Source organism: Carettochelys insculpta, chromosome 8 (assembly GCF_033958435.1).
Source record: "Carettochelys insculpta isolate YL-2023 chromosome 8, ASM3395843v1, whole genome shotgun sequence".
Classification (NCBI taxonomy): domain Eukaryota; kingdom Metazoa; phylum Chordata; order Testudines; family Carettochelyidae; genus Carettochelys; species Carettochelys insculpta.
In genome coordinates, this window is record NC_134144.1 from 27,635,294 (window position 1) to 27,707,382 (window position 72,089).

The following is a 72,089-nucleotide window of genomic DNA, read 5'->3' on the forward strand; positions in this document are numbered from 1 at the left end:
TTTAGCTCCTGCTTCTCCTCCCTGCTGTCTTTTGTAAGCCCTGCTTGGCCTCCCTAGCAGTCTCTCTCTTATTTCCACCTGCCAACCCTATTCACCTCTACTCTCTCTCCCCCTCCCCTGACTGGGATGGATTTTTAAAAGCCCTCCCCAAACGCCCATAGTGAGATCATTGATTGATTGTTGCCACTCCCTGTTGCCTCCCTCTGGGAGCTTAACTAGCTCTTCCCCCAGCCCAGGCTGCATCCTGAACTGCATTCCTTTTACCCATCCATCTGGGGTCTGCTGGCCTGACCCTGTCACAACTTTTATATCAGAACAATCTAATTGAAATGGCCAGAGATATTTACTGGATTCATTAAGTCTGCTTAACATTAAGCATCTTGGTCTCTCTCTCTGCTCCAGGCAGAGGAAGAGACCTGCAACTCCTTCAATTAAACAAAACAAAAGACAAACACACAAAAAACCCCTCCTCATAGGCTCACCTGTCTGCTGGCCAACCCGCTCACTCTGGATTTAACCCTTTATTGCACATGACAACACATCAAATAACGGGAACCTCCTTAAGAGCAACAGACATGACTGTCATGGTGCTATGTGGTCATTCATAAAAATGTTTTTCAAAGCTTCCCTGATTTGCAGTGCCCTCGTTGTGCTCTCCGCACTGCCCTGGTGTCTGGCTGCTCATAATTAGTGGCCAGCTGATCTAACTCAGCCCTCCACCCTGGCATGGCATTTTCCCCTTTACGTTCACATACCTTGCGGAGCACACAGCAGGCTACCACCACCTGGAGAATGTCGCTTTTGCTGAGGTCTATCCAAGCCAGGAGGCTCATGAAAAAATGCTTATTCAGTGTTGTAACTGTTCAGAGGGATGGGTCCCTCTGAAGCAAGAATGTCACCGGTCAGGTCAATAGACGCAGCAGCTTTCTCCGCTGGGAAATTAAGACTGGTAGCTGCATAGTAAAGGAGGTTCTGGACTGCACATAAGTCCATGGGCTGAGGCACCTGCCTCTACCTTGTTTGTAGAGGAGCTGGAAGATGCAAATGCCACCAGCAGGGACAGTTCCTCCCGCTGGTGAGGCAGGGTGCAGCCTCAGGAGGAGTAGGAGGAGCAAGAGTCCGGAGGGGGGCAGCTAACAGTAACCTCGGGGGCTTTTGAGGTAGGTACTGTATGCGACTGAGCTGGGTGCTCTGAAATGGCCCCTGGGCAGGAGGTCAATGGGAGGCACCAGACTCCTGTTCCAGGCCAGAAGGGTTGGACACCACAGAACCCCTGTAAAGCAAAGCAGGAGAGGCCAAACAAGAAGGCGGAAGGAGCCATCTGGAGAACACAGCCAGCATTGAGCTTGTAGTACATAGTCTTGTGGGATTGATGAGGTGAGCTGGAGCAGCGAGAAGAGCGGGACTGGTGCGGGGAGAGTGGTTCCCCAAAGCAGAGTAGAAGAGGAGAAGCAGACTGGCCTCTGGACAGGGACTGGGGACAGGAGAGAGAACGGTGCCCAAAGGGCTAGTGCAGTCTTGAGAGGGGGACTTCTGAGGAGCCCTGTATTGATGGCGAGATCTGTACAGGGAGTGGGAATGCCAGGGAGGTGAGGCCACGCCATTGTTTTCCAAATGGGCAGTGAGAGACAAGTGCACTATGGGATACTGACAGCAGACCCAAAACTACCCACAGCACATTTGTCCCATCAGAGACTGAGATAAACTTGCAATGCAATGCAGCAAGAACTGTGGGATAGGTATCCACAGCACACTGCTGACAAAATCAAAGCTGGCAACCCTAATGGTGCTGAAACTCCATTGACTTTGTGCACCAGTGTGGACACGCACCCTCGACTGTATATAATCAGGTGCTAGAAAATGGACCTTAACAAATGTGACCTAATTTCATAGTGTACTGACACCCCTAATTTTCCTTTTGCAGATGTACCCTTAGAAAGGCTATAGTTCATTTAAATCAGTATGCTCTTATGCTCCTGTTTCTTTAATCAAGAAGAATGCTGTGAATTAGTCATACTTATGGTCCTAGAATTTCTGTAACTATTAAATTGAAATCAGGAATACTGTCCAAACAACTGCCAGTGTTTTCATTTCTGCACAGATGGATTTCAAAAAGTATTATCCAAGAATGTGAAGCTGAGACAACATCCTCCAGACAAAAGGTAGAAAATGATGGAACGTGAGAAATGAAGTTGCAGTAAAATAGGGACTGATTAGGATAAAAACACTTAACAATATTAAAAAGTCACACATTTTAACACTTTCGTGAGTGTGGAAGGGTCATCTTGATCCATCTGTTTCTTTTACTACTTTTTTGGTCTATGGCTGGCTAAATATTAGATAACTGTAAGCAATGTATGTAACTGTAAACATGGGGTAAAGTGGGTGCTTGAGTGCCTCAGATTGGCTAGATTCAATTTTTGTTTTCATGTGTCTGGTACTGTAATTTGTGAAAAATTACTCAGTGAGGGCGTGACCTCTAGGAATTTCTGATGTACTCATTATTATAATTACACTAGATTCAATCATGCAAATACTGGGGAAATTAGGGTGGGAAATGGTTAGAAGAGCTCATCTGGTAATGGCTAATCTGTATGTTATTGAAGAGCAGATCGTTTCATAGATACAGTGACAGTTTCAAAGAAGTTTGACTCAGACTTGTGGATTCCAGTAAAATTAAATGTAACAATTTAACCTTTAGTAAATGGAAATGGAATACAGAATATTTGCAAATGCACATGGAACTCTTTGTCGCATAGGGTTTTTTTCTGTTTGTTTTTTTAAGAAACAATGACCTTAAAGACTGGGCGTTCATGAAAATGTCTCAGCAATAAAAGTTTTCATGTCAATAGTAGTAAGTGTCCATAATGAAGAAGTCAAAATTCAGAAGGCACTTTTACAAAAACAGGAAATATGCACTGGAGATCAGGTCCATATTTCCTAATGAAGATCTTCAAGTGCATCTGAGGGAATAGGGTTCAATAGTGATGTTACTAAAACAAGTAAAATATGTGCCCCACAGATTCATCTGAGCTAAAGATAAATTGGAACAATTTTACAATGAAAAAAGCTGAGAATTCTGTCCAGGACACTTCAGTGGTATAAACACAAATTTGCACTTGACATCCGCAATTGGCGAGAGGAATTTTTCTTCAAAACTTTCATCATACCAATATTCTATTAGGAAAGTGATTTGATGATACCATAAACCTATCTACTGACTGGTTGGTTGGTGGGTGAATCATTATAAAGTAAAACTCCAAAACCAAACTTCCACCATGAGGTAAGATTATTTTTCCTTTATATTGATGTCAGACAATTCCTTAATGTTCAGGAAGGGACAGTGCACTCTGCTGTGTGAAAATGCAAGTTTGGCTGGCTTGGTAGCACAGCTGTCCACAGGGTGAATGGCAACATTTGAGTAGAGTGCATAGGAAGAAATGGATAACCAGAAGGTGAATGAAAACCAGGCAGCCCCCACTACTGTCTAAGCCCTTGATTAGGATACACAAACTCTGTATATCAGCAAGAGGGGCAGGTACAGCCTATTTCCAAATTCCTGGAATCCCCCCACAACAAATAGAATAACTCCTTCAAAGTTCTGCAGAATCCATGAGGACATGGCTAGGTGTCCATGAATTCAAACTGCAGTTCATTTCTGTTGTTCCTTCCATGAAATTAGTCTAGGTTATATTTTCATCGTGATGCCTTCTGTTTGTCACAGCTTCGGTACATTTTGAGTTTTATCCTCTTCAATATTAGAGTTCATCCTAACAATAATAAACAAAATTACAATCCAAACGCACTGATAACTCAATTTTCTGCTTCACTACAGTAATTTTAGATTTTCTTGCACTAGCTCTTTAATACCATAACACACTTGGCCCAACATTTAGCAAAATGAAATTTTGCCATTTAATATTTCCTTCCTGCAGTAACACAGAAGTACTAGTCTTGGGCTAATGTGCTCCTGTATGTTCCCTTGCCTGACAGCCTCAGGGTAAGCCTATCATCCAGTGTAGGCAGAGGATTCAAACTCAGGCTCAAGCCTAATTGTCCCTTCCACCTACCAACAATCTGCATTGATTTGTGGTCCTTGGACTCTCGCTGGAATCCTGTGTTCAAGTCCTATGGGTTTGCAATGCAGACATAGTCAAGCACCCTGACTGGGGGCAGGGGGCGTGAAGGGGCAGAGAGAAGAGAGGGAATGGGGCAATTGCACTGGGGGCCAGCATTCCAGAGTGCTAGAGCTCCAGCCACTGCTGCTGCTACTTTGCTAATGGCTGATTGTACTAGGCCCTGCCCCTTCCACCCTTGTGCCCTCTCCTTCTGGGACCATAGAGCCAGTAGCTGTCAGCCCCGCTGCTTGCAGCCAGCCAAAAATATTCCAGAAAACCTTGACCTCTAGACAGTCAAGTATGGTGGACAATCAAGTTTTCCCTCACTGCACCACGAGCAAAGGGCTAGAGAGGCCACAGTTTGGGAAGGCATTGGAAAGTCTTAGACATGGGTGGCTGGACTTGGGCATACAAAAAGGAGCATAGAATCAAATGCTGGAACTCAAGATTCAACAATTTCTAGTGTAGATTACAAATGAGTATAGATGCTTATGCCCTAGGCTTACAAATCCAGGGTCTGCTAACCCAAGTTCTATAAAATGAGGAATTATGTTGCAGAGTAGGCATAATTGTGCAAGGGGATTGGCTAAAGCATAGAGTTTTCAAACTAAGTCCCACACTGAATTGTTCCTTAGGACCACCATTTTTATGGTGCATTAAACTTTGGCAGGATCGGTATAAAAACAAAGGCCTCCAAGAGGATGCTGTAACTGGCTCTGTGACAACGCCACTGCAATTTGCTGTGGTCAGCCAGGCAAGCAGAAAAGCTGATTCTGTAACAATGGTAACTAGACCAAGACTGAATATAAAACTACAACATTTTATGGATAAAGATGAAAGGCTAGCAAGACGCTTTAAAAATCGTTTACATTAGTATATGTCTTCATAAAGGGCAAACACCATGTTTCATACCTTGTTTCTAGAAGATTTTTTTCTCTTTCCTTTCTTCTGAATAACTGCTAATCTTTCCGTCAGAAGATCAACTATGCTCTTTGCATCTCTGCTGTCTATATGCTCTCCAAGAATATTTTTCTTTAAAAACAGGGGGAAAAGTGCATTATCATCATTTCATGCCTTCTCTACCTAAGAGAAATAGATCTCGTGACTGGGGGGTGAAATTCAGATCCATTCTGGAGACAAATGCAAGCCCCTATGCAGTACTCAAATTTCAAATAGGGTGAACAGCACCCTTTGGAGAGAGGAGGTTTATGTTTCATAAAATGTGATTAAGTATCACAATGAAATAAAAAACATCGATTTCCTCAGTAATAACTACTACAGTGTTCCAATGTTCCTGGCTAAGCAAACTGTGTGTATGTAAAACATGCACAATAAGGAAAACTGTAATACTTAGCTCTAATACTTTTCCTATGTATATAAATATTTACTCAATAAAATAAGAATACATAATTTAGAAATCTGTCACTGTTACCTGTATGCAATGAATCTATCACTACAGGTCTAATCTGAAACTCATTCAGGGAGAAATCTCATTCAAGTGTATTCACTATGGCTGTGTCTACACTTGCATTCCTCTCTTGAAAGTGTATGCAAATGAGGGAAACCAGAAATGAAAATGAGGTGCAGATTTGCATACTGGGCACTTCATTTACATATTATTTCAAAAGAGCTTCTTTTGAAAGAAGAAAACCAGTGTGGACACTGCTCTTTTGAAAGAATACGCCTTCCCATAAAAAAGTGAAGAAGGGTTCTTTTGAAGATGGGGTTTACTTTCGAAAGAGCAGTGGCTACACTGGTTTTCTTCCTTTGAAAGAATCCCTTTCTAAATAATATGCTAATGAGGCACTGGATATGCAAATCTGCACCTCATTTGCATTTGCAATCACGCTTATTTGCATACCTCTTTCAAAAGAGGACTGCGAGTGCAGACACAGCTTATGAGTACAGGCTAGGTGCAGGGGGTCAGAATTTACAGAATCATGCTCTTAATATTGCCCAAGAGAGGCTATTTGTAAATGAAGAAATTGAAAGATCAACTTTGTCATTAGAGACTATTAAAAACAGAACACTTTCTTAAACAAAACAAAAATTATGCATCCTGCCATACAACAGCTCAAAAGTTTATTAACATCCAATGCTTTCTAATAATAAAACAGAATTTTCAAGCAATGGTTGGAGACTCTGGCTTACCCCTGCTGAAAGTGTCTACCAAAGGAAAAAAAAAGAAAAGTGGAAATGCCACTTTTGCGTGAAATTCATTTGAAAAGAAAAACTTAAAATATTTCAAAACAATGTTTAAATTTTCTGTTTTGACACAACTGTTTTGCTTTTTATATAATACAAAATAAAAATCAAAAACTCTGAAGTGCTTTGTTTTACTGAAGAAAAGCATTTTTGTTCCATTTCAACTGGAACAAAAATGCTTTCAATTTATTTTTGTGGGATCTATTAAAATCTGTTGCTTTCATTCCATTGCTTTCATTCCTTTGAGAAATGAAAACCTGTAGCATTTTTCACCGGCAATTTGTCTAGGTAGCAGCTTCCTTTCCCATTAGACACTAAGGCTGTGTCTACACTGGCCCCAAACTTCGAAACTGCCACACATATTCAGCACCTCATTAGAACGCGGTTCGCCACCACAAGGCTCGTCCAGACGAGGGTCCTTTTTGAAAGTACCCCGGCAACTTCAAAATCCCCTTATACCTAATAGCAGATAGGAATAAGGGGATTTCAAAGTTGCCGGGGTCTTTTCAAAAAGGACCCGTCTGGATGAGCCGTGTGGCGGCAAGCCACGTCAATTTCGAAGTGCTGCAGCTGCCAGCATTCTAATGAGGTGCTGAATATGTATTTAAGCACTTCATTAGTAAACTTCTAAATGGCCATTTGCATGGCCATTTAGAAGGTTTGGGCTAGTGTAGACACAGCCTAAGTATTATTTCTCATTACATTAATGTTTTCCTAATACACTAATTCCAGGTATCTTTAAAAAGGCATCAGTAATTTTTAGGATTTCATTTCCTTTAGAAACATTAGGAAAGGGAATAAATATTGCTAGAATCTAAAATAAAAACTATTATATACTTCAACATTTCCAGTACAAAGCTAAGCGCTTTGCAGTCTTAAATAATAGTGGAGGTAGACCAATTAAGCTGTAGTACCTCCCCTCATTGGCTCACCCAATGGCAACAATGTTTAATATTTACCTTTGCTCCTTCATAGGGATAAAATTTAACAGTAGGGTAGGCTCTGATGCCAGCAGTCTGACAAGTATGAGCATAAGCTTGACAGTCAACTTTTCCAGCTTTTATTTTTCCTTTAACCGTCTGAAAAAGAAAATTATTTACTAGAAGTCCCATTAGAACAAGCAAACCTCAAGATGTCCACAAGTGACTGAGACAATATTTTATACATTGGCACTGTAGGAATACACACAACAGAAAAGGATACCATAGAATATATCCATTCATTCTGCCGAGTTGGGATACAGGGAAAAATTTTTTAAAAAAGTGTCTGGAGTCCCACTTTTAAAATTAACACAGGTGTTTGCAAGACAATCAATTGATTTTCAGTGAGACTTGGGCTATCTGTACACTGCAAATGGGTTCAAGTATCAGAGGGGTAGCCGTGTTAGTCTGGATCTGTAACAGCAGCGAAGGGTCCTGTGGCACCTTATAGACTAACAGAAAAGTTTTGAGCATGAGCTTTCGTGAGCTCACAAAAGCTCATGCTCAAAACTTTTCTGTTAGTCTATGAGGTGCCACAGGACCCTTTGTTGCTGTTGCAAATGGGTTGTAATCTTCAGCTTGTGTAGATGTATCAGTGTAAGCTTTGAATCATGTTTTGAAAACTAGTAAATGGAATGAAAAAGCAATATGTTTACCCAAACTAAAAGAGGAAAAGCTGTAAACAAACAGGGACCTGAACAAAATTAATGTACATGAAGCACTTAGATGTTGTGGTGATAAGCACAACTGGCAAGCCTACATATACTTAGAAATTAAAGAAATTATGTGCCCCTTTTACAGGGGAGAAGGACATATGATTTTTCTAAGTTTAAGGAACTTCTTGTAATCACACATTAATTCCTCGGCATTAATGACGCTGAAGAAACAGAGGGAAAGGCTTGTCCACATAATGAGTGCAGCAAGCTGGTGCACGGTAGACTTACACCCAGGGCTGCTGCTTGGTATCTCACTGTGTGGACTTGCCTTAAGATATACAGTTTTGAAATAAAAATTTTATTTTATGGCAGCAGCATATGTAACTGCTACTAAGTCTACTGATGAAAAGCACTATATAAGAAGCAGGTATTATGGCATCAGAAACTAAGTGCTTGTGTCAATGTGTTAAAAACTTACTCTAGCTAGCACCTCAAATTCTGGAGCAAAATTTTGGCAAGGGCCACACCAAGGAGCATAAAAATCAATGACCCAATGATCTTTTCCATGCAAAACTTTTTCTGTGAAAGTCTGGGGTGTCAGATCCACAGATGTTTGAGGTAAATACCTGGGGAGAGGGGAAAATATTTATTATAAAATTAAAAAAAACCCTTAAATATATTTAAATTCCAGTTATATTACAGGAAATTTCCAGAAAATAGGAAGCAGCTATAATGAACTGTAAATAAATATTGTAATATGATTATGTTCAAAGACCCTTTAGTTGACGTGGTATAGGCATCTAAGCATTATCTCATACCTCCTTGAACCAAAAACTGAGGCTGTTGTCTAATTTGAGCATTGAGAGGGCAAACTTGTATCCATTCAATATGAATGGTCTTTTCTCTTCAATGGAAATATCTTCTTCCTTCCCTCAGAAGACTTGGACCTGGCACTTAGGCTGAATCCGGGAAGTCAAACAGCCATGCTCCAAGACTACAATAGTGTTTTATATTTGCTATCACTTCAGGAAAGTAACAGTACCTTCACTGTTGTAGGAAGCTAAGAATACTTTTTCTAAGCATTGCTATTAAGGCTTGAGACAACAGAGTACAAAAATTCCTGACTCTGTCTTTTGAAGTAACATACCCCTCTACCTAGGCACATCTAATGCTTTGTTTTCTTGGCATCTGGATACAAGCTTCTCCTAGACACAACCACTGGGCTAGCATATGAATGAATTTTAATATAGTAACTCACCCAAGTGCCCAGCTTCTTAATGAATATGAGTCTCTGTGCCAGCCATTGTAACTACTGTGAGAGAACACACAAGAAAAATACCAATTACGCAATAGCTTGAATGGGTTTGGAAGACTGGTGGTATCAAATACAAACCCAGGATAACTTATTTGTAAGGTTAATATACAATTCATTTGAATGCATCAGGTTTAAAATATTTCTACTATAGTTTAGATAGTGTAAAAGCTATGTTAATTTCAATTCTGAATAATACAAGTCAATGATACACACTGTAAAGGACTGGGATATGAATAAAAGGAAGGAGTGATGCTATGTTATGTTAAATTAAAGGAGCCTAAGGTAAATTTAATACCAGTTAAATGTCAGCTAAAAAAGGCTAGTGAGCATTGTATCTGTGGTAACAACTCCAGATAAATTTACTAAATCTAATACAGGTGAGACAAAAAAAAGCACATGATCAAGTGGAACACAATTCAGTCAAAATCCCAGTTTAAACTTATGTCACAGAGAACATTTGATTATTACAATAGAAACATTTTCAATTAATTTTACTTTTTATTCTATTAACTTATGTATTTATCGCCGCTTGTCCAATGAAAACAAGCTAGCCAATGACCTACAGTCTTCTCTGCAATGACAGCATCCAACTTATTCACATACAATGCAAAATACACTGGGGGCCAGATCCTCAGTTCACATCAGTAGGTAGAACCCTAGTGACATCTTACTACAGAGGCAGCAACCGAGTTACAGGTAAGGTTGGACACCTGCCTATGACTATGCAAAGAGAGGGGCAGAACCAGGAAGAGAAGCCAGCCTTCCTGCCCCACTCACATCATCATCCTTCCTTAATGGGCTTCAGCCATCACCGTAAATGCTGTAGGGGATTGTTTAAAAAACAACATTTTGCACTGGAATCTTCACACAAATTAGTGAAAATAATAATCAGAGGCTGCGTGAGAGTTTTTCACACAAATATAAATTCAGTCAAATCTAACTCAGTAGTTCTTAATGGCATTTCCCTCCCCAGGGGCACTATTTATCCTCAGTGTATATTTTTTACATATTTCTTAATTATCTTCAATAATGTCAGATTTTGTAGATACCCCCCGACCAAAAAAAAGAGAGAGAGCGAGTGAGAAAGAGAAAACACCTTTTTCTGGAGAATTTGGGTGCATTTACACTTGCATTCCTCTTTTGAAAGAGGCAGAAAAATGAGGAAAATCAAAAATGCAAATGAGGTGCAGATTTACATACCTGGCATCTCATTTGCAGAGTCTTCTTTTGAAAGAAGAAAAGCAGTGTAGACACTGCTCTTTCGAAAGTAAACCCCATCTTCGAAAGACTCCTTCTTCCCCTTTTTTTTATTGAAAGGAGTCTTTCGAAGATGGGGTTTACTTTCGAAAGAGCAGTGCTTTTCTTCTTTCGAAAGACTATGCAATGAGATGCCAGAAATGTAAATCTGTGCCTCATTTCCATTTTTGATTTTCCTCATTTGCATGCCTCTTTCGAAAGAGGAATGCAAGTGTAGATGCACTCTTTGTGTTTTGGAAGATTTATATGAAAGGGTAAAATCAACCTGAATTCCAGGTAGTCCAAAAATTAAAGCTTCAGCAGCCTATGAGGCACTCCCAAGTACAGTCTACATATTTTACTATCAATGAGCATTAGAAGGAACCCTTCCATTACACAGTTTAATTTCTTTCTTCAATATTCCATTTGGTACCTGAGGTGCCAGGTTCAGAAACAAAGTATGTGATGTTACAAAACTATCATATCATAATGAATTGCAGCACTATCACATTTTTTAAAAGTCAGATTTCACTTTCCATACCAGTATTTTTTTCCACTACTCAGCATTCTTCTGTCATTGTCCCAAATAAATGGCACCATGAATGAAGGATAAAAAAATCTATAATGTTGATATCAGACATAATCCAAGGATTTTATTTACATATGTAAAAATCTTAACATATAGCAATCTGTTTTAAAGGCAAGCTTGCACTAATATATGCACAGTGAATCAGAGCTACTGATATTCTCTGCAGAAGACAAAAGGACTGGAAAATTTAAGTGTCTAGGGCACTATCTTAACTACATATTTAGCCGCTGACTTGGCAAAGGATCAGTTCTTTGAAGGTAGGAAGTGTGCCTCACTGGTTTGCACATTGGCCTTATAAACCCAGAGTTGTGAGCTCAATCCTTGAGGAAGCCGTTTAGGTCTCTGGAGCAAATAGATTTAAAAAAAAAAAAAAAAAAAAAAACTTTCAGGGATGGAACTTGGTCCTGCTAAGAGGGCAGGGGACTGGACTTGATTTCTCAAGGTCCTTTCCAGCTCTAAGATAAAAACATAACTTAAAAATCAACATAAGTTATGCTACTAATGAATATGCTACTCATGAAAACTTCTGGCTAACTTAATAATAAAACAAAGGAACAGTAAACAATTAAATTAATGAATTTCTTGCACTTTTAGTATTACAGAACTGAAAATCTCAGAATGTGCAAGAATAAAATCTGTACTGTACTCTAACATTTAAAACTTTCCAATGGCTTTGACTTACCATTTGAAAGATGCTATTTCCCTGCCCCCAGGCCCTCCTTAATACATTTTGAAGATTAGCATAACTCTTGAAATGCATGTTCAATAGTAACAGAGAGTAAGCCGTGCTAGTCTATTTTTTGTTTTGATATTGAAATGCATGTAATTAAATATTTTCCAAACTTAAGCCATTATTTACTTACTAGTAACGATGGTCTGTATTTGATTTTTGAGGAAAGAGTCTTATTTCAGGATATCCCTGTACATTTTCTTGGTGACAGAATGAAAAATATTTTTGACAATCCACGCTGCCAACAATTATTAATCCATTTAACAACTGAAAAAGAAAAGAATATTGAATTTCCTATCAGTAATATCATTCTGGGATTACACTGAGGTTAGTTCCTGCAATATGAACCTCTTTCCAGGATGAATACTTCAGATTTAGACATCTGCATTTATTGGAGTCCTCATCTCTTGAGTACTCAAGCAGGCAAAAAGGAGAAGGCTGGGTTTTTCCCTTTCTTTTGTTTGTTGCAGTAACTTAGTCTCTCTGTGTAAAATTACATGTATACTTTGGACATAAAATATAATGTGTAGTAGAACTCCTGTTTTATAAACCTGAGATTGAGATATTCAATAATAATACAACTGAACATTCTCAAAGTCATAGTAGGTATGGTGCATAAGCTGTAGGAAGGTGCACTGCATTGTTTTCTTTTTGTCTCTCTAAGCATTGCAAAGCAAATTCCAATGCACTGAAGGCATTGGCATGTGGAGGAATTTCAACTTGTGTTTTAATTGATACCACTTTTGTTTTGTGGTACCCCACCCACAGCTGGGTTAGGAAAAAAGGGGTCATATAACTGACTGTTAACCTGACCGGTGTTCATGAAAATCAGTCATATTGTACATGTCAGGAGTCATGATTAGTCTATACACACTATTAACTGGCAACACTAATCAAGGACTTGCAATACCATTATGTAAATGACTACATATAGCAATGGCCATGCAAAGTAAGCACAGACTTGAATGGTGAAGTGTATATAGTTCAGATCATTGAAAATCAGACTTAAAACATCTTGAAAACACTATTTAAGAACAGGAATTGAAAAGAACCCTCTAAAGAACATTTTTAGTCTTTTTGTCTTTAAAGATGCAAATAACTAATATTGCATTCATATTTTATACATCCATTTAAAATCAGAACAAGAGCCCAACTGGACCCTCTAGGTGCTACATTAAATACAAATAACTATAATAAGATAACAATTAAGGAAATTAGAGTGCAAAAATGGCTACAGTTACTTAAAGCCACTCTGATGCAATATACTTCAATGAGTCTTTTAAAATCTTTTTTTATTTTAACCTGATCCCCTTGCCATTCACAATATATAAGTAATTAATCAAACTTCAGGGCAACTTATTCTAAAGTTTATCAAAATGTGTGGGATTATGGGTATTACAGGATGACACTCTCTGTGTTCAGGACTTTAAAAAATTACCCTAGCTGATAAAATATAAAACTGCCATGGCAATAACTTGTCATTTAGTACAGTATCTCAATCACTGGTCTTTTTCACTTACGGTAACTTTTCTAGATCAGTTTATTGACCAGTTTCAATACTTCTGCTAAGAAGAACATTTTAAAACTTGGAATGTAATTTCCTTTTTACCCTCGCCATCCTTTTCCATTCTGGCATTAAAGCCTGGCAAGGCCCACACCATGGAGCATAGAAATCCACCATCCAAATTTCATCCCACTTTCTGCGTTTAACTAGTGCACTGAAGGTTTCTGGCATTAAGGAGACCACCGAAGGGTTCATGAGATCCTAAAATACACAAATAATGAGACTTACATTTCATACACAATGAAATTATTCTGTATGCTGTACTATAAAATACAAATTGGCAACATAATGCTATCATGCTCATCTAACTAATAAAGCCTGTCTTTAAGCATCAATAACTCAAAAAACCTATACATAAACAGCTTTTGAAGAAAGGACAGAATATAGATACCTATACCTTATTTAACAAAGGTGATACAACTACTCACAAGCTTAAGTACATGTATTAGGTAACACAGTCTCAGAGCACTCTTGATAATAAATATATTCCTCCTCCCTATAAGTTTGGGAAGTGTTATTAACTCTGATAAGTGGAAAACCGAAATACAGACACACAAAGGACTTATGAAGGTCACAGAGAAAGTGCATAGCAAAGCAGGGAACTGAGTCCAGGTCTTCACATTTCCAGACTAGTACTCAGGAACCCATCCTTTCTCATTCAAGAGATCTCCCCAGCTCTCTAATTTTAAGAATATCAAGTAGTTCTATTACGATAGTTGGTTAGAAAACACGTCCTGGAATGTTTCACATCAAAACTGCATTTATATAATATGTATTTGGGGACTGACGCTGTCATAACATGAGTCACATACCTCTATAAACTCCAAGATCTGTTCAGCTGAGTGATGCCCTTCATATTCATGAACGTTGGACTGGTTGAACACGACTGTTGTTGGGTAAGCTCTAATGTTATGCTATAAAAAAAACAGTACTAAAACAAACTGGAAGAATATTCTGGTTTTCTGACAATCCAGTAAGGACCACTGGATTCATACTCTTGCTAATTTGCTTTGCACAGTACCACTCAAACTTTTAGATAATACACTTAATCTTGCCTTAGTGTGTGTATGGGGGGCAGGAGGGGGAAAAGAAGATATGGACCAGATAACCTATTCAGAACCCTTCCAGACCTGCATCTCAGATTTCTTGGATTTTGATAAAGGGGAATTAGGAAGGCTTAGAAAAGAGTTTGGACTGGGGCCTCCAAATCCTAATTCATAGTGAAAAGGAGGCTGGCTTGTTTGAGAGGCTGTACTGTTGTAGTTCAAAAGCAATCCAACACTCTTTTCACTGAACTCACTGTTAAGAGACCAAAGATACAGCCTTTTCCAAGTCATCTGACCTCTCTGTCCCAATACTTGAAAAATATCTCCAAACAAACCAAAATCTTAATTTGAAGTTTTCATCTGTACCTCTCCCCAGTCATCAGATAAAATTATTGTACTGTACTAATAATTGAACGTTAATTTTGCTTTCTCTAAACCCAGATTCTTCCATGGTTAAGTCCTCCAATATCCGTGAACATTGGTGAATCCTGTATTGTTAAGGCTTTCGGTTCTATGCCAATTTCCCCATGGATATCATATCATGACTTTAAATTTTTCCCTAAGAAATCAGAAATATACAAGTTAATTCTGCATGTTAGAAGATTACACCAGTTTGATATTATTTTTTTAAAAATCAGATGCTGAATCCGATTGTGCACTGATAACGAAAAGGCCTAAGAAAATAAGAATGCTAAGGAAAGCTCTTTCTTAAACACATTTTAACTACAAGAAGGTCTTGCATTTCTTGTGACCTTCAAAATTCCTGATTTCTACTGCAGAGAAAAGCAATGCAAATCACAAAGCAGCTGTAGGCTGACTGGGAACATGATCTATTTGTGGCATTCTGAAAATGGTGCGCCATCAGAATAACCTTCTCTGTTTTTTTCCTCTCTATGTTCAAAGCAGTAACAGGACCAGTGTATATTTTGTAACTAAATTTGAAATGAGTAACTGTATCTGTGCTCATTCATTTCTTTCTCTACAGGGATTAACCCAACACTGGAATTCAAATCTTTCCTGACCACTATGAAAGCGGGCAAGACTTAAAATGTGTTCTTTTATAAAACTGAAGTCTACAAAATTTTAAAAGACCTACATAATTTATTTCCTTGGGGGAAAAACCAAAAAGTCTTAATAATAGAGCTCCCCGGTTGGACATGTTTTGAAAGTTTTAACTACAAGAAAATAGCATTTATTGAAAAAGATGTTTTAATACTGGCAGCTTACCATGTTGCAAAGCCCTTCATGGATTGTGCAGTCTAGTGTGCCAAATTTAAGCTGACCAATAAGGTGTTTTGATGCCTTTCTCAACTCAGGCAATAAAGCTCGACATGGAGGACACCACTAAAAATGCAAATCACACCACCATTGTTAAAGCAAAGCAAAGAACATATAATTCTCTTGTAAGCAGTTTTCTGCAAAAATGCGAATACAGAATTACGTATGTGAAAGGGTTAATTGGTAAGCAACACCCTTAACAGCTGATGCTTACAGGGGTTCCAGTTAAGTGGTGGGGGCAGAGCAGCCTCCTCCCTACCAGCTGCAGCGAGTCCAGTCCTGCCAGCCTGGGTGCACTGCAGGCAGGGACTGCTTCGACTGGGCTCGCTCCCCTTTAACTGGTTAACCAGTTAAACATTATGTCTAACCAGTTAACCAATTAAATGAGATTTTACATCCCTAACACAAATGTTGATGTTTCTCTGATGTATGGGATAAAACCATGTGATTCAGGAATGGCACAACCTTGGATTAAATAGTTAGTGTGCTCCATGCTATCAAGTATCTTCAAAAACAATGCTCGTATTTCAATAAAATATCTGTATGTTTTAGAAAAAAGAAAGATAAATACAGCAATCTAACACTTACAGGTGCAAAGAAGTCAACAAGCCATGGTTCCTTCTCCTTGCTAGGAAAATTCTGAGGTCCAAGCGTGATAACATGAGCATTTACACTCTCCTTGGCAAATGCAACTATGTCATATAGGATCATCTTTCCTAAAAATACCCCCAAAACCACCCCTTGTTAGTCTTAATATCTATATTCTTATGATTATTCAATATTAATTTGCCAAAAACAGGAGCATGTTTCATTAACATACTTTATCTTGTTATGGATGTTATATTAGAGATCAGGCTGAGGAGCTGTAAATGCAAATTTTGTCACTGGCTGCACTGGTCCTGATTCAAAGCCAATTTTAAGTCAAAGGTATTCATTTAGTTAACTTCAGTGGGCTTTGAGCAAGGCATTACTAAATAAACTGTAGAGCTATCATCTTACCTCAATATTTCACTGGTCTACTCAGTCTAAAGAGCAAGTACGGCAATTAATGTTGGACGTGTGAATGAGAAAACTCAGTGCATAAAATGTCTAGCTAGGATGAAATATAAAATTAGTGTTGTTTGTGGAAAATTCTTTTTGTTTTGAAAAGAAGGACTTGAAGAATCTCAACTTAGCAATATCTCAGGTCACTTGTTACTAATGATGCAATTTAATGCTGCTCTCAGTCAGTTTAGACAGATGAGACCCCCCCAACGCTATTCTCTTATGACCAAACTAATAACTAGGAGAAACACAAATGGTGGCAAAGGTTGTACATGTTGCCTACTTTATACAAATTAAAAAGGAGCCATTCTGAAGATAGATAGCTTCAAAAACTTTACAGGAAAATGATAGATGAATTGGCAGCAATTGCAGCCATGCCAGATGTAACATTATTGAATTTTTAAATTAAATGTGAAAACCATTTCTGTAATCACTGTGTTAAGTTTGCACCAAATCTTGTGCCAAGTGGGGAAAGTGAGGTCTCTAATGAAAGCTGGTAATGCACTGAATCTGTTTATGCTACTCGTATATCTGTGCCATGTTTGCATATAAAGTTATAGATATTGGTTCTATACCTGTATTAGAAATGTTTTAGAGGTAAGGATTCACAATAAAAGGTATGATCACCTCCCCAGTCAGGTGACGTGGGCTAAACAAAGGAACAGAGACTCAGACGTCAAACCCACATTGACTGAGACATGTGGTCGAACCCAGCAGCCAATGGCAGAATCTGATCAGGTAATCTGATCAGGTGATCCTCCTTTGCCTAAGAGAAAATGTTTTTTTCCCTACAAAGGCAAGTCTATAAAGATGTCCCTGGCAGCGAACATCTTGTTCTTCAGTCCTCATGAACTAAGCCTCTGTAGACTGTGGGGGGGCATCCCTCTGAGAATGTATTTTCAGAGACGCTCAACATGAGAATGTTACACAATCATCTCTAACCTAATTGAGGTATGTAATTTACCACTTTAATGATTTTTCTCTCTCACCCTGTTCTCTTTCTTTCTTAATAAACCATTAGATTTTAAAGGATTGGCACAGCATGATGTTTTGGGTAAGATATAAGTATATATTGACCTGGGAATGTGCTAATCTTTTTGGGGCCTGGAAGAATCTGTGTAGATTTGGTGAAACAGGTTTTCATAACCTCTCACCTGAGTAAGGAGGGTTACTGGTTTGGGCATTAGGGAGCAGCTGGAGAATCTGTGGACTTGCTTGTATAGCTTCTGGCTTGCTAGAGTAGCTGGCAGAAGTATTTTTGTAACTGTCTTGGTTTGCACGATTGAGAAGGAAATTCCAGCCTGGGCTGTAAGTGGATCAGTTTTAAACAACTTGCCCAAGGAAGGTTCTCTCAGCTTGACCCAGAATCCCTCAACATATTACACCAGCATAAAAAGTAAGATGATAAATTCTCTCTATGCTGCTCGTATCTATTGTTCCCTTCTAAAGCAATGGCCTTACCTCAGCAGCAGGTTTTATCAGACTAAGTTTCTTATTGAGATCTCTTATGTGCTATGCTCTTTGTGCCTCATAGCTTGAAAACCAGATCTTTAGCTGGTGTAACTGCACATAACTCAACTGAACTTGATGGTGCTACTCTATTTACACGAGCTGCAATTTCAGAACTCTTTACTGCACTTCAGAACTCTTTCAAAGGGACAATTCAAAATTTTAGGTTTGGAATTATGTACTGGTGGGCGCTGGAGAGTATAAGCCTATACAACAAAAGTGGCTATATAGCTGTGAAAGTATCCCTGTATTCACACCCTAATGTAATAACCTTCGTAGGAAATATGCCTGGTGAGAAAAGTAATGGTGAAACGCATGTAGCAATATTTTATGTAAAATTATTAATTTCCCTGTATGTTGTTAGTGCATGTTCCAAACCACACAGTCCTGTCTAGGCAAAGATTGTTAAACAGGTCTAACCTAAACAAGCAAATGTGTGTTTAGCTCAATTCACATATTAGTAGTAAACAGCTTCCTGAAGATGGTAGGAAACAAATTTGCAGTTTAGCAAACTCAAATGGGGGAAGGAAGAGCATGGAGCCTCCCCTCCCTTTCCACCAGACACCATGTCGCTTTCCTCCTGCTGCTGTAGATAAACCACATTTTTTGCCGGAAAAGGGTATCCTTCAGAAGAATCCATTTCAAAGACTCAATGGCATATATAAGAAACGTGCAAGTACCCCCAATTCTCTCCCTTTTACCTACGACAAAGCAGCAGAACCTTTTGGGCCTCTGGACAGACCCTGACTGAGGAGAGGATCAGCCACCATTTTGGTGAAAGACTATAGATGAGAGACGGGGGATAAAACAGGGTGGAGGGTTACCTGGTGGGGTAGAGCCTCATACATCTTTAGCAGCTGACAGCCCACTGCGTGCCGGGGGGAGAGAAATCAGCTGGGATGTGGGGGGTTGAGCTGGGTGGAGGGGAGACTGAACAGGGGTCAATCAAGGCGGAGGTGGATTGAGCTGGCGGCGGGGACAGAGCCCCTGTACACGCTGGTGGTGGCTGACAGCTGGTGCCCCAAGTGTAGCGAGGGAGCAGGGGTGAGCTGGGGCCACGGGAGGGAGGGGTTGAGGCAGATGGGGCCATTGAACAGTAGGGTGCACTGGGGAAGGGTGGTTGAGTGGAGAGGAGTTGGAGCCCCACTGGGGGCTGGTGGCTTGAGCCCCAGGCCCGAGGGTGGGGGGTGAGCTGGGGCCATGGGAGCATTGAACAGGGGTGCACTGGGGAGGGGTGCTTGAGCAGGGGGCAAGTTGGGCATGATCTAGGCTCCATGGAGGTTGGGTCCGGGTCTGTGGAGGTTGGGGCCGAGGCCTGGGTGTGCAGGGGCTTTGGGGCATGGGGGTTGGATCTGGGTCATCGGGGTTGGAGGGGAGATCCAGGTATGCAGCTGGAGACCCATGGAGCTGTGGCGTAGGGGGGAGGTGGAGGCTCGTCATAAGTATGAACGGTTGAAAGTCAATGAGTTTGTAAGTCAGAGAACTGCCTGTAGTTGTTTTAAATGTATGTTTTCATTATATTTGCTGGAAATCATGCCTGACTTTCTCTTATACTTGAACTCACTTAAAATCCTATTTTTTTAAAATCTAAGCCAACCCAGTGGTAATTCCAGTTAAGGTAGCAAGAGTTGTACGAGACTCCTTAAAAATCACGATGTCCCTAGTTGTTCCAGGATAGGGCTGGACATTTCAGAACATCTGTTTTTTGAGAAACTTCAGGGCTAGTGACAGTGTGGACTCATCACCCTAGGTGTTAACCAAGGCTAGGTGAAGCCGGTGAAAATCTGTGGTACTGCAGGCATCGGTCTAAGGTTGACCAATACATAGACAGAATGCACGCTTGTTAACTGTGGGAGTTCCAGGCAGAGAGCCACAGTGACAAGGCAGTGTGAAGCACCTGGGGATACAGGGAAAGAGGTAAAACTACTCTTCAGTGATGTGGATTTCACTCCAGAATGTGGCAACAGTGGGTGGATGTGAAATGAGCCAATGGTCTCGTTAGTTTTATTGCTGTGTGAAGTAAGAGATCAGGTCCCAAGATTCTGAAGCCAAAAGCACTGTACAAGCAACATATGCGAGAGGGTGTGCCTAATGCCATTTTTTTAGCTACCTTTGGTCAAAGCAAAAAGCAGCATTGATCAGCTTTAGACATTTCCATTCTTGTTGCAAAGGTGTAATGCTGCCTTTGAAACAGAGAAAGTACTAAAAAGTGACTAAGTAGGAGGAGAACCCACACTATTTCAGTATAAGTTTTACTTATTTTGGGACTTCAGGACTGCTTACAGAAGAAAACAGTACTGTGTTCAGAACAATATACAGGAAACTCTCAAAATAACTGACATTTTAACCATAGGGACATTTCAACTACATTTTACTAAGTACAGTATAGTGAAAGTAAACAAATAAATACAGCAAATACCATATATGTTTAGAGTGTACAATACTACAGCTGTTGGGAAACAAAGTACTCTGAATACGTTCTTCTTTGTTTCTCAATATTTAATTTTTTTTGAAAGTGTTATGCATTACTAGGCATACCTCCCTATTATCCAGAATATTTGACTATCCGGTAACCTCCTGGTCCCCGGGCAGCCACATATGAGAGAGTTTACTGTATCTCAAGACAGAAGGCAATATTCGAGCAAAATTATGATGTCGTGTCATTAGATCTGAGAAAACAATTGTTCTGAAAAACAAATTCAGTCTTGAAAAGACATCATCTAAAATAATTACACGCTAGCTTAAAAAAATTCTGTGTTTCCCTTACCATGATGAATTTCATAATCTTCAGTTCCCTTTCCTTTAAAGACTGCTAGACAAGGCTGATAGATATAGAGATTATGGCAGATATTTGGTGCAGAAAGGCAGTCAAACTTTCCAACCTATTATTAAACAAACAGGTTTTTTTTTATTTTCTTAATGTGAGAATATAACTCATTTGTATTATTATATTTGGAAAGTTGATGTAAATTAAGATGCTCTTTCAAAAGGATACTATTTCCTGTCAGTTACAAATACATTTTTATAAGTGTGTGTCATCTTTCGTCAATTTTATGACTGATATGATATTTAAGGAATAGTAAAATTCACATGCATATATTATGTACTGTGAGCACAATTAGGGTATATCTACACAGCAAAGTTATTTTGAAATAACCTTACGAGCACCTACACAACACAACAGATATTCTGGAATAATTTTGAAATAGCAGTTGGCCTATTTCAAAATTGGTAAACCTCATTCCATGATCAACAGCCCCTATTTTGAAATACCTATTTCAAATTAGGGAGTGTGTAGACAGGGAATAGGGGCTACTGTGAAATAAGTTCTTCTGGAATACTTATTTCGAAATAAAGCTGCTGTATAGATACAGTATTTCAGATTAGAGCTCCTGGAAGCACAGCTTGCAAGGGTTCTAATCCAAAATAGGCACTATTGTGTGTGGACACAATATTTCAGTATAAGTTTTACTTATTTTGGGGCTTCCCTGTCGTGTACACATTGTACCAGAATAGCTTATTTTGAAATAACTACTCCAGAAAAAGCTATTGCGGAATAACTCTGTAGTGTAGACATACCCTTGGGGGACAGCAATATGGCAGCATGACCACCAGCGGGCAGCCACAGCAGGAAAACAATGGCCACATGGAGACAGGGCTGTCCACCCTGCTGGGTGAGGTAAGTGCCCCTCTACCCCAGCCCCCTACTCCTGCCAGCTGGTCAGTGCTATGCACCGCAACTACCCCACACAATTAGCCCCCAATCATTTGCAAAAACTATATCCTTTTTCCTTTTATTTTCCAAACTGAAAAAAAACCTTATTTCACTTTAATACCTGAGCAATGCAGGGTTAATTTGCCGTGTAATAGTAAAAAGGTAACATGAAACAACTTGTTAATGGGAAGCCAGAGGGACTAATGCTAAATAAATTATCTTACCTGAATATGCTCTTCTTTAAGTAGAAAATTCAACTTTTTAAACTCATGCACATTTGACTTGTCATTCTGGCCAAATTGAAAAAAAATCAGCCACCGGTGATGAGCCAGGTTAGCCTTAAAACGGGAAGCAAACGAGAAAGAAATATTTAGCTTCCAGATTCTACCAATTATGTACATTAAATCCATGTTGCTATAAGTCAAATGTTGAGCAATTCACCAGAATCTAAACCTTTATCCAGTACACATAGACTGTGTCTACACTTGCCCCCAACTTCAAAGGGAGCATGTTAATTAGGGCAACGGGAGATTACTAATGAAGTGCTGTGATGGATACGCAGCACTTCATTAGGCTAATTTTCCCCCCCGGCAACTTTGAAGTGTCAAACTTTGAAGTGCGGCATGAGGCATTTTGAAGAGTAAAAGGACTTCGAAGCAGCGTGGGCACTTCAAAGAGCCTGCAACTACATGCATGCTGGCACTTCAGAGGTGCCATAGGGTAGAATTAGCCTAATGAAGTGCTGCGTATTCACCGCAGCACTTTATTAGTAATCTCCCATGGCCCTGATTACCAGGCCCCCTTCGAAGTTGGGGACAAGTGTAGACACAGCTACAGTATTACTCTTCAAAACTATACAAATTTAACAGCTTTTCAACAGAATACCACGCAAAGAGAGAAAATATTAAATTACTTTAGATATCTTTTTAATCTTGCATACAATTTGCCTCCTTCATACAAGTTAAAAATTACTAAACTTTGCATTCTCTTTAAAGCAATGAAACTCAGACCTGTTATTCAGGACCCAGAACAGTGATCAACATTAACCAAAAGAGCCACAGTGGTGTGAAGTTGTCTTTGTTTACAATTCAGTATAATTCAGGCTTAACTGTATGATGGGAAATATTTAATTAATTTACATAAATTCAAAGAACAAATAAGTTAATGACTGTGCTAGTTGATTTCTTAATTGGTTAATAAAAAAGCATCCTAGTTGTTTAATGATAAAATCAGTGTTTTAACATCATGTGCTGCAAAAAACTGCAGGCAACGTTAAAAAACCACTTGCAGCAAACAATATTAGCTGAGTCAAAGGAAACAGAGGCTAAGGGCTTATCTTTACTACTAGCTAAATGGTCACTGCTGTGATCAATGTAGCAGGCATCAATTTAGCAGTCCTGGTGAAGACATATTAAGTCAATGGGAGAGTGCTCTCCTACAGATGTCAGTATTCCATCTCACTAGGAGGCAGAATCAACATGAGACTATCTCCCATTGACACAGCGAGGTGTAGAGACCACTGTAGATGATCTAAAGCTTTGTCAACTTAAATTAGGTAGCTTATGTAACTTAAAATCAACTTACCTTGTTAGTGAATACCAGGTCTTAGTTTGGCTACTGTTTAAAACATACAAACCATGCAGCTGAGTTTTAATGATCAGGATATTGATGACCCTTGATTTAGTTCTCCAAAGAGTCCATAAGAATTTAATTAATTAAAAAGAAAAACAGCAGTTATGGTATTACATCACTGAGTTATTTTGTGGTTTATTTCCTTGTTTTAAAAAATACTTCTTTTCCCCAGTTGCTGTATGAAAGGCTGAACTGAAAATAAGGAAACTATGAAACTCAGTTACAGATAAAGGGCTGTCAATCAAGTGAGCTACACAAAATCTTATTTGATTACAGTAGTTTGAAGAAGTGTCTAAGAATAGGAGGTGAAATTTTTTCAAAAAGACAGGTTATTTTGCAGAATGTGGCCTTTTAAACTTAAAATCAGAAATATTTTCTGTATTTTTTTTAAAGCTTACCTCTAATGAGGCTGCAGAGAGCATTTCAAAATCTGGAAGGTGCTGCAGTACTTCTAAATATATCTCTTTGGCATCCAAGGATTTAAGAAACTAGAAGAGACAAAAGTCACTCATTATATAATATATATGAACATTAACTTAATTGTTGATTAGCATCTATCAACAGAATTAACCTGATTAATCCTCATTCATCAACTAAAAATGCTGTTAAATGACATCGGTTACTTGATTCAAATTTCCTTTTAACTGCTATTACAAGAACACCACACAAAAGCAGTTTGTTTTTTCTGGGCCCAGATTTTAAAATGTATTTAGGCATTACTGTGCCCAGTATTATGATGTCTGCATCTCATTTTCAGAAGTGATTTAGGCACCTAGGAACCTAGACCCCACTGTCACACATTGCTCTTCTTCCCATCCCCTGCACTAAAAACATAAAATACTAAAAAGTCATGGCCTCAATTCACAAAATACTTTCTGTAGAAACATCTCCCTATTTTACTGTATTATTTGTACAGTTTAGATTAGTATATTTCTGTAATTTTGCAAACATCAGGAAGAGCATAAGTAGAAGTAACTCGGTGCTGGTGGATTTCATATAGCTTCAGTTATTGCAATTTTCTTTTCAGATTCACTTTAGAAGAATGACTTAGGTGAATGTAGTATCAGAAAGAGAGAGCAAGTCACAAAAAGATTGGTGATTTTCTTGTATAAATTAAGAGTATTAATATCACGAGTTCATGGTGATATGGGAATAGGAGGAAAGCAGAACAAAGAATATATCCAAAGAAAAATGCAATGCAAGTGCATTTTCATTGCACATATTGTATTTTTGAGATATTAACTAGGATATAGCTCAGAAAGGAGAAAACTACAGGGCACATCCTGTTGGACCCTTCAGTCCAAGCTCTGGTGCTTCTGCCAGGGAGTGGGGTTGGAACAACCTTGCTGGGAGAGGCCAGTCCAACTCCCAGGCAGCGTGCATACAACAAAATGGGTCTTTGCTAATGAAAGCTTGTGCTTTGATAAATCTGTTAGTCTATAAGGTGCCACAGGACTTCAAGGCAGCATGGCTAGCAGGGATTTCTAGCACCAATCCCATCCCCTTCTCCTGCAGCATCAGTTCCCCAAATACCTGGGCAGCGTGATCACCAGGTCACCAGTCCTGAGGCTCCAGGCAATGCGATCAGGAGGCAGGAGCAGGGAGGTTAGATAAAGGCAGCCAAGAGGGGATGAGATTAGATGGGGTCTGAAGGCAGACTCAGCATGTAGGGAGTAGGCAGTTTTGGATTGGAAGCAGGGATCCCAGAGGGTCAGGGGTTGGGAGACCTGGAAGGTTAGGGAACCGGGGAATTGGATGAGGGGGCACTGAGAGGGCCACATCTGGTTGTAAGGGAGGCTTCCCTACATGGTCCTCCACACAATTTCTATACCCAATGTTGCCCTCAGGCAAAAAAGTTTGCCCACACCAGTACAGCTCATTATGTGTCATATGTATCACTAGCACATGAAATTAAATGTAATTGGGAACAAACATGTCTATTTTATTTGGTGAATGCATATTATCCACTTTTTCATCACCATCACCACATTAAACAAATTGTTTAAAAGCAACTCATACCAAAACACCTCCTTTCTCTTTATTAGTTAAAGTGGCTCCAGGTGGAAAGTATGCTGTAGTACTAGATGAGATATCCAAATTATCACAAAGCTCACCCTGGGTGGCACAGTCCATCCAGCCCACATTAGCAAGGCCTTCCTGAAATAAAAGAGCAGTAATTTCTGAGTGTTATTTTTAAACTCAAGGTCAGAAGAATTTCTGCAAATACAACAAAGGCAATCAGCTACCGTTTTTAGGAAATGGGGAAAAGGAAGCCTTACAGTGCAGCACAACAGTACTGCAATAGTTATGTACACAACTTTTGGAAATCCTTTAAACATTTAATTCCATTTATCTCATACCTAGAAATAAAATGGCTCTCAAATGTAAAGCTGATTTGAAAACAAATTGTTTGAAAATTATTGAGTCAGATCTTCCCCCTCCGTCCGACTCCCCCCGAAGTCAGAGGAAGCTTTTCATTGACTTTGATGGCATCAACATTTCACCTTTTGCCATTTGGATTTCAATATAATTTATAACATTTTCAAATTAAATGCTACTTACCAACATGCCAGATAGTTTAAGGCGGGTCTGGGAAGTCAAACAATCTGTAAAATGAGTATAATTTATCTATAAACACAAGGCTTTACATGATCAAATTATTAAAAAAAGCTTACTCTAGTTCAGAATTTTTCTTTTAAAATATTTTTGTATTTTTTCAAGTGAAAATCTTGAGAGGCTACCTCCTACGTGGTGAAAACTGTGAATAAAATATTCTATATTAGGATTCTCTACCAATGAAGCCTTCTTATTTTGAAATGTGTTTTTTTTAAGATGGCTTATGATTCCTACCTTTGTAAACTGACTCTTAAATGAACAAAGTTTTAAAAATATCTACCAGTGTGTCCAATTTTGTCAGAGAAAGATTTCATAGGAATTATAACAACCTGACCCCCCCCAAACATTTCAGAAAGTACTAGCGTCAGATGACAACTAATTTTTTTTATAAAGGAGATGCAGTAGATTTAGTCTAACGCTATTTCAGTAAGGCATGTGATAAAATTATACATGGGAAATTATTAAATTGGAGAAAATGGGTTTTGATATGAGTATTAAAAGATGAAAATGGACAAGGCTAAAGAGGAGACTACAAGGAAACACTATGAAAGGTGAACTGTTAGCTAGGAAGGAGGGTACTAGTGGAGTTCTCAGTGCTCAATCCTGAGACTAATCTTTCAAATTTTCATTACTGACTGTGGCCTAATAAGTGTGAATGTTCTAATAAAATTTGCAGATGACACAAAATTGACAGGTAAGCGCAAAATGGAGGACTGGACTATCATACAAAAAGATTTGGGTGACTTTGAAAACAGACATGGGATGAAATTTAATAGTACAAAGTTCAAGGATATGCACTTAGAGACCAACAAGCAGCCTTTTTTCGCTATCAACTGGAGCCTTATCAGTTGGACGTTATAGAGGAGGTGGCTGATCTGGGTGTATTGGTTGATAACAGAATGACTATGAGCCACTAACATGACACCCATATGAAAAAGGGGTCATTCAATTGCAGGATGCATTAGGTGACTTATTTCCAGTACAGACAGGGTAATGGTATTGGCCTTGAGACAGGACACTGGTGAGATCTCAATCTGGCATACTATCGGAGGGGTAGCCGTGTTAGTCTGGATCTGTAACAGCAACGAAGGGTCCTGTGGCACCTTATAGACTAACAGAAAAGTTTTGAGCATGAGCTTTCGTGAGCACAGACTCACTTCATCAGATGGCATACTGTGCATGATTCCAGCCTCTTGTGTTTTAGAAAAATGAATTCAAACTGGAACAGGTGCAGCGAAAGGATAGTGGGAAGATCAGAAGAATGGAAAACCTACCTTCTTTATTAAAGGAGATTAAAACATCTGGGTTTGTTTAGCCTAACCAAATGACAGCTGAGGGGAGATTTGATTACTCTCTATAAATACATCAGAGGGATAAATATAAGGGAGGGAAAGGGGAGTTACTTAAGTTATGCACTACTGGCCACTAACAAGTTTATGCTTGAAATTAGACAAAGATTTCTAAATATCAGAGAAGTAGTTCTACAACATACCCCTAAGTGGTGTCAGAAAATCCAACCGGCTTCAAGACTGAGCTTGATGAATTTACAGAGGGGATGTTGTGATGAGACTGCCCAGAACTGTGGTCTACCTGTGACCGCTAGTGGCAAATATCCTGCGCGGTCATACAGGGAACACTAGATTTTATTTTATTTTATTTTTTTTGGGTGGGGGAACAGCTCTAGCAAGAGTGCTAATCCCAAACCCCCTTTAAAAAATTGTTTGATAATCAGATGTGCAGTTTGCAATATGCAAACTCAGGTTGTGCACAATGCCTAAAGTATTTAATCATTACTCAACCTTTTTAAGTTATGACTGGAGAGGGGCAGTTAAACACTTCCACCAGTCCAGGGCCAATGAACAGGGATGCTTTGTACTTCTTTTAGGATCTGATGTTGAAGCTTATGAGCTATAACAGCAGCCAAAGCCTCTCTGTGTCGGCTGCATTGGATGTGGGGGCTACTGCAAAAATATGAATCCCAGGGCCAGATCCGATAGTGGGCCCAAGGTGGAGGCCTATCCTGTCAGTGAAAAACTAAATAGAATTGTATTGTCTTCAATCAGTTTTGTTTATTTAATGTATTTACCTCCATGCTCAGCACAGAAAGTGATCAGCCAGCCAACACCAGAAGCAAATGAAGTTTGAATAGCAGTAACAAAATTTCCTAAAAATGAAAAAGCACAAAATCAATATCATTTTCCATTCACTGTTTTAACTATGAAAAATAATCTTATGTAAACTATGAAACAAACATGTTTATTAGCACAATTATAATTAATCAGTTTTTAATTTCAATTACTGCGTGTGCACACGCACAAATTTTAACTTTTAGTAAGAAATACTGGATACAAAATTAAATGTATATATAATCCCAGCAAAACCTCTTTATCTTAAAAGCAAAATAAAATCAAAAGCTCAAAAGCCAAAACAAATTACATTACCTGCCCATAATTCTGTCACTGTGCTTGTGACATACTGCATGGCAAAACTCACTAAACTGTCCTTTGACCTGTCTCCAAAATATTTCACTGGATTCTTTAAAAAAAAAAAAAAAGGTGTTTTAACACAACATTTAACTTGTAGATATCACTACCCACTAACTGAAAATTTAAAATTATTATTTACACTGCAGATGGATCTTAACCAAAATTCTAGAACCAAATGCACTCACCCTCCATCCTGATCTTTAGAGTGTTTGGAGTTCAACCTGAACATTGAATTTTGTGACTAAGGCCTTTGTCCAGGTTATACGTTGCTTCCATTTAATCCAGCAATACAACAAAGATTATAAGGTCTAAGAAATATCAGTGAATATTGTGCCACTGCTGCTAATATACATCTCTACTCTAACCTCCTCAAAAGTATACACATTCTCTGTACTCTAGCATAATGTGCTGAATGCTCACCTACCAGACTATGCAGAATGCAGCACAGCATATTCCTGTAATGCAAAAAACTTTTTAAAAATAACATGCAGGTGTCTTTCAAAGGAACACTGTCAAACTTCCTCAGGTGTAAAGCAAAGTATTCTATATTGTTGGAAACTCCAGTACAGAACTGTGATAACAGAGGCAGTGGGGCTCAGTAAATAGGGCACTGGTCTGGGATTTCATGCCTTGAATTCAGTTCCTGGCTCTGCCCCTTATTCATTGTGCAGCCCTGAACAAATCATTTAACCTCAGTGTCTTGATTTGCCCAAAATGGAAGAAGTGATATTTACTCTCTATTCTAAAATGCTCTGATGAGCACTGGTTAGGAGGTATTTATTTATTTTCTTATTAAGATGTAGTGCAACATGAAAAATGAAACTTCCTCATGTAATTTCGTTGTTCAGGGTAAAAGAAGGTCAAAGTATTTTTTATAAATTAGACTAAAGAGAAATTCTTTGCCAGAACAGCATCAATGTTATAATATACTTTAGTTTAGTACTCTTCCTTAGAATTATTTAACATTGTATTGTTTTTATATAAAACATAAGCATATAACAAATACATACACCAGACAGAAAGAGCATATGCATGTGCATTATTTATAAAATGTGGAAAAAAAAAAGCAAAGTTTAATTACTTACCTTTCCAGTTTTGAAAACATAGAGACTTGGATAACTATTAATTCCTTTGATTCGACAAAGCATTCTATTATCACCACAATTTACAGCTCCAATTCGTATTAGTCCATCCATTTCTTTAGCAAATTCTCTCCACTAAAAGGAAGGAGAAAAAAGAAGCCTTGGATATTTTCCTTTGAAAACAATTTTTCAAAATTCTGCTGTTGGCTTCTTGAATCTCTGCTGGTTTTGGTTTTGGCTTCAGCATGCAAATCAAGTTAACAGTTTTACTCAAATTAAAAAAAGTGTTGACTTGAAATATATTTTCAGAATTAAGCTGTGAACTGTAAATCAATATTCCCTCAAATCTTTTCCATCCATGCATGGAATAAGTTTTATGTGCACCGAGACACGTGCAGATGTCCACCACTAGTAAAAATACAAGACTTAGCGGTGGGAGCATGATTAATCAGCTGGGCGGTATTTGACTCTCTGCTGGATGGCTACCCAAAAAGATAGCATACAGGAAACACTGCTGTAAATACATACCGTAGGTGCTAAATCATGGCAGTGTGAACATCGAGGGGAATAGAAATTTATGAACCAGAACTCTCCAGAATTAACAGCAGCATCTAGTCAACAAGAGGGGACAAAAATATTCTTAAGAATTGATATGTCTCCTTTCAAGCTGTGCTTACAAACAAGGTGAATGAGAGTAAACACACACACACACACACATACTTACTTTTTAAGACCTGAATTCTAATGTCTACACTTCCCCAATTAGAGGATATCACTAATACCCAGAAGAGCATAATGACCGCAGCTCTTCACACTCACACTGCCATATGCAGGACACATGAAAGGCGTAACTGAAGTAAGCCACTTGCTTGACTATGAGTATCTAATGGTTTACATCTAATTGAGTTAGTAAACACACAAAAGTAATAATTTAAACACTCCAACAGATTAAGCATATACTTAAAATATACACAGTAACAGATTTTTGGAGCATAAGCTTTCATGGGCAAAGACCCGAAAGCCTATGCTGCAAAATATCTAATAGTCTATGAGGTGCCACAGGACTTCTTGTTCTCAAAGATACAGACTAACACGGCTACCCTCTGATACTTATACTATATAAGGATTACAGAAACTTAGTTACATTAAAAACAAAATACAAACAACTTTCTACTCATCAGATACAAGTTCTCTCTTCCTAACTACTTGGCACTCTTACCACACACTAAGTAATGACCAAATCTAAACGACTCAAAAACCCATTTAAAAAGAAAGGTATATTTTTAGATCTGAACATGCAATTTAAAAGGTAAGACTAGAACAAATCTGTTGGGCTTTAGTAAGGGGCCAGCTGCCAAATGACTAGTCTCAAAGGGTAGAATAGACTCTCAGAAGTGTAGGAGTGGAAGGGACGCCGAGAGTCACATAGCTTAGCCCCCAAGACTATGCAATAACTAGACTATTTCTGGTAGGTGTTTGTCTAATCCAGGGTCAGCAACCTGTAGCTCCAGAGCCACATGTGGCTCTTTAAGGAGCTACTTGTGGCTCCGAGCATGGCTGCCACTGACTTTTCTTGTTGCCGCAGAGGTGGCCGTTGCTTAAATGGAATTTATTTATTTAAAAAAAAAATTCTGTTTAAGCAGTGACAGCTCCAGAGTCACTGAGCAGTCCGGGGTGGCAGGGCAGGGAGCTGCCGCATGTGGGCAGAAGTCAGCCGGCAGGACAGCTGGGGAGAGGGGAGGCTGAGCCTGTCCCTGCCAGAGGTGCACAGACTCACAGCCTGCAGAGGAGGAGGCAGCAGTGGTGGGGAGCAGCCGGGGGAGGCCTCAGCAGAACTATGTGCTGAGGTAAATTAATCCTGGAGGTGTGTGTCGGGGGAGGTTGGGGCTCAGAGGGGCTAAGCCTGGTTGAGGGGGGCTTAGGGGATGGGGGGTTAAAGCCTAGGGATTGGGGGTAACTAAACTTTCTAACTGGTACAAATAATTTTGTGTGCACTGTTATTAAAATAGGGGTGATAAAACGCATGGTTTGATGTTATTTATTAAGGAAAGTCTCCTATTCACATGCACTGCGGCTCTTGAAGGATTCATTTTGTAAATGACTTTGAAAAAATGGCTCTTCTCATGATTTCGTTTGCAGATCTGTGGTCTAACCTGTTCCTAAGAAGTGCCAATGATGGACATTCCCTATGCAATGTGTTCCAGTGCTTAACTAACCTGACAGGTAAGTAATTTTTTCCTGGTGTCTGACCTAAACCTCCCTTTCTGCTATTTAAGCCCACTGCTTCTTGTTCTACCCTCAGAGGTTAACGAGAACAATTTACCTTGCTCCTACTTGTGAAAACTTTTTATGCACTTGAAAACCATTATGTCCCCTCTGTCTCCTCTTTTCCAGTCTAAACAAACCCACTTTTTTTGATCTTCCTTCATAGGTCACATTTTATAGACCCTTAATCATTTGTTGCTTTTCTCTGTACTTTCTCCAATTTGTCCACAACTTTCCTGAAATGAGGCACAGTGCTCCAGCTGAGGCATTATCTGTGCAGCATAGAGGGGAAAAATTTCTTCTTGTCTTACTTACAATGCACCCCCTACTATAGCTCAGAACAATGGTTAGTTTTTTTGCAACAGCATTACACTTCTAACACATGGAACACTGTCAATACATTTAGCTTGCAATCCACTATAGCAGGGGTGACCGAACTGTGGCTCAGGTGCCGTGTACAACTCTTTTACAATTAAAGTGCAGCTTGTGGAGGCTCCCCATGACCATTCTCCACCTACCAGATGTGGGAGTAGGGGAAGCTTGGTACCTATGCCTCATATCACATTGGTGGGATAGGGGTTTCTTTCCAGCAGGGAGCGGGGGGGCGGGAGGGGACTTGGGGCTTCAGCCTTGTGGGGCACATCTGATGGTGCTTTGGGCTTGATCAGGAGTGGGACTGAAGCCCTGAGGCCTGGCAGGTGCTCCCCAGGTCTTGAACTTCCGACGACTGTCTTACATGGCTCAGGCTATGTCTACACTTACGAGGAATGTCGATGGCTGCTATGCAATTTTACACAAATTGCATACCAAAAATTGATTTTGCAGCCGTTGATATTTGTCCCTGTCTCTACTGCAGAATGCCGATGGGAGTGCTCCTCCCATTGGCATTTCTTAATCCTTGCTGCTTGCAAGGAGATCGAGTCGACATTGACCCCAGAATGCACCGTTTTGCGCATGCGCAAAATGGCACCCCCGAAGATTGAACCTAAGTGTTCAATCTTCTGTGGCGAGTTTCGACCCAGCCTCAGAGAGTAAATAAGTTTGGCCACCCCTACACTATAATCTCCAAATTCCTTTCCACAGTACTCCTCCCTAAGCAGTCATGCCCCATTTTCTATGTAAAACTGATTGTTACTTAAGTGGAGTATTTTATGTTTGTCCTTACTGAATTTCATCACATATACGACGCATACTCCTCTGATTCTTAGATCAGTTTGTCTAGATAATTTTGAACTTTAATGCTATCCTCCAAAACACTTGCAACTGCCCCCAGCTTGGTATTGATTGCAAACTTTGTAAGGGCATGCTCTATGGCATTAAGTATCTTCATCAGTGGTTTAAATAATGGAACCGTACCCAGGACTGATCCCTGCAGGTCCCCACTAAATATGCCCTTTTATTTTGATTGTGGTAACTACTTTCTAGGAATACTTTTCCAGTCAGTTAGGTACATATCTTATAGAAGCTTCACGCAGGCTGTATTTCCCTCGTTTGTTTATGAGAAGGGCATGCCAGACAGTACCAAAGCCTTACCAAAGTTAAGATACACCACACCTACCATTTTCCTCCATCCATGCAGCCTGTTACCCTGTCAAAGTATGGATGTTTATCACAATACTCATTAGTAAATGGGCACGCTTGACCTCAGACTGTGTTACTGAGAGTCCCTAATTCTTTGGAGTTTTTCAGTCACATTTTCCTATGTTAAAAATCTCTCCGCTGTTGCCGTATGAAAAAACTGAAAACAAACAGGGAAACTGAGTGCAGTCTTGTTTCTGCAGTTGGCCCACACGCCCGTGTGGAGCCTCTGGGTCTTCATGAGGCTTTATATGTGTATAATTATGTGCCTACTGGTTCAGCTTGCAGGTTCCAAGCCTCCATGATTAGATAAGGAAAACTATACACAAAATACTGTCAAACATATGCAAGTCAGAATACAACGACTTTTCCCTAACATTCTACACTTGTTATGCTTATCTTTAGGTTTACTTCTAGCAAAAGAAGATAAAAGATTTCCATAGAAATGAAATTTAGTTATGTCCCTTTAATTTGTTTTAAGAAAACTTTGTTTAAATTCATAGTTACATATATCCAGAACTTTAACATGGAAACTGAGGAACAGAAAATTACAGAATTTGTAATAGTTTTCTTTCATTATCATTAACCATAGGTTAATTCACCATCCATCATACAAGAGGACGCAAAAGGTCCTCAGAACAGCAGAAACAGTGGTTCAATGGCATGGGGAAGGGCAGTAAAATGGTGGTAAAACAAGTGCACAAGATGACTCTCAGTACTGGTTTTGAAAAGCCCATCCTAGCAAGGATTGAATCAGTGGTGAGTACCAAAACACCCGTGTAGAGGGTGTACAAGGGTGATGGTTGCTGCTATAAAAATGAACGCCGAGGGGAGCACAGGGCTGCCCTGTGTCTCGGTTGGAGGATGGATTTAGTTCCCTTTTAACTTCAGTAAGTAATCCTCAGACAGTTCTACTATTTCATTTTTGAGCATATTTGTGTGTTTCATCCTAGATGTCGGTTCTATTATATCTACTACACATTTGTTTGACAAACAGTAGAAGCAGTACACAGAATTCATATTTAAGTAATCTGAGCAAAAGTGTATCTTCAAGAAAAAAACAACCTGTCCTCTTCAGGAATCTGCATAAAAAGTCATCACCGCATCCTGGCTCTACTTCATTTGTATTTTTTGCCTTTTCTATTTTGTCTGAGAATTATTGTTTATACTACAAGATGTCAGTATGTTTGACTGAAAACTGCTGTCTTGATACAAGACTGAAGTATAAAAATAAGATAATTAATGTTTAGTAATTTCCAAAAGCTAATATCAGAGGGGTACCCATGTTAGTCTGGATCTGCAAAAGCAACGAGGGGTCCTGTGGCACCTTATAAACTAACAGAAATGCATGAGCATAAGGTCACCTGCATCTGACGAAGTGGGTCTTTGCCCACGAAAGCTTATGCTCATACATTTCTGTTAGTCTATAAGGTGCCACAGGACCCCTCGTTGCTTTTGCAAAAGCTAATAGTAGAACACACTTAATTTTCAATGAGTAACGAAGTATCTTATTTTGAAAACACATCAAAGTCTGTAAACATTAAATAAAAGAGGGAACACTAAAACCCCTTACCTGCATCATTGATCAGTATGCATGGTTTCCTAGTGTCTGAATTAAGGTTTAAAGAAGATCCTGAAATATTTGTAGGATAATCAATGTAGGAATCTTGGTTTCTGATTTATTATCACTAATTCATCCTTTTTTTTGTTTTTTAAACACATTAGGGAATCTGAGATTTAGAAATGTCAGAATAGGAATCCTGTTTAATGGTGTCGTCAAACAAAGCAGAACTGCAGGTAAGTAGGACTATCTGAATTGCTAGTCTTGGAAATCAGCTGCCTAATGGGAAATGTGTGCTAAAGAAACAACATTAAAGGCTGAGATGCTGTAGGATAATTATCTGAAAAGCAAAATTACAAGGTAAATAACTTTCCCTTTCTTCAGATCTGACATACTTTCTTTCAAATTCAATTTTTTAAAAACTGACTAGCATTGTTAATTGACGATAATGATCAAAAACAATTCTCTCTTTGGTTACAATATGCACACTTTCTGCGACTGGTGGTATTCTGACAATTTATAATCGATGTATGTCATAAAATAGGGCTAGTCTGAAAATAGTATTTCCATGGTGATAAAAAATTAGAGAACCCCTAAGATTTGAAGGACATACCAAATTCTCCTCTATCCAGTGTTATGATTTCAGGATCATCATCATAAATACCTAGCAAGAAAAAAAATACAAAGTCAGCAACCATGTTTTTCTTTTGCAGTTTTAAAATAAAAGAATCCAGAAATTCTCCTGTGCTTCTTGTAATTTGGGTACAATTAGAAGGATGAAATATGTTACCCTGTGACATGTATTCAATGGTACATGTAAGATTAATTTGTCTCAATTCCATTCTCAGGAGACAAAGCACAATAGTCACCATCACAACTGGGAACCTTTTGGCACCCTTAGCAGACAAACCAATCATTGCATAAGCATAAGAGACTGAACTGGCTGTTTACACAAGGACATAGTGCACCTATGTCACAGATGAGATGATACTGAGGCAATGTCTATGCTACATGATAAATTCAAATTTGTTAAGTCTATTTTATAATGCCTTTTTTAAATTCTATTTTGAGTAGCTTCACTTTCCACAGGCTCCCAAGAAATTTGACACATTGCTTCTACACTGAAATCACCAAACATCGACTGTTGCAGCAGTGCATTGTGGGAACCTATCCCACAGTTCCCTCAGCCACGCATTCTGAGCCGGGAGCCTGCAGCACTGTTAATTTCCTTGATCCTTGCAGATTGGGGGACATGCGAAACTGACAGTGCAGCAGCCCTGGTCAGCTTCCCGGCTCCTACTAGTAGCAGGGAGCTGGGAGACAGGCACAGCACACAGGTTTGTGGGATACATACTGGACACTTGTGGAGGCTAATAAATTCTAACGAAAGACATGGCATTTCCACACTAGCCTTTATTTGACATTTTAAAGTCAAGATTGATGCTATACCTGTCTGGCAATATTGACATTTTCTTACTGACATTAGGGCAGACTATATCGAGCTAATGACATTTATAGCACAGACGGCTAACGCCTTTAAATTCGATTTTGTCTTGTAGTGCAGACACAGCCTTAGTGTCTGCTTAGAATTTGAGGGGAAGCAAGAGTCAGCTGACAGGGCACGGCACTGAGACTTCAGAAATCTAAGTTCTCGTCCAATGTCTGTCACTGGACTGCCGTTCAACCTATGGCAAATCACTTTCCTTCTCTGACCCTTTTTAGTCTGTTTTATCTATTTAGACTGTCAGCTCTTTGAGACAAGAATTGTCTCCATCACTTGCAACTAACTTGATTGTGATGGATTAAAACAAGAAGCCATACTAAGACAATAAGCCCAAATGCCAATACTATTATATCCCTGATGAGGAAGAGTGCCTTTTTCCGAAAGATTCTTTCGGGGGAAAAAAACTGTGTAGATACTCCGGGGGGTATCTTTTTTCAAAAGAACAGTCCTCATGGCACCAGATTTTTCGATCTCTGGCCCATTCTTCCGACAGAGCGGGGGCTGTGTGGATGCACTCTATTAAAACAGCAGATTGCTTTTTTCAATCCATTTTGTGCGTGGATGCACTCTTTTGAAAGAATTTTTCCAGAAGATTTCTTCTGGAAGAAATTCTTTCTAAGGATCACTGTAGTGTAGACATAGCCTATAGGAATTAATCATTTTGCAGAATTGGGTTCTTTATGAATAAAGTGTAATAAATAAATAAATATGCTAGGGAAAACACTTGTTATGAATTTCCAATATAAAAATTATCTGAAGGAATTAAAAGAAAAACCTCTTCCCTTGTATTAAGTTAATAAAACACAAGACTGATACTTGATTGCACATGAAGAGAGATCACTTAAATACACACACAGTAACAGAAATATAAAAAAGTGAATACTTAATATAATAGATGAATGGCTTTCACACCAAGAACTGTATTATTGCTGCTGTTTGGTGGATTATTTTAACATAACTTACAACTAACATAGTCAGTAGGGAGAAAGGAGGAAAGAGACACCTATGGAGTCTAGAAAGAAGAGAAGGTCTAAGAGGAAAGTATGTACATTGAATTGGCATAGCTGACAATTTTGCATTTACTTAGGACTGAAAATGACAAGCAAACCACAAAAACACAATATATCTTACCAAAATCATAGCGGTAAAAGTTCCAACTCTCGTATCGACCTCCTTGTTGGTGGTCTTCAAGACCTTTTTCTCCATATTTATCATACTTCTTCCGTAGCTCTTCATCTTTTAATACTTCATATGCTTTATTTATTTTCAAGAAATTTTCATGAGCTTCTGGATCATTCTATCAAAGGAAAACCACAATTAGCAAATACTTATCAATACATAGTGAAGAATACCAAATGAACTTTCATCAATACTTCTGTTTCAATATCTTCATAACTAAATTGTTTCTCAGTGGAAGTTGACATCAGATGGTAAATTTCACACAAGACACCAGTGTTGATAATGAGGTAGAGCATCACAGAAAGTTTAATTTATATTTTAAGATCATCTTACAGCACCTTTGAAAGTCTCTGCTTTTCCGATCACTGAAAGGTGAGTTGAAATCTATATCACTGAGTTGATATAGCTAGTTACAAAGCTTGTAAGTATTCTGTGTTGTTTTTTCCTATTTTTTATACTTAAACACATTAGTGATTTACTCCTATAGAAACTTAAGTTGTGGTTGCAATATGTTATTGCAGCAAAATTTTCCTTTAAGAAAACACTTACAAGCCCTCCAAGGACTTAACATTTCCCTACAGAAACACTTAGACATGCATTGGCCTTTTGCTCTACTTTATTTGCATCTCTCTAGTGGCACATTTATGTTTCTGTCTGCAGTTGTAACAGAGCCAACCCATAACTCCCACTATATTTCTCGCTCCTGTTTCCCATCCCCACTCAGTTATTGGGGAAGTGATGGAAACAAGGGGGAAAACCCAAGTATGGAGATGGACATAATGCGCTCCAGTTGTCCTTGATTAGAGATGAGTAATCCTATAGGTAGATAGCACAATTCAGAACAAGTTTTAGGCTTCCTTTAATTACACCAAGGACCATTTTGGCTTCTAGTTAGTTCCAGAAGCAGGGGAGCAGAAATGTGGCTTATACCCATCTTTACATCTCTTTTCTTATTTCTGATCAGATTCACAGATCTAGTTCACCAGGATTATAAAACTCTCTCACCCTGTTTCATTTTTAGTTAAGAACTTGTCTTAAAATAATTAGATTAATGCACAGTAACACTAAAAAGTTATAATGAAACTGTTTTCCTCTTCATGCACCTGTATAGCTGCTATTAGTATTCTGGGAAATCAACAGTACAGTAATCCCTTGATTTACATGTAGGTTGTGTCCTGGGCAACCTCCAAGTAAATCATATTTCGTATAAATTGGAGGGGGGCAGTTGGGAAGATCCCCAGAATTCCCTTGGCTGGGGGAGCAGGCAGCTGGAGCCTCTGCAGAGCTCTGCTGTCCCTCCTCTCCCCTCCCTTCCACCCCCCATGGGGGAAGCCAGGGAGCAGCAATGCTCCCCTGCGTTTCCAGCCACCCGCTTCCCCTGGCTGGGAGAAGCACCGTGGCTGCCAGCTCCAGCTGCTGGCTTCCCCAGCTGGCAGAAGTGGGGGGCTGAGTAGGGTAGCCATGGAGCCCCTGGCTTCTCCCAGCTGGGGGCACACAGCTGCCAGGCTTTCCCAGCTGGGGAAGTAGGGGGTCAGGGGGAGGAGTGGTTTGATTTGCACTTGCATTAATATGAGTTAAGTGCAAATCAAAATCGCACTTCAAGGGTCTACTGTATTGGTTACAAGAATCAACAGTGTCTTCTTAGAATCTACACAAAATGTATGTTTAATGCTACAGAGAGGTAGTTCAGAAATCTCTCTTACATAGCAGTATTTCCATATTTTCTGGAAATTATAGCAAACACTTTGAAAACCTTAATATGTTTGAAAAGATAAACAGATTCTAGTGAAAACTATAACACAGCTAACAGAGTACTTCACACATTCTTGAGAATAAGCTATTTCATCTCATGTGACATATTAGTTATTGTTAAATTGCTCATTCAAATAGGAAGAGCTGTCCACGAACAGCAGATTACAGCTGATCCATTTTTATCTTTGTGGTGGGGAGGGAAGGCATAATAAAAACAACAGTTTTCCTAATTAGCAACTATATACTACAACATATTCCTCAACAATTAATCCATGCTCAGTGACTCATCTTGCACATTGAAATGTTAGTGTATAGTCAATATGTATTTGCTTTCTAGACCCTGTCATAAAAGTTTGGTGAAAATCCTTCTCCTTGATATCAGATTAGGCATTTTGGGTCTCACGCTGGCAGCTTGCTTTGTGCAGGTAGATCTCTGTGCCCACATAATCCTTACTGAGGCTATGTCTAGGTTACAGCGATTTGTAGACATCTAGCGATTTGTTGACAGAAGTTTTTGTTGGTGGAAGATATCTTCCGGCAAAACTACTGTCAACAGATCACGGCCAAACTGCCACGTGGATCACAAGAGCAATCCACTCTGTCGACAGAGAGGCTGGACAGTCTCTTGACAAAATGGCCAACTGGAACTACAGCAGACAGGGCTGCCCACTGTCCCAAGCTCTCTCGACAGGGGGCTCCCTGGAACGTCCACAGGAATTATGCCTTGTGGGGAGCAAGATAAGACTGCCGACAGAATGCCTTGAGAATCTGGATGCTTCCTGGGTTTTGTTGACAAAACCCTCTAGCACAGACATAGCCTGAGATTGCTGGGGTTCTCTTAGGGTGCCAGGCTTGTCATGAATGCACTAAATCACAAGATCAAAACCTTTGTATTGTTCTACTCCAAGACTTCTGCTGTAATTGTTTCAGTAAGTCTTGAGTAATATATAGGGGATTAAAAACAAAAAACAAACAAAAGTTTCTTTGGTGTATTTGAAATTAACACAGATTGCACTCAATTAACATAATGTCCTCAATATTTGATCCATGTGCTGTGTCTGACCACCCTGCTGCGGGGGAGACTTTGGGGATCCCAGCTGGGGTGGGGGAACCCCCCTTGTGGGGAGCTTGGGCAGGGATCCACAACAATAGTCCCATGGGGTGGGGAGCCCTGCTGGGGCCAGGGATCCCCTGCATGGCTCCCCTCTGAGGGCTGGACACCCCCGGCAGCAGTGCTGCAGCAGCAGGGAGCCCTGGGTGGGCTGGAGTTCCCCAGGCAGCAGCCCCGCTACAAAACCAGCAGAGACAGTGCAATTCTAAATAAGAGACAACACTGGAGAAACTATTATGCCTTTCATCTGCAATGGTTTAATATGACTTCCGTTCAGTTTTGCCATAATTTAATAATTCAGGTAGTCTAAGTATCATGTTATACATCACTTAAAAACTAAGATACAAAGATGAAAAGTTTCAAATTAATTAAAATTCATATAAAAGTCCAATTAAACTTAACACTGGACCAATAACTCAAACAATGCTATCTTTATCACAGGAACTCAATCTTACTTACCTGATTTTTATCAGGATGTAACTTCAATGCCAGTTTTTTGAAAGCCTGTCTTATTTCTCTGTTACTTGCTTCTTTGGATATTCCAAGTAAACTATAATAGTCCTGACCAGTGCAAACAAGAGCTATCAGAGATGTTAAAATCAAAAATAACAACAAAGTTCTTTTCATATCTCTAATGCAGTCTCCTTTGGATAATAAGAACTTCATTATAAAACTTGTAAAAAGTTTATACAAGCTACAATTCAGACAAATGTTGAAGAGTGCATCCAATAAATTCCAAGATGTGCAAATGATAAATAGATGTTTAATTTAAGGGGTTTTCTTTAAGATTTTGGTTGTCATAATCCACAGTCAACACATAATTGCCTGGCAAAGGTTACAACCTGTAAAGGGGGGAAAAAGCCATTTAGTAAAGTTTTCACTATATTACATTAAATTTTCTAGTTACTAGTGTGGGGTGCATTCTGCAAAAGATGATAAAGTTTCTTAACTTATCAACTCCTTTTGATATTTTTATACAATTTAAATGTTTTTGGTCATTAATTTCATCATTCCTGTTCTGGTACATGCTCACTGTTCAAAGCTTTAATTGTAACATTAGCCCCCCAATAATGGACATTAAAACCTAGGCATGTTATCTATTTAGGAATATAGTTTATCTTCGGTTTGTTTGTCTTGCCTAATACTGAATTTCCTTAGTATCTCACTCTGAGACAGGAAAATAAGATATTTCTACATGTTGGAGCTAGTAGTTTAAAAGTAGTTATTTAATATTTCACTCCTAGCATGAAAGCTTTTACAATATGTTTCAATTAGACGTTTAAAACCTATTAAATCAAAAGGAACCTAAAAACCTCCTTCATTCACAGTACTTCAGCTAGTCTAGCATAGTCCAGAGTCATTCAGCTTTTTGCGTACCTACCTGCAGGCAGGGATGAATGATGTATGCACAGATGGACATGTGCTAAACTGGTTGTGTGAAACAGACTAGAAACAAAGATGGCTCCTTTAGGACCTTAATCTAGGGTGAGATTATACAAAAATGCCCATTTAAATACCTGCACAAAGCTGGCACAAGAAGGCAGGGAGATCGCAGATGACGGGTATGTGACAAAGACCGGGGGAGAGATAAAGGTGGGAGCAGACTAGGGGTAAAAGGGCTAAGGTAGATAGTGTAGTAAAGGGGAAAGGATGTTGTGGAGGACGCAGGCCAGGGCTGAGGAGAAGATCTAGGCGAAACTGGAGTACAAGGATGGCCAAGACAGGAACAAGGAAGCTGTGAGAGGAAAGGTGGGCAAAAAGGACCGGGGGAATAGCCCAGGAGGGGTGGCAGACGGCTCAGCGCGAGGCTGAGGCACAGAGAGTAGAAGGGAGGCCCAGTGATGGGAGAGTAACGGAGAGCAGGGGCAGCCCTGCGAGGACGCTGTGGGATGGAGGGAAGGCTGAGAGCAGGGCTGGGCGGCAGGAGTTGGGGGAAGCCTGGGGCCGATGCTGAGGGGGGTGGGAGAAGGACTGAGGTGGAGGGTTTCGGGGGAAGCCGAGAGTAGGGCTGGGGCACAGGACGGCCCGGGTACGAGGTTGGGGCCAGGCGGACTTACCCCTCTGCTCCTGCCCAGGCGGCCAGGCCGCGCGTCCCCCGTCTGGACGCACTGGGTTCCCTGGCGCGACGCGCAGGAGCCGGCTGCGGGTAGGCGCCGGAGGAAAGGCCGTCGCAGAGCAGCATGGGACGGGGATGGGGTGAATCCGGCTCTGAACCGGAGGCGGGGGGGGGGAGGTGGAGCCAGGCGGAACCGAAGTTGCCGGGACGGTTGACGTGGCCGCGGCTGCTGCGTGGAGTTAAGCGGTGACGCTCCCGTAGGGCGCTCGGGCGGGGAGCGGCCCAGGTCGGCTGGGCTGGGCTGGGCTGCTAGCGCCGGGGCCTGTTCCCCAGCCCGCTGTAACCAGGGCCTGAGCAGCGCCGGCCTAGGGTGGGCCGGGTTGCGCCCTGGCGGTGCGCAGAGCCGACCGCGCCCGTTGCTTTCTAACCTCCCCCAGCCGCCTAGGGTCTCCGGTGTGCGGCCGCGGGGAGGGCGGCCATGCGGGGGAGCTGGGGGTGGCCGTTATCCGCAACACAACACCGATTCCGGCAGCGGTGCCCCGGTCTCAGGCAACTAGCTGGGCTGCCAGCTCGCAGGCCGCGATTCTCATGGGAGACCGATCACCCGGGCGTTTGTTGGGCGGCCAATGCAGCAGCACGCGGGCAGCCAGGAGTTTTTGGAGACCGCTGTAGGTAGATTCCTGGTGCCAGTGCTGCTGGCCCCAGCCGGAGGCAGTGGGTTTGAGCAGCGGCTCTGGGGGGAGGGATAGCTCAGTGGTTTGAGCCTTGGACTGCTAAGCCCAGGATTGTCAGCTTCATCCTTGAGGGGGCCGTGTGGGGAGCTGGGGCAAATAGATTTTTTTTAAAAGGACGGTGCTTGGCCCTGCCAAGAGGGCAGGGGACTGGACTTGACCTCCTGAGGTCCCTTCCAGCTCTAGGAGCTATGTGTGTATCTCCACTACAAGTTGTGGATTACAAGCTGTGGCACGCGGGGAGAACTTCCCAGTTAGTGCCAGGATATGCCCTCTGCCCCCAGCAGGGTCTCAGCAGAGACTGAGCTGAAGCAGCATGCAGACTGCATGCACAGGAGAGGGGCTGCTGAACTGGGATCCTGTTTTGTGGTTTTTTTTTTACAGAATAAGGCCTGTTCTTAGTGGTTGGTCTGAGTGTTTCTGGAAAGCACACATAAATATGTAACACAGAGCGTGCCAAGGAGTTTCAGGCCTAGTTTCCCCATTATGTGAAAAAAAACCACAAGGGTGAATAGTCTTACACTGGGTTAGTGAACAAGAAGGGTTACAGTGAGATTTCAGGGTCCTTACAAAAGGAAGAAAGGTGAGCAGTAAAATACAAACCCTTGATTTCAGAAGAGCAGATTTTTGACTCAGAGACCTGATAGGCAGGATCCCCTGGGAAACTAATGTGAAGCGAAAAGGAGTTCAGGAGAGGTGGAAGTGTTTTAAAGAAGTGTTATTGAAGGCAGAGGAACAAACATCCGAATGTGCAGTAAGGAAAGCAAATATGGTAGGCAACCAGCTTGGCTTACCAGGGAAATCCTTGGTAAACTTAAGCTCATAAGGGATGTGTAAAAGAAGTGGAAACTTGGACAGATGACTAAGGAGGCGTGTAACTATATGTCTGGAGAATGCTGAGAAGTAATCAGGAATATGAAAGCACAAATGGAACTGCAGCAAGCAAGGAATGTGAAGGGCAACAAGAAGAGTTTCTTTAGGCATGTTAACAACAAGAGAGTTATCGGGGAGGGTGTGGGGCTGTTACTGGATAAGGGAGGTAACCTGGTGACATGATATGGGAAGAGCTGAAGTACTCAGTGCTTTTTTGCCTCAGTCTTTATAGATAAGGTGAGCTCCAAGACTATTACCCTGTGCAATGCAGTACAGGAAGGAGGTGGGCAGCCCTCAGTGGGTAAAAAACAGGTTAAGAGCTATTTAGAAAAGCTCGATGCACAAATCCATGGGTCCAGGTTTAGTGCATCCACGTGTACTGAGGGAATTGGCAGATGTAATTGGAGAGCCTTTGGCTATTATCTTAAACTCTTGGAGATCAGGAGTGGTCCAGGTTGATTGGAAAAAGTCAAATGTAGTGCCCATCTTTAAAAAAGGAAAGAAGGACGCTCCAGGGAACTATAGACCAATCAGTCTTATCCCAGTCCCCAGAAAAATTTTGGGGGGAAGATCCTCAAGAGTTTATTTTGAAGCACTTGGAAGACAGGAACATGACCAAGAGTAGTCAACATGGATTCACCAAGGGCAAGTCATGCCTGACCAATCTAATTCACTTCTATGGTGAGGTAACTGGCTCTGTGGACGTGGGGAAGTCAATGGATGTGATATACCTTGAATTTAGCAAAGCTTTTGATACAGTCTTCCACAAGTCTTGCCTGTAGGTTAAGGAAATATGCATTGGATACACGGACTGTAAGGTGGATAGAAAGCTGTCTAGACAGTTGGGTACAATGGGTAAGTGATCAATGGCTCTACATCTAGTTGGCGGTGGGTTTCAAGTGGAGTGCCCCAAGGATTGGTTTTACGGCTGGCTAGGTGCTGGGTGCAGGTGGTTCAGAGTGCAAGGTGAGGGGTAGCTAGGGGCTGTGTGCAGGTGTAAGCATAGCTCGGTGCAGGGAGCAGGGAGCTAGGGACTGTGTGCAGGTGTGAGTGTAGCCAGGATGCAGGGAGAGGGATAGATAGGGATGGTACAGGTCAGGAGTAGGTAGGTGCTGGGTTCAGGTAGCTCAGTGTGGGAGGAGAGTGGTAGCTAAAGACTGAGTGCAGGTGTGAGGATACATCATGGTGCAGGGAAGGGGTAGTGGGTAGGGGCAGGTTGCAATTGTGAGCAAAGCTCAAGGTGCTGGGAGAGGGGTAGCTAGCAGATGCGTGCAAGGGTAAAGGTACCCCGTGTTTCAGGGAAAGGTGTAGCTAAAGGCTGGGTGCTGGTGTGAGCATAGCTCAGGGTGCTGGGAGCGGATAGCTAGGGGCTGTGTGCAGGTGATCTGGTAGCTCAGGGTGCAGGGAAGAGATAAGTAGAAGTTGTGTGAAGGTGTGGGGGTCACGTGGGGTGTAAGGAGGCAGGAGTTAGGGGATGTGTTTAGTTAGCGTGGTGCAGGAAGAGGGGTACCTAGGGGCTGTTTGCAGGTGTGAGAGTAGCCAGGATGCATGGAGGGAGGTAACTTGGGGCTGTTTGCAGGTGACATTGTACAGGGAAAAGTATATAAAGCTATGAGCCTGTGTGTGCGTGGAGGGGGAGCACTTAGGTTGCATGGAGAGGGGTAGGAAGGGACTGTGTGCAGGTGTGAGGCCCTTGGTGCAGGGAGGTGGTGGATATGGGCTGTGTGCAGGTGGGAATAATCAGGGAATAATCCCTGTCCTCAACAATTGTTGTTTTTTATTGACTGCCTTAGCGATCAGACTGCACTAGGAGCTGTGGAACAGTGAAATCTCCGGTCTAACAGCAGTAGGAGACAAGGGACCACTACAGCGGTCTGTTCTATGGCACGAGACAGAGCCGTAGCCACCCCTTATTGCCTAGCTCCAGTTTACCATCTCTGACCTGTTTGAGATCCTTAGGGTATGTCCCTCGGGTCTGAGCTGTGCCATCTGTAAGTGGTCACAGGCAGAGTTAATGCTGGGACTTCTGGAACCTCATGCACAAGCCTCTGCAGTAGGAGCTACAGCCAGCTGGCTGTCAGCTAAGGGTGTAGGGGAGACTCAATCTTTCTTTCTGTAAGTGATCCAGGTGCCAGTACATGGGACAGGGAACTACATCTAGGTGTGTGGGTTACACATCTACATCTTGTTTTGGCAGTGCTATGTGCTGCTGCCAGAGCCTTTCTCCAGTTCTCCCCCCCGCCAGCGTTTCACTTCTGCATGTAGCTGTAATCCCTCAGTGTAGATACAGCCTGCTTTTCCTTGGTACATGTAGGTGCACCTTTTGTCAGGAGCAGAAATAGGGCTTCAAAGCAGTGGTTTTCCAATCTTTTTTCCTCCTCACAACTCAGTTGAAACAAATTGTGATGCTTGTGACTCAAAGTAATTACACCTTTAAAATAGAGTTTGGGTGCTCGGATGGAGCAAGGGATGAGGGATTTGGATGCATGAAAGGATTCCAGCCTTGTGGGGTGGGGCAGAGGGGTTCAGGGTGTGGGAGGGGCCTCTGAGCTAGGGCAGGGGAGTGGCTGCAGGGGTGGTGGGTTCCATCTTGTTGTGCAGGCTCTGGAGTCAGGTCAGATGAGATTCAGAAGGGGGCTGAGGCTTGGGGTTTGGGTGCGGGCTTGCTTCTGGCATCTGCTGGTCAGCAGCATGGCAGGGGTGCTCAAGTAGGCTTCCTAGGTTCATCTCCTAGGCAGAGGTGTCCAAGAGTCTGTATGCACTGCTGTCACCTGAAGCCCTATGCCCCCTCCATGCCACCCCAACCTAGGAGCCGGACCTGCTGCTGGCTGCTTCTGGGGGGCAACATGCTCCATGTGACAGAATAGGCAGAAAACCTGTCTTAGCATCCCCACTGGTACCTACTGCTCGGTGTCCCAGTGCATGGCATGTCATGATCTGTAGTTTGAAAATTACTCCTTTAAAATACTGTAGCATGGGTTGGTATAGCGATGGAGAGTAGGGAGTTGTGATGGTTACAGGTGCTCACAATACACCTAACTGCAGTACTGTGCCTCAGAAGTGAAGTTGGACTTTCTTTGTGATCATCAATTTGTCTTGAAGTATGAGGATTGGAGTCTTTCACCTTTACCATAATTCATATAACTGCTTGTGTATGTGCCATTCATGTAAATTCTTAACCCTTTTTAAAACACCTCACTAATATCCATGGAGTATTTAGTTATGTGGCTGTATTATACTATATTTCTGGTTTTTTAAAAAAGACCGTGTGTGTCTGTGTGTGTGTGTAGCTTTTGAGTGCCTGCATAGGGCAGTAAGCTGGAGAGAGGCAATACTAAGTTAGCACCAAGAGTTCTTTAACTTGACCATTTAAATAGCTAATTAATGGTGCTATGTCTCTCAATTTATTAAGACAGTTCCAGTTATTCATTTATTATCACGGAAGCTTTTTCGGGCTGCCTGAAATATACTGATTTGTGATTGATTCAGAATTTTTATGAACTTCAAAGATTTGTTCAAGGTTTATTGTAATATTGCCAAAAAGGGGCGAATTCTCACATCATATAAAGGGAAGTGCCTCCCTGGTGAAGGAGCAATGATCTGTGAATAGACTTGTTTTTCCTGTAAGCCTGGGACAATGACATCAGCACATTGAGAGAGAGTCCCAACGGGGTCTCTGTGACCAAACCCATCGTACAGATGATGTAAATGCCTAGAAGTTTCAGCATACCGTCTTCAATAATTAAAGCTGGTATTTTGAAGGAATGCTTTTATTAGGGCATGAAAGAATAACAGCAGTGTAATGCCACATTTCAAAAGCATGAAATGGAAGCAGTACATCAAAGAGCATAACAATAGTTATTGTCTACCATTGTTCAGCAGTCAATAATAAAAACAGTGAGTTAAAGAAGCAAACAAGCCATGCAACCCTTCCAGATTTAAGAGCTTGTAATCAAATCCACATGGTCTCATTTTCTTCTTTCAGTTTATTTTAGATTTTTGCTTCAGTGTTTCTGATTTTTAGTTTCCTTAGTTATCTGTGCTGCCACTCTACATACAGTAGTAATTATACCACAGGAATTCTTTGGTGTCTCAAAACAAATGAAAATCATTCCTACTGCAAAACTAACACTAGCCACGCTCACTAGCTATCCTGAAAGTCATCCTCATTAGGAGCAGTGCTGCTGTGTGAAATGTGACAAGTCCTGGTGTAACTCAGTAAAGGCAAGTTGTACTCACAAACCATGAGGGCAAAGGGCAGGAGAAAGAGTCAAGAAGTAAGCAGCGCCAGGGGGCAAATTTCTAGACTAGGTAGTACAGAATCATGCTTGAAAATGAGAGAAAGATGCCAGATGAGCAAGAATGAAGACAAGTGACAGAGGATGAGATGGGCTTTAGCTATTAAAATATCAAATAGTATTGGGGGACTAGATTAGGGGTTTTCAAACTTCATGGCACCATGACTCCCTTCTGATGACAGAAATTACTATACAACCCAGAAGTGGGGAACAGAGGCTGAGCCCCAGCGCTCTTGGCTGGAGGGCCAAACTTGTACCCAAGCCCTGCTCCCTGGGTGGGAAGAGGGGCTGTAACCTGAGCCTGCAGACCTAGGCTGAACTCAAAGCTTGAGCCCCACTGCCTGATGCTGGCTCTGGTGACCCCTTAAAATGGAACCATGACCCACTTCGGGATCCTGATCCACAAATTGAGAAGCACTGGACTAGTGGAGGCCATAGTTGGGTTAGAGCATCCATAATGTTCAAGGTCTGGTGGTACCACCTATGCCTCTGAAATCTTCATTAATGCTGATGTGGGAGGAGGCCAAGTGAAGTACAGCTCTGTATCTGTATCACATATATATGCACTGGTGACACGTGAGGGGAATCTAAGGGGCCACGTGTCCCCCTGGGGTTAGGCCTCCCTGCACGCACTTGCAGCTGTGGGGAAAAGCAGAGCAAGGCAGTTCTACTCTCTAGCACGTCACTTGTGGGAGGTGTGAGGCTGTCTTGCATTTACCAACAGGAAGTGGAGCAGCACAGCCAGGAGATGGAGCCATGTTGCTCTGTTTCCTCATGCCGGTGAGTGTGGAGGAGTTGGACCCCTGCTATGTGTGCCAGACCCTCACTAGTCCTCTGGGCCAGAGTACTGGGGGAAGAGGCTTGGAGGAATAGTCAGGATGGAGGCAGAAGAGGTGGGAAGAAGCAGGGCAGGACCTGGACAGAGGCAGAGATGTCCCTCTCTCCCCTGTGGTAACATGGGGGTGGAATCACATGGAGGGTCACATAAATGCTGCCCCACCATATAGAATTCCTGCATCAGAGCTCTTCTGGCATGATGTTCAACCCCCACCCCAATGAAACAGAAGTGAACCTTTACTTTTGCAAAACAACCAACCAAGCCACAAAACAACAACCCAGCAGAAATGTAGCACTTTAAAGACTAACAAAATGATTTACCTTTGACGTCAGGGCTTTATGTATGTGCCACTTACTTGAGCCACATACAGCCTGATAGTCTTCAAATTATCTAGTCCCTTATTGAAGAAATAGGAGTAGTGATTCGACATTCCATTACATCATGTGGTTTTCAAAAGACAAAACTATTGTTAAAAGCTAGATAAGAGTCCAGAATTTCTACTATCAAACATCGTTATAATTAGGAGGGAAAGGAAGGTATAAGTTAAGTGGTATTTGTTACCATTAGCAGTCAGGTGTTTGAAAATCAAGACTTTGCTGTTACCATAACAGTAATAGTCTTATTACTTGTGATGCTCCTTTTTCAATCTAGTTAAAACTTCTTACTAAATGTGAAAAGTATGGTAAATGCAACACATGTTCTTCGTGGGATGCCTCATACGCAGCAGAATAGTTGCTGTGGGTCACTGACCAGTCTTCATTAAGTAGTGAGCAACACTGACTCAACTGTATGACTGGCCTAAGCTGGGCCACAATGACACCTGCCCCCAGGCATCAAACCTAGGCAGTGCTCTTTTGAAGCTATGCCTGGTTACATTTTAACTTTACGTACGTACACAGCTATGCTCCACAATGTGAAATAAATACTGTAACTCAGTCTGTGACGTGGCAAAGATGCACTGTTTTAGAAGTATGATATTTGATACTTTTGTGCAGGAGATAATGTTAAATTTAATTTTTAAATAGTGGGGGAAATCACTTCTACTTTGGTGTCCTTTGAAGCCTGAGGGGAATCGCCTAATTCATCTATGTGGCGGGCCATCCCAGAAGAGGGAAAGGCTGAGTGACCTAGCTGGAGGAATGTGTCACATAAAGCAAATGGGTGTGTGCCCCCTAGGGTGAGTGTGAAATCTCAAAAGAGGGGCACAGTCCAATCATTCCCCTGACATGGGCCCTCTGCTGCCTCCCTGTAGCTTCTATGCACAGTTGTGCTGTGCTACCTGCCTCCCTACCTCTGCAGTCTCTGCCCTTATCAAAGGGCTGGCATAACGTCTGGTCCTCTCCTGCTTTCACCCATGTACTCCCCAGGCTCACCTGACCTGTGCTGCCAGCTCTTCAGCCCCCTAGGGGTCCACATCCCCTGGGAGCACCAGAATATCCCAGCTGCATTGTCAGTGTCTCCCAGTAGGAGAAAGCTGGGAATCCTGTTTTGCAGAGACAGCAGAGTGGTGGTAAGCTTTTATGGGGACACCCCCTTGTTTCAGCTTCCAAGGGAGTGTCTAGGCCTGTGGTTCCCAAAATTTTCATCATCACACCCCTCTTTTGAATTCTGAGAAACTGTCACAGGCCACCCACCTCAGTTGTCTGCCTGAGCCCCTCCCTCACAGCCAGGCACCACCCACCCTTCATCTAACCCCATCCTCCTCCTCCTCCCCCCCATCCCACACTCACTCACCTTTTCAGGAGGCAGCCTGCTCCATGTGGGCCTCCGCTGGATGCCTGCTTTTTATAGCAGCTGTGCCAGGTCACCCAGGTGAAATGCAAGGGACTGAGAGCCGGAATGGGGAAATGACTGGGGGGGTGGGTTGCCTCATGCCCCCCCGTGGAATTTCTTCACACCTCTCTGGAGCGTATGCTGCTCAGTTTGGGAAACCGTGGTCTAGGCTTTTTTTTTCCCGTCTTTTTTTTTTTTAAAGTGCAATTGTGTTGATCTTTTGTTTAACTTTAAACGGCTACGTAGACCTACGTGGGACTGCTGGAGAACTAGTTGGGTGGGTTTTCTAAAGCATGAATTGTCTGTTTTAAGTTTCCTGGGAGGGCTGGGGACGGTGGTCGGGCAGGTTGTTCAAACAGCAACCCCATTGTCAGCAAACTACGCAGTTCCCAAAGAGCTCTGTTCAACTCCAGTCTTGTCATTTGGGTTTCTTTATTTGTCAACTTTTACACAGGCGGTCACAAAAAACAAGCACTCTTGTAGCATCTTAAAGACTAACAAATTATTTATTAGGTAATGAGGCTCCCCTGGCCTCCTCGGCTACCTCTTTCTCTGCCTCCCACCTGTGGCTACCATTGCCAAGGGAGTCCAGCTTATTGAAGGGGAAAAATGGCCCCGATGTAAAAAGTTTGCTCGCCCCTGACCTAGAGGATGCTGTAGTACTTGGCATGAGCTGAGTAGTGAGAAACTGCACGATGGTATCCCTTCATGTCTCAGCATTCCTTCAAACTCCTGATGGTGGCAATGGGGTGACAGACTGCCCATGCTGCAGCCTGAGCCTCACTCAATGAGGTGTGCAAGAAGAGGTCTGGGCAGCAGTGTGAGAGGCACATGCCATCTCACTCTCCACAGCCACCTGCTGAGTACTTGAGTGGGGCTGGTTCACGGGTGGATGAACTTTTTGGCTTAAGGGCCACATGGAGTACAGAAATTGCATGGATGGCCGGGTAAAGAAGGCTTTGCCTCCCCAAACAGCCAGTTGTGGCCTGTCCTCCACCCAGCTCCTCATTGCCACCCCTCTGCTCTCTGGCCCCCTTAACCACCCCCCGGACCTCTGCCTCCTATCCAGCCTTCCTGTGACCCCCACCTCCTATCCAATCCTCGCTTTCTATTTAACCCCCTTTCCTCCTGAAACTGCTGCCTGGAACATTGGGGCTGCTGGTACAGGGACCACCCTAGGACTAGATCACCATCTACCCCCTCTCACTTTCTGGAAGTTCCTCCCTTGCCCCAGTGCAGCTAACGGGAGCTGCACCTGTGATCTGGCCAGTATATGGATACTTCACCTGGCAGCCCTCAAGGCAAGGAGGTGGACATGCCAGCTTGTCTGTTTCCCTATAGGCCCCAGCCCCGTCAGTGGTGGTGCTCACCAGAGCCTCCAGCATTCCTTTTTGTCCTGGACCAAAACCATACACCTGGTCACCCTACAGATGTCCCATCCCAGAGCAGGGAAGTGGGCATTCCTGCTGTGGGGTACTAGCTGCAGCAGTACCCCCACTCTTGGCAAAGGCACAGGTTGCCTAGCTCTACGGCTAGCCCTGCCAGCTTATGCTATGCTTTGTGTGACACACCTTAGTACCAGTGTGCCATGCACCACCCTCTGGCACAATGCCTTCTAGGGATTTCTTATAGTGTGTGTGTGATTCAGGGGTGCCCTAAAGGGAGAACTGGGAACAGTGGGTCAAGTTCCCATCATGCAGCTTTCTCCATTCCATATTGTCACTTCTATTGAATACTTGCCACACCTTTCTTATAAACAAAAACAAAAACAAAAAACCTCATGCAGCTCTTGTTGCTGATAGAAGCATATAGCTTATACTGGGGTGGCCAACCAGTTAGAGACTAAAAGCCAAAATAGCTGTGGATAGTGTGCAAAGAGCCATGTTTTATTTATTTATTTATGTATTTATTTATTATAATACATGGCTCAATGCCCATGCCCCTCTCCCCTGGAGCCAGACACTCCCTGCTCCTCCACTCTAACCCAATTCACCTCCACTCCCCCCAGAGCCATCTCCCCCGCCAGCTCTAACCCAATGCCTGGGACTCACCGGAGACACAACTGCAGCCACACGTGTCTCCTCCAGGCTCTGGGACACATGCATATATTGGCAGTGAGCAAAGAGCTGCATGTGGTTCAAGCTATGGATTGGCCAACCCTGGCTTACGTAATTCTACGCTATTGACAAAAATGCTGCAAACAGAGTCCAAATGATCCTCTGGTATTCGCATAAGTTGCAGGAAGCACTAAAACGGGATATATGTGGGTTATTTAGGACAAATTGTAAATTGCAAGTGTGAAAACACGAGCAATGGTTGCAGAACTTTCTGATGCAAAAGGCTGTGTTCCTGTGTCTGTTGAGCCTGCCCCAGCCCTTCTAGCACACGGAAACAAAACTGAGAGCTGCTTTGATAATTCAGAAGTGAGTGGCAATGGCTTTGTGGAAGCTTGCAACGCTGGATTGCTATCAGTCAGTGGGAAATCCACAGTGAGTTGTCATTATGTGCAGGGCTGTTAATTGTATCCTGCTATACAGGGCTCTGATGCTAAGCAACATGCAAGTTGTTGTGGATAGATTTGCATCTATGTAGTTCTTGAACTGTAATGGGATATTATATGGTGTACATATCCTTATTTTAGCCTCAGCCCACCTTGCTGTAGAGGACAGAAACAAAAAGAGCTGCTCTCTTATGGCTATTCAAATAAGGTTGGCTCACTGAGGATATTTAATTGATATTCACATGTTAGTCAGAGACATCTGTGATACTTGTTTCTTTAAGAACATCACATCAAACATCTGGAAGGGAACTTGGGAGGTCATTGAGTCCAGTTCCCTGCCCTCCTGACAGGACCAACCACCACCCCCCTTTTTTTTATTTGCCCCAGATTCCTAAATGGCCCTGTCAAGGATTGAACGCACAATCCTGGGTTTAGCAAACCAATGCTGAAACTACTGAGCTATCCCTCCCCATGTAAGGCTGTTTTAGGCAGATATGAGGTGGGTCAGTTTTTTCCCAATCAACAGATTAATACCAGCAATGTTGAAATGTCCAGTGATGTTGGGAACCCAGACTGCCCTGTACACCAGCTACCTTGACAGCACTAGGGAAAGAATCCATTACTTAGCAGATGCACAATGACAGTAGCACGTGCATATGGTAGATTGAAGGAACGCTGGCAGTGTGCGCATACTAGATTAAATCTCTGCGGAAAAATACCCAGTTATAGCTGCATGTGGCACCTTGAGTATCTGTAAGACAGAGCAACACAGTCTCAAGCCCTCGCCTAGTCATCCAACTGCCACTGCTAGGGAATGTGTGGAGGTGTCAGTGGACTCGAGGGAGGCCTGCAGGGCTGTCCTCACTATGAATGAGCCCTCATTTTTTGGCTGTAAATTGCTCTTTTATGTTGACCTAACCTTGTAGCATGGGCTGTGCGTAACTCTGTATTGTGGGAAGCAGTAAAATCTGTTCATGGTGTTCACATTCCCTTCAGGTGAAAGAAAGGGAAGTGCTGACAGGGCATGCCCTGTGGGATGGAGCTTTTCCACTTTGGAATTCCTTCTCTTCCTTGTACCTGAGATGGTGTTTACTGTGGTGCCTATAAGCCCTAGTCATGAGCCACTGAAAAAACAATAGATCTGGTACATTGTAATGGGAAAATGAGCCACCATGATTCTAGATCAGGGGTTGGCAACACCCAGCATATGTGCCTCTCTTCACACCCAAGCCAATTTAGAGTGGCATGTGGCAGGGGTTCTGGCCCCACTCTCTTTCCCCATGAGGCATTGGAAGGGGATGGAGCATGGGGCTAGGGTTGGTGATCCTGCTCCTGAGCCCCACTGCAAAGCCCTGGCACTGGGCCAGGGCTGGAGCCCTCACTGTGGCATGAGGCCAGAGTCAGAGCCCCACTAAAGTGCAGGGCTTGGGCTGGAGACACAGCATGGGCCCTTGCCACAGCTTGGGCCTAGAGTGTGGGTCTCCTGCTAGAGTGCAGAGCTGGAGCCCCTGCCGCAAGGCCTGTTGGAATAAAGTCTGGATAATGTATGTGAAGCAACAAAGGTTTATTACAACCAGCTGGCGGAGTGATTCTGAACTTGGTTGAGTTTCAGAATGCACTGACAGGCATCAAGTTGTGATTGGTTATATAGAGATCTGATAGACAGAGGAAAGGATAGGAGCAGACAGTAAGGAAATGAGCATAATCAGTGAACAATCAATGAGCAATCCATGTGAATTAACAATCTGGGAGTTACAAAGAGTTTCTGTGCACAGTTTACAGAACACTTTATCTACAAACAACAAGTCCTTTGAAGAATGCAGTCCCCAACATCGATGTATAAAGTGATATCTCGTCTGTAATACACAGATGTGTACAGCAGTGATGTCTTGTCTGTCATCCTGATGTAATCTTCGTAGGGACATGATCATTCATGTTATCTCTACAGAATCAAAGCAAGTGGGCAATACAGGATCAAAGCAGAAGTTCATGAAAGAATCATGTCAGTCGCCCTTTAACTTTTGTCCAATTACCCTCTCCACAGGGTCCCTTCCTGGAATGTGGCTGCCTAGGGACTTGTGCATCAACTGGGATGCCCTCCCCAGATGGCTGGGGTTGGGGGGAGCTTACCAGACTCCATTTTGGAACAGTGTGTTAGCATGGGCAGTGAAATTCAAGATGGGGTCTGAATGTGTTCCATTTTGTATACAGCGAGTGGACTCAGTTTCCCGCCAAAGGCGGGGGGAATCTGCTGTGCGCACGACACAGGTTTGCGCTCAGCACGTAAGGTGTCTGGTAGTGGTAAACAACCTGGTGTGCATGGCACTCAAGGGGATTTTTCCCGCCTTGAATAAAAACTCTGCCCCAAAGGGAGGGGTTCAGCACATCACAATCTGGAGTTCCACCTCAGTGTTCCAAGAACAGTGGTCTTGTGCTTCCTACTGTCAGCAGCCAAGCTGAACCAGAGGCGTGGTGAAGGCCCCCTGCTGGACCCCGCGAGGCTGGCACTATCAGGCAGTAGTGAGAGTCAGCAGGATGGAACACTGGGGAACTACCACTGACGAAGGACAGTGGATCAGAAGTTCTCTAAGATATGCCACTGCTGGCGATTGAAACCGTCTAAGCACTTCAGTGAAGACCAGAGGACCGCTTTGCTGGACCCCCTCACAGTTTCTCCCCAGAGGCCCTGTGTGACCAAAGGGTTTGAGATCATAAGCACCTGTTGCCTAATCTTAAGTATTATTATTTCTTCTTGTAAAACGGCTGTTCTGTCTCCTTTTCTTCTGGGTTAGGGTGTATTGTATTCGTTTTATAATATTCTCTGTGTGTTTTGTTAAAATTCTCAGTTTTTACAATATATGGTTCAGCCCCAAACTTGTGTCAGTCTGTTCTTTGGAAAATTCCTCGGTGAAAGATATGGCACAATCAGGCATACCTCGCTTCATAATTAGGGAAGAGATAGCCAAAGCGAGCCCTATTGCAACTAAATATCTGAGATTATACCAATTCCCTGTGTAACAAGTGGTTCTTAGCAAATATCATGGCCTACTTCAAATTTTTATCCTATAGGCCAGTGCCACATGGGGCCAGAGCCTGGAGTCCCCACTTGATTGCAGGCCGGAGCTCCAGCCATGGGACCCCTGCCAGAGCCTCAGCCATGAGGGCCCTGGTGAGAATGCAGGCTGTGACAGTAGCCGGAGCTGGCCTGAGCAGTGTGGCTGACCCCTTCCAGCCCCACACTAAATGGTAAAGCTCTGCATCTTTATTTGTTAATGAAGGTGGTGTAAGAACTATTACTGACTAAAAAGTATCACCAGTACTCGGATCATACACAGGGTCAAAAGGTTAAATTTTGGCATTCTGCCTCCAAAAGGTTGCTGCTCCCTGGCCCAGATATTAAGTATTTTTAGGATAACTGAAAAGAAGATTTTTGAGTAAGGGTAATGTGTTTAGATTTGTGGATGTTTATGGAGAGCTCCTCCTGAACACGAGCAACATGGGAGAAAGCATAAAGGTGCCAGTTTGAAAACTTAACAAGTGGGCAGTGGAGGCTGGTATCACGGGCCAGTCTGAGGCAAGCATCAACAGCTCAATAGTGAGTGAAAGATGTTAGAGAAGAGGATAATCTCTAAAGAGTCTTGAAGTGAAAATCAGGTTCAATCTCTACTCCAGCATCCTAGGGACCTGACCAGTTCTGAATCAGAGACTTTGCCAAACCACAGGAGGTCAATATCATCTAGCAGCATTACCAACACTTTCACTGCTTGCTGGGTTCTTACAAGACATTTTAGGGGTAAATTACAGCTAAATAATAGCACAGAAAACTGAGAGCTAGGACTAGTAGATGTAAACAAACTAAGGGCTGTGGGGAAACCTGTGGATGCCTGTCTAACTAAAATCATGCCAGCTCACAGATGCTGACAGACAAAAAAAGTTCAGCTTTTAGTGGGTTTGTAGGAGAACCAGTTGGAGATAAAGGAAACACAGTATATAGTATGCAATATTTGTTTGCACTAGACTAAAATAAAAAGCTTTCTAGAATAAGATCATTTTATTTTGTCTGAAACACTGCTTACACTATCAAAACAAAAAGCAGTCAAGTAGCACTTTAAAGACTAGCAAAATAGTTTATTAGGTGAGCTTTCGTGGGACAGACCCACTTCTTCAGACCATAGCCAGACCAGAACAGACTCAATATTTAAGACACAGAGAACCAAAAACAGTAAGCAAGGAGGACAAATCAGAAAAAGATAATCAAGGTGAGCAAATCAGAGAGTGGAGTCGTGGGGGGGAAGATCTAATTCTTGATCTTCCCCCCCACACCTCCACTCTCTGATTCGCTCACCTTGATTATCTTTTTCTGATTTGTCCTCCTTGCTTACTGTTTTTGGTTCTCTGTGTCTTAAATATTGAGTCTGTTCTGGTCTGGCTATGGTCTGAAGAAGTGGGTCTGTCCCACGAAAGCTCACCTAATAAACTATTTTGCTAGTCTTTAAAGTGCTACTTGACTGCTTTTTGTTTTGATAGTGTATAGACTAGCACGGCTTACTCTCTATTACTGCCTACACTAGCTGACTTTGAAATGTGGCATACGTGTTTCAAGCACACTGGTCTGATTCTAGATGATCTATGGTGCTAAGAATCATTGCCATTTTGTTTTGGAGGTTGAAGGTGTAAGCTGCACAAATCACTTGCTTCCCAGCATGTTTGAAGGCCAGAGAACCACCATGCCCCAAACTCTTGTTCCATTGTCATGTTATTTTCACATGCCATCCTTTGTACAGAGTGAATAAAATATCTCAAAAAAGAATGGATCCAGTACATTCAAATGGGAAAATGAAATTAATTTCCTGGGTGGGATGGAATTTGAGGGAACTTAATCTTAACCTCTGAAGAAAATTGGTAGTGGTTCCTAATCCTGCACTTTGCAGCTGTGTTAGAGTATAACTGACATTTTAAAGGTGAAGTTTCCCTAAAAGAAAATAGGCATATTACTTTTCTAGGTCAAGTTAAGCATTGTAAGAAATATTTATTTGTAGTCCATCCATTAGTGACACGTATCCCCACGTGGCCATTTCTAGTTATAGCTGAAGTATGTGTAGCTATGTTTTTATTACATACTTGTAATTGTGAATGTCAGATTTATAAAGAACTCCAACTCATCTTTCCAGAAGAGAAACATAATCACTCTGCTCCCTGGGAGTCAATTCATTCAAGAGTTTTTAATATAGTTTTTTTTTTTTTAAAACAAACTCCACTATGCTTAAGTAGAGTAAAAAACAATTCATTGTTAAAATCCATTTGTCCTTGTTCCTAGAATATGTCAGTGATTAAGATCCCACAGTACAACCCAATAAGGGCCTGTCCTCACTATAGGCTGATAGAACTGGCAGTGATTGATTCCGCAGGGGTGAATAGCTCCATAATTAGAGCATTGGCCTTGTAATAAACCCAGGATTGAGAGTTCAGTTCTTGAGGGGGCCTTTCAAGGGCCTGGGGGAGATTAGATTTAAAAATAAAAAATCCCTCAGGGATGGTGATAGGTCCTTCTGTGAAGGCAGGGGACTGTACTAGACGTACTGTCAAGGTCCCTTCCAGTTCTATGATATGACAAGAATTTATCATGTCTGGGGCTATGTCTGTACTAAACATAGAAGTCAACTGCTGATATACAATTTCAGCTACACCAATTGCACAGCTAAAATTAATTTATCAGCGGTCACCTGCTATGGCTGTCTACATGGAAGAAGGTTGACGGGGGCTAGCTGTCTACATGGAAGAGGCTGACGGAATCCTTGCTGCTCACGAGGAGTTCCGGGGTTGACTTTGACCCTGGAAAGTGCTGTTTCGGGCATGTGCAAAACAAAACCCCAAAAGATCAGCCTGTACCCATCCACTTGCAAAGAAGAAGTATGAATCCTGGTGATGTGAGAAGCCAGTGCAGGGAGAAAGGAAGCTTTGTTACCCAGTGGTTGGCTTGTTAACAAGCGACGGCTTTATCTTGCTCCCAGTCAAAAAAATGAAAAAGTTTTTATTGACTGCAATAGTGCAGGATCAAGCCCCAGATCAATACAGGTCCTGTTTTGCTTAATGAGACAGCCTGTGATTGAGGCAGAGGAGATGAGACTGTAGGAAGGGCTATTGTCACAAGGTTACAAAATGTGAGCAAACTGTTGTAGAAAGAGCAATTCATTCCTAAATTTAGATTTTAGTTGCCAACTTGTGTTCAGCATATGAAATTTCTGATTTTTACTTGGTCTGTGTGAGTAGAAGATGAAGATGGTGATGGATTGGACATACTCTTAGAAAACCAACCACAAACATCACAAAGCAAGCCTGAAGTTGGAACCCACAAGGAAAACAGAAAAGAGAGTGACCAAGCAACACCTGGTGTAAGGACCTGAAGGCAAACTCAGAAAAGATGGGATACAGCTGATCAAAACTGGAAAAGATCAGCCAAGACGGGCCGTTGGCAAATGGTTGTCAGTGGTCTGTGCTCCAAGATGTAGGACCGGAAGAGGCTTACCAGTACTACTACTGCATGTGAGTAGAATTGGCATGCAGTGTTAAGAATTTCTTTACGCAATCCACACACATTCTTGTAATTTCTCAGTTGCTATAATTTCAGATTAGGTTATGAGATGAGAAAACATGTAAGATGGCAAGAAAAATGGATGCATTTTCCATATTGCAATATGTGCCAGAGGAAAGACTCTAGAGGGAGCTCTTGTCACATAATTTCTGGAAAAAAAATTAATCTAGCCTCTTAGTCAATGAACTTAATGTCAAACCTAGTGCAGTTGTAGTCACAATACATTGGGATATCACAGGAAAGTTATTTGCAAACATAACCTGACACATTTCTTCATTTGCACAAGCAATCAGCTTGCCATTACCTGTTGGATGTGAATATGAAGGCACGTGAACTCAGTAAAGGAATTGCAATGCTATGGCCACAATGTATGTCACTTTGTGATCATGTTCTTGTAGGATGCAGTCAGGGCACAGCAGACTAAGGGGCATCACTCTGCCATAGATGAGGGTAGTCAGGCATTTGACCTGAATAATGTAAAGCAGACAGAATGCTTTAGAGCTCTGAGGGAAGCTTCTGTGTTGTACCTTTCACAAGCACGTGTAAGGGCAAAACGTATGCTTATTTGAGGATCTGCTGCCATGTGCCAGCAGGCATATCAAATAAGTGGTGTAGAAGCAAGAATCAGACTGCCTCTTCACGAGCTGGTCATATCTGTATTTGGGCGATAGAGCGCAGACCTCAAATTATGCTACAGCAGTCTACCACAGTGATTGGGCTGGTGCTAGAGTGCTTGATTATTTCTTTAGGTCTTGGTTGTGGAGAACTTTCTTGGCATTCTGGATTTTAGCTTTCCTTTCCTGCGGCAGACAAGTTAAATGACTTTTCCAAAGTTGTTAGTGACAACTGGTATTGGGTAATAGTGGAATTGAAGCTTCCAGTCTCTGATCCCCAGGCTCAATTCTCTAGATAAATTGCCTTTCAGGGCACTGAGGTAAGAAATAGCTTCAGAACACAGCGCAGACAAGTGGAGATTTGTAGAAAAATCTGTTTTGATGTATTCAAATGCAATATTTATTCTGGGTGGACTGATGGTTTCCATATGTAATGTAGTAATTCACAAGAGATTTAGTAATGACGGAATTTGTCTCCTAACTGCAATGTATAGGTCCCAGTTTTATCAACTGTAGAACTAAATTTGTGAAGCTTGTTTAGAAGGGCTCAATAGAAACTGCTTTCTCTGAAACAGATCATTGTCTTTATTACCCATACAAGTGTCTCCTGTTAACTAATTTTTGCCAATGTTAAATTTACTATATAGCCTAATCAAACATTAGTAACATAAAATATTTAAAATTCTAAGAAATGTCAAGGAATTTACTTCAGCATTGAGCAACATGTAGCTATGGATGCGGATACAAATATTGTAGCTAGAACCCTGAAAATTTGTGGATATCTGCTTTATATGCGTGGGTATCTGTAGTCATTGTGCATGTGTACCTCTTGGGGGTGTGTCTTGTTCAGTAGTACTCCAGAGTGTTTCAGCCAACAGCAAGAGCCAGTAGCTGCTCCTGGCAGTGTTGCCCAACAGCCACTCCCACCAGTGTCTCCCACTGCACAAAGTTCTAAGCCAGGGCCTCTTGAGACAATGATTCAAAGTAGATAAAGGTGATACTGAGCATAATGAGGCACGTGCCTCTATACCCACTGCCTATTCCTATCAGGCCTGTATGCAGGGGGAAGCAGGGGGTGCATTTGCACCCCCCAGTGGGCTGACCTGCCCCTTCCCTGCTCTGCCCCCTCCCTGACCAGTCTGGCCAGGAATCACAGGAGTAATAGCTGGGCAGCACAGGCAGCTGCAGGAGATGGGACGTGGCCGGGTGGGCAAGGAGGCTGTGAGGAAACACTTACCCTGTGGCAAACTGTGCTGAACTTTCTGGAAGGGCGTCCCTTATGAAGCTCTCAAGTTACACATGCTAAAAGGGTGACCCAGAATCACAAGTGGTTTCTGAAAATCTTGGCCCTTTTTCCTACATAAAATCTCAATATCTGATGCCATCTGCAAATATTGCTCATCATAATATCTATCTGAACCTCCCACATCCATTGTCAGACAGTTCTGTGCTATGTGACATTGCTAAAAACTGTTTATGTGGTGTAAGGGTAAAAACTTGACAAACTTGCACATCATCTAGTTGTTGAATTGATAGCTTCCTAATAAGGCCATGTTTCTTGAGTTTGACCTAAAATAATTGTTAGAAATACTGCACATCCAAAGATGGATTAATAGAAATATCAATTAATCATCTTTGACATTTAATATTTCTTGACATAATTCTGTCAGACTACAAGTCCACCAATTATATTGACAAAGAAATTGGAGTCCTTATAATGAATATTCTGTAATACTGATTAGTATCATGATCTATAATTAATGCATTATGCATGTGTTTAAAAAGGACAAATACAATATTACACTTGTAGCATGGTAAAATTTGCCAGCTCTTCCACTGACACCCAGATGTAATAACTTTGCTTTCTCAGTTAATAGTGTTTTGTGACAGAGCTGGTGAGAGAGCTCTGGCTCATGCTGCTGGCTAGGAAGCCTTTCAGGAAAGGTTAATAGGTTTGGGCTTACTTAGCCAGTTCCAAGGTGAGCAAATGGGGAACAGCTGCTGGCTTAATTAGCGGTGGTGCTACATAAAGCTGGTCAGAAGTGAGGGGGTGAAGGGAGAGAGAAGGGTGGAACCTGGGAATAGAGGGCTATGTGGCTCACCTAGCCACAAAAGCTAATGGTTCCTGAGGTGGCAGGATTGAAGCTCTGTAAGTAAAAGGTGTTAGAAACATGGACAGTAAAGAGCATGGTTGATAGCACTGAAAGAGAAGTCTCTGGCTGGTTTGATGGTACAAAATGGGTAAAGGTCAAGGGGCCTGTGTGTGAACTCTTCTACATTTTACTGATATAGATTTCAAACATCTCTTGCAAATTAATGCAAGGGTATTTAAACAGAACTTTCTAGACAGATGTAACAGGTGTTTGCACAGTATGTCCTCTCAGTGCAGCTGGATAAATGAAAACTATGTCAGGGCTGCCTAAGTCAAGGAACCAGAATGTACATTTCTTACTGTGTGGCTTTAGACAAGTAATTATCTACTTCATTTCTATTCATATTTAAAATAGAGTTTGTAATATTTATACATATAGACTGTGCCATTTTGGTGGAAAAAGAAGAGCTGGCACTCAGCTGGCTCCCCCGCCTGCAGCTAATCCCATGGCTGGTGCTGCAGGGCACTACATGTAGGTAAAGTGCTGTAAATTCATGAATGTAAGCCACTAAGGATCAAATTCTGAGTACTCCTAAATAAGTCCTGTTGAAATATTCACCTTGGGTGGGCCCAAAAAAGGGTGTTAGAATATGGAGTGCAAGTACTTAAGCGGGCTGAAAGCCACAGGCTGTCATGCATTCTGCATTTCCAGCATGCTCCTATGTGGGTGCTGGAATTAGGAATGCAGGAGATGCTGCTGGACCCCCTGGGCTGAAATGGTTTCCCTTTTTATAATGGGCTTAGTTTTTGGTTCAGTGTCCCAGCGTTTCCACTATAACAATTTTTCCAGCACCCCTGTCATTCTGATTTTGACAAAGAACTCTGGTATCCCACAATCACTGTTAGCACTTTGCTGTTTTTCATCACAGCAGTCACACAAAGTGCTTAAGTTGACTAGCGTACAAAGCTGAGTATTCAGCAGGCAAATGTGATGAAGCATACTTAATATTTTTATGTCCCTAAAATGTAGTGTAATAGTGAGTGACAAACTATTATCTCCTCAATAGGTCACCCATTCAGAATAAAAAAAAAATTGAGTTATGAAGCTGTTGCACACACTTGAATGTATAAGCTTTAAAGATTAGACCATTAATAGAACAAATATTGGTCTCTCTTTTGAGAGTTCCCTGTTTTGTTTACAAAGTAGAACAGTGCAACTTACAGGGTTAAAAGGCAACTGGTATTGCTGAAATATTCAGTAAGCAGCATGTTGGAGTCATTTGAGTTTATATGGCATGCAAAACTGTCTAGAGATGCATTCTAATTGAAACCTTTCTATTAATGCCAGCTGCCTGCCAGAAGGGCTGGGTTCAGCTCTTAGGGGTTTCCTGCCAAGGATACAACCAACTGGCTCAAGCCCCCACCCAGTGGCCTGGGACAATCTCACCCCACTTGCTGGGTGCCTGTAAGGTAGTTCTCCCCCCAGCAAGCACAAAGTCTAAGATAGAAACAGCTTATTTAATGACAATAACCTACTCCAAGTTTACTGTGACAGATGCAGTATATCTAAGCAAAGGAGAGACAAACCCCTTTAACAAGGTACCATCCCCCTGTGCTATAGAACCAAGTCTCTTGCTGGGGCTCTTGGCCCTTACCTGACACACAGTTACAGGGTGTACCTCTCACAGTGCAGTCTCCGACCCAGAGCCCACAGATGCATCACTAGGGCAGCACCAGCTGTCCACTTGTCTGCAGCATCCCACTGACTGCCGGCTGCTGGCTACTCCTCCTACGGGCTACTGGCTACGTCTACACGTGCCCCAAACTTCGAAATGGCCATGCAAATAGCCATTTTGAAGTTTACTAATGAAGCGCTGAAATGAATATTCAGCGCTTCATTAGCATGCGGGCGGCAGCCGCGCTTCGAAATTGACGCTCCTTGCTGCCGCGCGGCAGCAAGGAGCGTCAATTTCGAAGCGCGGCTGCTGCCCACATGCTAATGAAGCGCTGAATATTCATTTCAGCGCTTCATTAGTAAACTTCAAAATGGCCATTTGCATGGCCATTTCGAAGTTTGGGGCACGTGTAGACACAGCCACTCTGTCCATCCATCTGCTGCTCCCTTACCAGCTGTCTGCCAGTCCCTGTCATCCACCACTCCTCCTACTGGCTACCCACCACCCACTGTCATCCACCTGTCCATCTGCCCTCTGGGGCATCACCCTGAGGCAGAAGCCTGTGATTTCAGCACTGTATAGCCTCAGTTGCTACTCTGTAATATCAGCTCTTAATATTGCCAGTACTTAGTTTCATGAAAATAATAAATACTAATCTAGCTCTATTTTTAACAGGTGTAGAAGGGTAGTCAAACCAGGCTTATAGCTGTACAGCCAAACCATAGACACACCCAAGGCAGCTCACAAGCTGACTCAACTAGTACCCCTCTTCACCTGCCTTACAATGCTTTAAACCAGGGAGCCCTGTGTAATCAATGTCTTAGACAGCCATGGCGAATGCCCTGTCCCCCACAACAGCCCAGAGCATTGGTGAGATCCCACAACTCTTACACCGAGTGTCAGCGTAAATTGTGATTTTGCAACAATGTGTTTACAATAGACAAAATCTCATGGCTTACTTGCTACCCATTAGGCTTTGCCTGAAGGGTTTCATACATGCATCCCTTTGCATTCTCATGCAAATGATCTCTGGGAGACACATTCCTCCCAGCCTTCAGCAGCATTGCATTCCTGCTGCCACATTCTTTACATTATGATCTGCACAAAAGCAATACACAATTATTTAGCTATTATCAGCTTTTGTTTTATTATCCAAGTGGACAGGATGGGCCTGAAGTCAAATATGTGCACCTCTATAATCTTATTTGTAAAAACAGAGTTATTTGAAAAATTGACCATTAATACTGAGTGTATTCAATAGAGTGTATCAGGTAAAGAGGGAAGTGATGGATTTTTTTTGTCCCTGGAGCCTGGTTGGATAAAGAAAGAAAAACAATTGAGGGTGAGTCTGTTCACATGAGCAGATAGGAATAAGGGGACTTTGAAGTAGGTGGATTCCTTTCGAAAAGGAGCCCCGTTGGGATGAGCCGCGTGGCGGCGAGCTGCGTCAATTTTGAAGCGCCGTGGCTGCCCGCGTGCTAATGAAGCGCTGAATATGCATTTCAGTGCTTCATTAGTAAACTTCAAAGTGGCCATTTGCATGGCCATTTCGAAGTTTGGGGCTAGTGTAGACACAGCCAGTGAGTCATATCCTACTAGAAGCTAAGCATGCCTGCTCTGTTTCTTTGAAAGTCTGTTCATCACCTTCTAACCTCATTGCATGGTCTATGCATGCACAGTGCATTTAATTTATTTTGAAAGCAACCATTGCACAGTCCTTAGTAAGTCAATTATCTAAGCGTGGACCATGTGTTTGGTGCTGTGCAAAAGACAAAAAAAACAAAATACTGAAAAGATTTGTTTGCCTTTGAAAAGCCTATAGGCTAAATGGCCAGGCAATACACTGGGAGACCCAGAGGCTTGCTGATATTTTAAATCTTCCTCTTCCCCTGAAATGGGTTGGCTTGTTTCCTCTCACAAGAGAAGGGAGGCCCACAAAGAGATTTGAATGCAGATATGATGACTGTTTAAGCACCCAGAAGGGTCACTCAATGTAGAACTTTGCCAAGGCTACAAAGAAGCTAATCCATGCTAATGTTTGCACCATCCCATTCCCATTAAAGTCAATGAGAGTTTTATTGTTTTCAACAGGAGGAGAATATAGCGTCAAAAATGTGGAATTCCTGGCAGTGGTTCCTGTAAGCTAAGTGGTTGGGGGGGTGGGGGTCACCTAGGAGAGATTTAAGGCACTCCACTGATTGCAAAGTGCTCACAGGTGGAAGCATGTATTCTTAGTGGGGTGTGACCATCCACATTCTTCAGCGCACATAACATTTATTCCACACATGGGTGGAAAAAATTGGAGGGAACATTGCTTCCAGGTTCCTAGTCCTGTACGCAGGTCACTGAAATAGGCTTTGTTGCCTAGTAAATACAGAACTTCATCTAGCCAACACAACCACAGTTACACAGTTCATCCAAACGTTTGCATTTAATAGAGTGTACAAGCTATTAACTGTGAAGTATTGAAAACAAGCACATAAATTCCAACTGTTTTGGAGGTAGGAGAGAGTGGAGGAAACTCCACTCAATTTTAAGTGCTTTCCTCACTGTCTGCTACAATGAAAGTGGATGATTCACACGTGATTCACCTTTTTTCCGGAGAGTTGTCAAGAGCAGAGCCTCAGTGTATTTTTCACACATTTTTATGAACAGTCATACAGTGATGAACATAAGAAAAAAGGAGCGAACCCATATGGAAGTGTGAATGAGTACACTGCCAATAGATGGAATAGGAGAATCTTTAGTTGGGCTTGTCTGTGAAATAAATCACTATAAGAGTGTGAGAGGAATGCCTGTCACGCCCACCCCGGTTCACCTGCAGCCAGGGTCAGGCCTGGAGAAGTACAAAGGGAGGGATGTCAGCCCTGTTCAGGGCTGACCAGGCAAGAGGCAGGAGCTGGCTCTGAGGGAGCAGGGCCAGAGCCAGAGCTGTCACCTGGTCAGCTGCTGGAGGGCAGAGCCTCAGGACCCTCCCCCAGGCCCAAAGGGGCAGGGGAACCCCTCTCCCACTGGAGGGGAAACTAGCTTCTCGGGGCCATGCCCCAAACATACCCATTAGATGTTAGGGTGGGGGCTAAAGACCCACACCCAGGGCCCCCAGTCCCCACAAGGGGGCCTAGCCACTAGGCCACCCTATCACTGGTGGGAACTGCTCACAATCACATTCTAGAAGTGTAAGGTGGATGTGTGATCGATATCTGAATGTGTTTTTTGTTACTGAGCATTTGTTAAATGTAAAAATATTAGCAAGGTTTGTACTTCAATTAAAGCCTTTTCCAACTGAAAGAATTCTAAGGCTGGCAATACTTCCTTGTCTTTAATTCTCAGACAACTGTCCTGTCAGATGCTATTTTAGGACATTTGACAACCATGGCACTGGTGAGTCATTTGTACTCAAGAAACCCTGTTGGTTGGTGGCTCTATCATTTAGGTCTCTTGATGTGCTTAACAGCAAGAAAATAAAATGTAGGGTCTAGTAAAAATAAAATATAATAACACAGCCAAAACTTTTAGGGGGAAGGGGTTAGGAATAGGTAAAGCTGGGGCTATCCCTCTCTTGTAAATGAAACAGTATGTGGTATTACTGTCTGGAGAAAAACGTGCGTTTCAAAAGTCCAAACAAAAAGAACTCAACAAATGCCTCTCAAACCAACTCCCATCCCCAGGCTGAATGCTGCCCCCTCCAACCTTCCCCCCACATCCCCAGGCTGAACCCCTCTCAGGCCCAAACCCAGGATTAACCTGCCTCAGCCAATGAGTTCTTCCAGCAGTGCAAGTGGGCGCCCTGCTGCTCCTCCTCCCCCTGCCACCTTCTGCTGCAGCTCCCTTCCCAATGCCTGGAGGCATGGAGCAGTTGGGGAGGTTCCCCACGGAGCAGCAGCCCTGTTCCCAGCACCCAGCAGCATGGGTCAGCTGGCAACCCCGATCCCTTCCACAGGGCAACTGTCTCTGCAATTGGGGAGCTCCCCCGTGGGAAGGCAGCCCTGTTTTGGCACCCCATGGCATGGGGCAGCCAGGGAGCTGCCCTTGCTTGGCAGCTGCAGGTGGGGAACTGCCCTCCTCCCAAGGTGTCCCATATTTGCCAGGGCAATATAGTCTCCCTGAAGATAGGCTCCTATATGAGATGACCAAGTTGCTAACACCAAGTGATTCGGAGATATAATTCACAATAGGGCCAGATTGAGTCTGTCCCTACACAGAGTGGAAAGGGGGTGGAAGAAGGGTTCCAAGAACCTTTCCCCTGTTTTACAATCCTAGGCTATGGTTAGATGACTGAGGCTTGTCAAAAGATATCGTCCAACAAAACTTCTGTCGACAGATCACACCCAAACTGCCAAGTGGATTGCAAGAGCTATTTGCTTTGTCCACAGTGTGTGGCTGCACTGCCCAGATGCTCTAGCCGCAAAATGGCCAACCAGAAGCACAAGCAGACAGGGTTGCCCACTGTCCTGGAATCAGTGTCTGTCAACTGAGGGCCTCCTGGAACACCCAGACTGGCTTTCTGTCCACTGATCTCTGACAGAGGCATTATGCCTCGTGGGGAGTGGGATACCTCTGTCAACAAGAGTGCTGCTTTGTGTCAATTTAACTGTTGACAGAATGCCTTGGGAATATGGATGTCCCCTGGGTTTTGTTGACAAACTGTCATGTTTGTCAACAAAACCTTCTAGTGTAGACATAGCCCTACACTGGGCTGGTAGCAATGCTGGGTTTTGTGCTAGGTATGCAAGTCTAGAGCCAGAGGTGTTGCTATGTGCCTCAGACATTAATAGACAAGAGAGATCCTACCTAGTTCTATGCCTGTCATTGGAGCTGAGAGTGCTGCTGTTGGGAGCTCATGCCATGTGGTTCAAGCAGTTGCAGAACTCTTGGAGATGCATTGTTCATTCTCATTTGTGCTATACCAGAGTGCTCTGTATAGCACATTGGGGGGAGTATTGGTGAGTCAGAAAGTGGCTCAGATCCACTGTTGCAGCACCTTGAGACTCCCAGTGATCCACAAAGCCTGAGCTAAGGACTAGATAAGCGCCTTTGAATACAATCCACAAAGCCAGCATGCTTTGCAGGGAGCTGTCTGAGCTAGCCAGTGGGAGATGTTGATGAGTTAGATGTGTTCTAAGCACTGTTCCCCTCTAAGGGCTTAAGTCCTGGCTGCTTGCAATGCACACCTGAGAACCCTGCTCCCGCAGTGAGGCAGCTTAGGTGTCTATGCCATTTCTTGCAAGAAACAGCTTAGGCTCCTGCCTACCTGAGGGCTCTCCTTAACCTTTAGTCACCTGGTTGGAGAACTTACCTTGGAAGTGAGGGAACCCGGTTCATCCCCGTAACCCACAGCAGGATGAGGAGAAGGCATTTGAACAGCAGTTTCCCACCCTCTTAAATCAGTGCCCTCATCACTGGACTTTACAATATCCTGACAGGCACTTCCTCATCTCTCTTCTTGGAGAGCTTCTGTTTTATTAACTAATTACATTTTAATTGGGATAGAGTGAGAATCACTCTACAGTTCGGGGCAAGGGTGCTTGCCAAAGAGATGGGGAATTCCTCTTTACATCTCTTCACCTCAAGTTGGGAGAAAAGAAAGGTTCTCGCACATCCTGGGTGAGTGCCCCACCCACTGTACTAAAATGTAAGGGAGGCCACTGCCACTTCGTTCCCCTGGCCGTTTTGTATGGTGTTAGGCACAGTCTGAGCACACCTGCTGGATCAGGACCCAGGGGAAGATGGCTAGGGAACACAGTCTGCTGGTTTAAGGTCATGCTGTGGTTGAGGCTTGAGAGAAGTGTCTGGGTGCCTGCCTAAGGTATCAGTGTGTATGCCCAGAAGCAAAAAGTAAGGCACTAATTGAGTTTAGGAACCTAAAGGATTAGGCTGCCGCTGAGTGAGGGATATGGGATTTTCTGTGGTGCCTACAATTTGGATGTATGCACCTAAACAAGAGTTTAGGTACCTAAATCCCTCTGTGGATTTGACTCATTGTCTCTAGGGACTTGTGCTGCTGCAGAGCACTTTTCTCTTTTCTCCTCTTGTTACCTGCCCCTCAGAAGTGCTAAAAAGCACTGCTTTAAATAAGCTGTTTCTCTGGAGTCTGATTTTCAGCTTTGTCTAATGCTCATATCACATGGTGAGCTGGCCCTTTAAGAGTTGGGGCTCACACGTGTCAACCTAACCGTTTGTGTGAGGAGCTTGTTGGAAAGAGGGTATGTAACCTGTGTGCCTGCTGGAACTTGCTAAGGCTCACCTGAGCTGTCTATAGAGGGTAGGATTCTGCTGGGTGAGAAGCTGCAGGTTGAAAGGCAGCACAGGACTTTGAGCTTGAGGGCAAGGGTATGAGGAGGAAGCCCTCAGAGAGAAGAAAACATTTGAGCCTAAAGGGTGGGCTACATGAATACTGAAGTCCACTGTAACCCTAAAAGACTAACTTAGCTTGGGGAAGAGGGCTGGAAAGGTTCAAATGTTCATCTTATGGTAGTCAGCCACACCTAGGAAACGGCCTGTATTGTGAAAACAATTGAAGATGGCTTGTTTGGTGTGAACTGATTCAGAGTCCAGGCCTGAAATCAAATTGAGTGAATCTTGCTACTGGCCTCATAGCTGGGTAAAAAAAAATTAGGTCTTCCTCTTGGCTCCTGCCTCTTCCATTTTGTAGAAAAACTTTTATTCTGGCCAAGGATACAAATAACAGTGTATCAGCCTAATTCTTTAAAGTATGGCTGGCATTTCACACATTGTTTGTTTGTTTTTTACAAACCCGTTAATCAGAGAGATCTTTTGACTCTTGGATAAAAATGTCACTTCCTTGCAACTTGACTTGCAATAAAATACACTTTTATTGCAGCATTACAGAGATTTAATCACACTTATATAATTAGTGTCTTGGCTAAATCTCCATGCAGCAGCGCATCTTGAATCATATGACTGCACACTGGATGCTCTGTCAATGAGGAATAGAAACCACACCTTGAAAGATGTTCATTCTGTTTATACTAAGTGTTGCAAACACACAGATACAAGAGTTGTCTATGAAATATGGGGCATAAAAGGGGCTATACGTTCATTTTGGTTTTTAATGTTTGCTGGTCTATTTCTTCCTTCCAATACTATAGGGGAGGGGTCAACAATTTTTCTGAGGTGGAGTGCTGAACGCTGGTGGTGCTCTTTAAAGTCACTCATAGTCCTACTTACAACAGCTTTGTTAACAAATTAAGATGCAGAGCTTTGCCATTCATTTTGTTGAAATTTTAAATCAATTTTGCAACAGTTCAATGAACGAAGCCTTCAGAAGAGGTTTT

At 42.3% G+C, this 72,089-nt stretch overlaps 1 protein-coding gene across 1 annotated transcript; it reads right to left on the reverse strand.

Moving 5' to 3' along the window:
* Positions 1-2,676: 2,676 nt before the first annotated feature.
* On the reverse strand, positions 2,677-42,990 carry DNAJC10 (DnaJ heat shock protein family (Hsp40) member C10). Its single transcript, XM_075001746.1, has 23 exons — positions 42,809-42,990; positions 41,211-41,593; positions 37,841-38,006; positions 35,819-35,869; positions 30,330-30,412; positions 29,805-29,936; positions 28,675-28,768; positions 28,320-28,397; positions 26,180-26,223; positions 25,637-25,774; positions 24,016-24,105; positions 22,210-22,323; positions 21,038-21,152; positions 16,306-16,433; positions 15,667-15,783; positions 14,206-14,307; positions 13,439-13,594; positions 11,963-12,096; positions 9,218-9,271; positions 8,438-8,585; positions 7,283-7,402; positions 5,031-5,150; positions 2,677-3,770 (listed from the first exon to the last, which is right to left on the reverse strand). Exons 2-23 carry the CDS (start codon positions 41,415-41,417, stop codon positions 3,759-3,761), a joined length of 2,403 nt encoding a protein of 800 aa, XP_074857847.1. The 5' UTR covers positions 41,418-41,593; positions 42,809-42,990; the 3' UTR covers positions 2,677-3,758.
* Between the last annotated feature and the right edge of the window lie 29,099 nt (positions 42,991-72,089).

Bases quoted from the DNA above. Each gene is read 5' to 3' on its own strand.
- DNAJC10 (XM_075001746.1), bottom strand. From the start codon at position 41,417: ATGAAGTTCTTATTATCCAAAGGAGACTGCATTAGAGATATGAAAAGA. The intron at 35,870-37,840 runs GTAAGATATATT...TTTTCTTGCTAG, and splicing joins CTTTTACCGCTATGATTTTG to GTATTTATGATGATGATCCT. The intron at 24,106-25,636 runs GTATGAGTTGCT...TGTCTCTTCTAG, and splicing joins AAGAGAAAGGAGGTGTTTTG to TTTCTTAAATCCTTGGATGC.